Genomic DNA, 55,344 nt, shown 5'->3' with positions numbered 1-55,344 from the left:
GACACAGACTCTCTGTGGGCGACAAAGAAAGAAAATCTCTGACCCAGAGAATTAACTCTGTATTAATGCTGAGATCAGTTAGTCTTTACAGCAGACTAGTGCATACAAGTAGCATAGTGACAGTAAACATGTAGGGCATGAAGTTTCTGGATGTAAACCATACCGGCGTGAACACCATGTCACATCGCAGCAGATATCATATGTTGTACAACCACCAATGCTGTGTCAGCCACTGGCAGCTACAAGCTAACAAACAACATTACAAATAAAAGATGCTAACCACGGGTTTAGGGGCGGGGCTTATGCTAAGGGTTGCTCCATTGCATCATCAAGCATGTTTTTAGCCCCGCCAAAAAAAAACCTGAACACAGAAAAGCTGAAAAACCAACACATTCTCACTCCGACGTCGTCACGTATTGACGTTTGGTCATGGACTTTCCATGTCCACATACGACGTGAAGGGTACTCTGGGTGTGTTGGTTGTTGACATTCTGGGACACTGTGTCAGCTTCAGCCTGTTATATGTATTGACTCATTTCAAGATACACTTCTGTTTTCACAGGAAATTGAACCCTTACATACAGTCCCAGACTTCTTTTTTTTTTTTTTTTAGGATTTTTTGGGGGCATTTTAGCCTTTAATTGATAGGACAGACAAGTGTGAAAGGAGGAGAGAGAGAGGGGGAGTGACATGCAGCAAAGAGCCACAGGCTGGAGTCGAACCCGGGCCGCTGCGGCAACAGCCTTGTACATGGGACGCCTGCTCTACCACTAATCCACCGACGCCCCATCATGCTGACTTTTAAGCCTTTAAAAGTCTTTTATGCCTTTTTTTTTTGGTATCTGACGCTGCAAGTCACTGCCCAAGTGGTGGATTTTGACAACTTCAGAGTGAGACCGTGCTCGAAAAATAGTTGAAATGGTTTGACTTCACAACTCAGTACAATATAGTTCCCAGTCTTTTCACAGGTTTTCAGCAAGTGTTTTTGAACATGTATAATGTGTTCAGATGTAAATCACAGATTTTATCCTGACTTTAATATTATAGCTGGTTTAGCTGAAGCACATGTTTAATGCTTTATAAACTTTTGGACAGTTGAATCATATCTGATATACAGTACAGGCCAAAAGTTTGGACACACCTTCTCATTCAATGCGTTTTCTTTATTTTCATGACTATTTACATTGTAGATTCTCACTGAAGGCATCAAAACTCTCTGCTCTGATTACTGCTTTGCACACTCTTGGCATTCTCTCCATGAGCTTCAAGAGGTAGTCACCTGAAATGGTTTCCACTTCACAGGTGTGCCTTATCAGGGTTAATTAGTGGAATTTCTTGCTTTATCAATGGGGTTGGGACCATCAGTTGTGTTGTGCAGAAGTCAGGTTAATACACAGCCGACAGCCCTATTGGACAACTGTTAAAATTCATATTATGGCAAGAACCAATCAGCTAACTAAAGAAAAACGAGTGGCCATCATTACTTTAAGAAATGAAGGTCAGTCAGTCCGGAAAATTGCAAAAACTTTAAATGTGTCCCCAAGTGGAGTCGCAAAAACCATCAAGCGCTACAACGAAACTGGCACACATGAGGACCGACCCAGGAAAGGAAGACCAAGAGTCACCTCTGCTTCTGAGGATAAGTTCATCCGAGTCACCAGCCTCAGAAATGGCAAGTTAACAGCAGCTCAGATCAGAGACCAGATGAATGCCACACAGAGTTCTAGCAGCAGACCCATCTCTAGAACAACTGTTAAGAGGAGACTGCGCCAATCAGGACTTCATGGTCAAATAGCTGCTAGGAAACCACTGCTAAGGAGAGGCAACAAGCAGAAGAGATTTGTTTGGGCCAAGAAACACAAGGAATGGACATTAGACCAGTGGAAATCTGTGCTTTGGTCTGATGAGTCCAAATTTGAGATCTTTGGTTCCAACCGTTGTGTCTTTGTGAGACGCAGAAAAGGTGAACGGATGGATTCCACATGCCTGGTTCCCACTGTGAAGCATGGAGGAGGAGGTGTGATGGTGTGGGGGTGTTTTGCTGGTGACACTGTTGGGGATTTATTCAAAATTGAAGGCACACTGAACCAGCATGGCTACCACAGCATCCTGCAGCGACATGCCATCCCATCCGGTTTGCGTTTAGTTGGACGGTCATTTATTTTTCAACAGGACAATGACCCCAAACACACCTCCAGGCTGTGTAAGGGCTATTTGACCAAGAAGGAGAGTGATGGAGTGCTGCGGCAGATGACCTGGCCTCCACAGTCACCGAACCTGAACCCAATCGAGATGGTTTGGGGTGAGCTGGACCGCAGAGTGAAGGCAAAGGGGCCAACAAGTGCTAAACACCTCTGGGAACTCCTTCAAGACTGTTGGAAAACCATTTCAGGTGACTACCTCTTGAAGCTCATGGAGAGAATGCCAAGAGTGTGCAAAGCAGTAATCAGAGCAAAGGGTGGCTATTTTGAAGAAACTAGAATATAAAACATGTTTTCAGTTATTTCACCTTTTTTTGTTAAGTACATAACTCCACATGTGTTCATTCATAGTTTTGATGCCTTCAGTGAGAATCTACAATGTAAATAGTCATGAAAATAAAGAAAACGCATTGAATGAGAAGGTGTGTCCAAACTTTTGGCCTGTACTGTATATGGATCGCATACTTTGCTTGAAAAGTCTCGATCTGGAAAATAACTGCAGCTGTCACATACATCTAGTCAAGTACAAAGTTAAGTGAAGTAGAAGTAGAAAGTAGCATTTAAAAAAAAATACAAGAACGTCCATATTGCTCTTAGTTTTACCACTGGCTGCCCTTTAACTTTGGACAGAAATTGCAAAACTAAAATTATAGCTGCTGTGCAGCGATGGGTCAGGTCCGGGCATTTTTAGGCAATTCTGAGCAACAAGCAGAATAATTGGAAGACATTTAGCAACACAGTCTGCCTTTTGCATCAGCTGAGGCTTGAACTCACAACCTCTGAGACTAAGAATCAATTTCTATCTCACTGGGCTAATTAGTCAGTGACAATTCATGTGTAGCTTCACAAATTGACTAAGCCAGACGTGCAGGTTTAGCAGCCGTCCGTGCATGGAAAAGCAGATTTCAAACCACTGTAAAAAATTCAGTTATCGAAACAAAAATCTGAAAATACACATATTGCATCTAGACAGCATGGAGATGTTGGTAATTTGTTTGTAACAATGATTGATTTGCTCCATAAGTGAAAAACTGATGTTTAAAATTGCCATTTTTACATTGACTCCAATTGTTCACATTAGAGCAAAATTCAAAAAATTCTGTCAAAAATTCAGTTTTTGAGATAAAATTCTGAAATTTGCCACACATCATCTACCATGACTCTAGAATTTTGTCATTTTTTCATGAACATTGAAGATTTATTTAGCAAGAATTTGCATGTATATGTTTACAGTACCGTTTACAGTCAAACATTTTGATGCACTGTAGGCTCAATTTTTTCGATAAATCAAAAATCTGAGAAACGTAGTTTTTGTAGGACAGTCTGAAGATGCTCTGTAGCAAGTTTGGTGTCAATTGAGCAAAAATTGTGGGAGGAGATAGGTTTAAGAAGTTTTACAGTTTTTGAAAAAAACAGAGTGATGAACTTCATAATTTTTAATAGGTTTAAATGTACCAAAGTTTCTTCAGTATTGGGGCTACAGTTTGATGAAAGTTGTGAAGTTGTAGCACGTATGGTTGATTTGTTATGAATTTTCAAAGTTTTGAACTTTAGACGCTTGCTGTAGCGCCACCATCAGGACTACTGGCTTGAGTTTACAGCTGAGGATATCTGGCATGAGACTGGACCTTTGTGCAAAGTTTGGTGAGTTTTCACCCATGGGAAGTATGATTTCCTCGGAAGAAGAAGAAGAAAGAAGAAGAAGAAAGAAGAAGAAGAAGAATACCTAGGATTACAATAGTGTCCTGGCAGCTTAGCTGCCCGGACCCTAATTACAGTGTGCTATATAAAATTAAACATCACATGGACAAAGATAAGCAGGAAACTAACATCAGTCATAGGATGATAATCAGTATAAGTAGAGAATGGTACTGTAGTGTCTGTTAGTGATGAAGAGGGCAGTTTCTACATGAAGAAGAACAAGGACGTACTTACATGTGAAAAACCACATCCTGAGTAGGTTCCTGTTTGACACCTAGTATCTGTCTTATATCCGGTACTGTGCATTTACATTTCATGTTATAGTAGTTTGTATTTTTGAGTTATACTAGTGCCCACTGTTTAACATCACTGAGTGCCTTTAGCTCACAAACACCTGCAGCTAATTCACTGTTAATGACTGATTAAGCTCAGCTGCCATGTTTGATTAAAGCCACCAGTCATTGCTTGAGAATAATTTAAGAATATTCTCAGAGCATTCTGAGCAAGAAAGGGACAGAAACTTGTACCTTAGTGAGGAGGTGATGCTGACCCTGTTTCTAGGTGTGACACATACTTACAACAGATGTGAATGGTTGCCATAGACATGCACTTTTATGAGCCTGCAAGGTGTGGACACCCAGTGGAAATTAAATGAACTACATCAGAATATGAGACTAAGTTTTGTCATTGTTTGTGTGATCAGTCTGCTGATGGAAGGTTGAGACAGACCCAAATCATCACTGCTGCACTGTCATATTTTCCAGTCGCCAAATACCTTGGTGTTGTGATGTCTTTATTTATTTACTGATGTACATTGTGTAACAACAAACAAAATGACAAGTCAGTGGGAAACAAAATCATCAACCCACTGAGGGCAAGATTCAAAATCACACCGAAAATTGAAGAAAATAATTTAAATCACAGGCTGATCCAACGTGCATGATTTTATCACCTCAACTCATAATGTGACTCAATAGTGTGTATGGCGGACCTGTCAACTCTGGTGTTCTCTGGCAAATGCCAATTGGGCTGCACAGTGCTGGGCTGTGAGCACAGGTCTCACAAAAGGACGTGGGGCCCTCTCCACCCTCATGGAGTCTGTTTCTGACAGTGTGGTCAGAAACATGCACGCCAGTAGCCTGCTGGAGGTCATTCTGTAGGGCTCTGGCAGTGCTCCTCCTGTTCCTCCTCACACAAAGGAGCAGATACCGGTCCTGCTGCTGGGTTGATGCCCTTCTACGGCCCTGTCCAGCTCTCCTCATGTAACGGCAGGTCTCCTGGTATCTCCTCCATGCTCTTGAGACTGTGCTGGGAGACACAGCAAACCTTCTTGTGCCATCCTGGAGGAGCTGGACAACCTGTGCAACCTGATTGGGCTGCAGGTACGGCCTCATGCTACCAGTAGTGACAAGGACACTAGAAGAAGACCAAACTGGAGAAGAATCAGTCAGAAAGGATAAGGAGAGAGCAAAGTCTGTGGACACCACATGTAAAACCATTCCCTTTTTGGAGGTTGTCTTGCTTTTGCCTCTCCATTGCACCTGTTGTCACTTTGATTTGCATCAAAGCAGATGAAACTGATTCACAATCACTTGTGCTTCCTAAATGGACACATTGATATCCCTGAAGTTTAACTCTGGTGTTACACTGTGACCATTAAGTGTTCCCTTAAGGATGTAAATATAGGATGTTAACAGTGTGGTGTGTTTAGTGTAACAAAACATCACTTTTAATCCTTGTTTCAACTGAACAGAAACAAATATATCCAGAGCAGAATAATGTCATTATTTATCTTCTACGGAAGAATCAAATAGTGACATTTCATCATCAATGGAAATTACATCCCCAAAAGTGCAGGATCAGCAACAAACAACAAACAATGCAAGCAAACAATAACCAGCACAGTAAAGTGCACTCTACAAACATTAGCTTGAGATTTTGTGAGATGCTCTTATTCACATTTATGCTGATAGTACCTCACCTCTTATCTAAGAGGCTTCATCAGTTCATGCTTGTCTGACTAGGCTGGAACTAGTCTGACAAACTGGTGTGGAAACCCAGGTATTTAACCTCTGAGGAGGTCTTCACAAGGCCAATGATGTCACTGGTTCGTTAGTGCTCCAAAGGTGTGTCAGCGACGGTCGTTGAAACTCCTGCTGAAACAGTGGTCGTTGGAGTCGTTAGAGTCACATGAGGCCATTTGTGAACGACCATTGTTTTTAGAGGTTAAGCTGTTAAATCTCCCGGGCAAGGATGAAAGGACAGCATTATAGGTGGGGGATAGGTGGTGTCGCAGACCTCCTCCTCTACTGAGAGATGGTTTTTCCAATTTCACATAGATGGATTCTTTTACAATTCTTTCAAACCATCGGTCTTCCCTGTCCAAAATGTGCACATTGCTGTCTTCAAAGGAGTGTACTTTCTCTTTGAGGTGTAGATAGACAGCTGAGTCTCGCCCTGACGAGTTCACCCTTCTGTGTTCGGCCATGCATTTGCTTAGTGGTTGTTTTGTTTCACCAATGTACAAGCCTGGGCATTCCTCACTGTACACCAGGTTGCTCTTCTTGGTGGACGCTGTCCAATGCAGGTGTACGTGCCACAGACCCTGGAATGATGTGTTCACTCAATGACTGCCTGCCTGACTGACTGATGTTAAAAGCTGGATCTCAAAAAAATTTCTTCAGCTGAACTCAGACAAAAAAAAGACTGCTGTCATTGGGCTGCAGCACATTACAACAAATTCTGCCTGTGGCTGGTCCCCTGTCGGATGATATCAAAGCTGAAATCTGGTTTAACAGTAATTTAAGTTTTGAGCAGCACGTCACAACATGTTTTCATCATCTCAGAAACAGTTCAAAAATACGATCCATTTTAACTTTTAAGACACTTAGACAATTTTAAAAGCTTTCATCTGTTCACACCTGGATCACTACAACAGCGCATTTTCTAACCTGAATCAAAAATCTATTAATGGACTCCAGACTGTACAAGAATTCAACTGACATGATGATGACATCACTCCAGTTTCAGCCTCTTTACACCGGCACCCAGTATGTGTTAGATTTTAAGATTTAACTGATCACTTTTAAGGCTCTCATGGTCTCTCTCCCAGTTATATCTCTGACCTCTTAGTGACATACACCCCAGGACATATGAGGTCCTCGGGCAGAGGTCTTCTGTCTGTTCCAGAGGTCCGGCTGAAAACTAAATTGGACACAGCGTTTGCTATCAGGGCCCCGAGGCTCTGGAACAGTCTGCCGGAGGTAATCAGGTAGGCCGAGTCAGTGATCTCTTTTAAATCCCTTCTTATAACATACATTTATTAGAGAGCCTGTCCTGATGTTACCTGAGTTTTAAGTTCATTTAAACTGTCTCTTATTTCCTCAGTTTGTATACATTAAAGTGTTTTTATCAGTTCTTTTAAAAGTTGTCGTCATGTCTCGTCTGTTTGAATCACTGACATGTAAAATACTTTGTAACTCTTTTGAAAAGTGCTTTATAAATAAAGATTATATTTATTATTTTCTTAATCACTTTATTGTAATTAGCTATTTATTGTTTTCATATTGTTTTTTTTATTAAAAGCTTTATTGATAGTAAAGTATGCCTTGTTCTTCATTTTCATTCAGGGACATTAAAATGACTGGAGGCCTTGAGGCCATAATCAGCAAAGTGGTGGTGGTAATTTTGGTTTGGGGGGCTCCAGTGTAAGAGGGCCCAAAATGTTCAGTAGCAGCCTTTGTCTAACCACTTCTGTAAATTTAAGAAACCACTGAATTGACACTCATGCCCACTTCATGCTGCGATTGGCTGGCTGTGCATCGGTAAGGTTACCAGGGTTTGAACGTCTCTATCTGCTCTGTTTTTCATTTGTTGCACAACTGCTTCTGTCAATTTTCATGTGAGCACTAAGAATGTCTGAAAATGTGAGACGTTATCCCCATATTTAAATGATATATCATCTGTGATAGTAACCAACCACATGCCCCTGATTTTACATGCATAGTCCAAAAACTCTGCAGTGAATACGACCTGAGTAAAGACTTTGTTTGACTTTTCTTCGTGGGCTGTTGTGTCCCTGATTATTCAATGGCCGTGTAACTTTGTCCCTGGAGTTGAACCTGCAGGAAAAAACACAAAATGTGTTAAATAAAATCAAAACTTGGAGTTTATGGAGCACTTCCCCATAGTCAGTGTATTACATACAGTAGCTGTCAGTCAGAACACCCCAAATTTGTAGAAGCAGGCTGGAGTCTGACAAGGAGGCTGAGCAATGTACTGCTGTGGAAGGTGTTCTTTCGACAGGGAACTGAAGCCATTACATTTCTTTTTTGAAAGCCAGACTCAACCAAGAAGAACAGTGATCTGACATCACTAAACACAGGAGCTACTGGTCTATTGCTGCCTCTGTCAGTTATATATGTGTACATATATATATATTTATGTGGCATTAGTGTTTAAAGTGTTTAATTCGAGCTCAAGGTCCGGCACTGTATTCACTTATAATTTTCAATCAATCAATTTTATTTTTAAAGTCCAATATCACAAATCACAATTTGCCTCAGAGGCTTTACAGCATACGACATCCCTCTGTCCTTATGACCCTCGCAGCAGATAAGGAAAAACTTAAGTAAAGCAAGACTTGCAGAGATCTACCCAAGTGTTGACAACAGATGTGACCACTGCTCATATGTTCTGTCTGTCCCAAACTAAAGAGCTCCTGGGCCGACATTTTAGAAACCTTGTCTGAAACTTTAAAAAAGGATTTGCAACCCTGCACTCTCATAGCACTGTTTGGGGTTCCAGGGCACCTTACCACTCTAACCGCTGGACAAGCTGATGTGGTGGCGTAAAAGTCTATTAGCTCGTTGTCAGAATTTTGCTTGAAAGCCTTGCAGGCTCACAAAGGGGTGTGTCTGTGACAACCAATCACATCTGTTAAAAGAATGTGTCATACCTAAGGACAGGGTCAACCACACCTCCTCACTGGGGTTAAAGTTTCTGTCTCTTCCTCGCTCAAATCTCTCTTAAGCTAGGACTCCTTACTAAAAGTTTTTAGGCTAAGTTAGGAGCTCTCTGAGAGTTTTCATAAGCCCCTTTTACACTGCCAGATTTTACGCAAATGTTGGGCCGTTTTGCCGCCAAGCTGCGAGTGTTTAGACACACAGAGCCGGATTTGCGAGTCGATCCGAGGTGCCCAATTTTCCGCCTCATAGGGTAGACATATTGGAGGAACCTTTTTGGTTTAAAAAGAATGAGGCGGTCTTCCGCCACAGGAGGGGCTGTTGATGACTTGTGGGAGGAGCTGTTGATGACTTGTGGGAGGAGCTGTTGATGACTTGTGGGAGGAGCTGTTGATGACGCTGCATGTGCGACCCACTGGCGGTGGATAAACAAGAGGGCCCTCCTTGCCCTCGCAAACGAAGAGGCCATTAACCGTCAGATGATGGGGACGGTGAAGGACGGGCCGACTTATGAGAGAATCGCCGAAGCACTGGCCAGCCGCGGCTCTTTACTCACGCCCCCCATTGCCCCAAAAAAAGGTGCATTCTGTATAAACAAAAGTAGGCAGGCGATTTTGCTTTTATACTGCCAATGCTGAAAGAAGAGTGATTGGGTTTTCCTGCAAATTTGCACAACTCCTGTTTAAAAAGGGCTTTAGAGTGTTTGTGAATGCAGCCCCTGGTATTTTTTCCTCAAACTTGAGAATGTAAAATTCACTCTTCGAGGCTCTGCAGACCGTTTCCATAAGAAACTGCAATGTTAGTTTATTTTAATAGCGTTCAAACCCTCCCTCCTGAACAGGAGATATATATGTCATTGTACATTATTGTTATTCACTGTTACTCAAAAGACCTTCTCCTCTTGTTTTCCTTTCCTTTCTTTTATTTACTTATTGTTTACCTCCTGTGTCATACTTCAGCCTGCTTCCCCAAACTGGGAGCGTAATAAACTGACCATAGCCAAGAACCCCATGCAAACGCACTTCAAAAAAACTGAACCATCCCTTAAAATATGATTTTTTTAATTAAAACCAGAGGTCTCATATATAAATGTAGTCTCTGTGGATTTTGTATGAATCTAAATATCAACAGAATGGTTCATATGTGAGAAGACAAACACAACTGTCAAGACAGAAATGTTGGTACTTAAACGTACCTGTATCAGGTCTTGTGATGTTCTTTCGAGCAAAAGCCACTATAATAACTACAATTACAGCAGCTCCAATAAGCCCTGCAGTGACCCATCCTCCTCTGCTGTTGTCTGAAACACATCACAAAGAGCTGATGTAACATTGTGTGTAACTGTGTATCATGTACAGCAGATTGATCATTGACTACACATAGAGAACAGTTCAATGTGCTGCTAAAATCTATCAAAACTAAAAGTACAACACATGAGCACCTCAAGGAGGAAACTTACCAGTGATATACACATATATCTCAGCATGAATCTGATGGTTGATTTCCTCCTGTGTGACCACACAGTGATAGCGGTCGGTCTTGGTCACAGTAGTTTGGAGGATGATGTCATAGCTGCCTCCTCTGTCTGTGACCTGTGTCTCCTCAGCAGGAAGGATGTTTCCATCACTGTCCTTCCACTCTACTTTAGGTTTTGAAGGAGCACCATGAACCTCACACTGCAGCTGCACTCCATCATCTGTGTCACTTGGTATTGTGATGTTTGGCTCTGGAGATGAAACTGTGAACACAGAATAAACAATAACATGTGAAAATAATGACACGTTCAGACATGTAGTACTTTTATCAGCCCCTCTCTGCTTGTATATGAACATATTTCAGTGTGAAAAAAAAACAGAGAAACTAGAAAACAACATGAACCTTAATTAAACATCTGAGCCTTGTTTGATGACCTCACACTGCAGCAGTGACCTGTCCTCTGTGTTGCAGCTTATGACCTGCAGGTGCCAGACAACACGATGGGGACGAGGATCCAGTCATTAAATAAAGTTGGCATCAGCTATTTTATGAAAGTACTCACCAACAACAAGATCAATGTGGAATATTTGAGGTGTCTGAAGAAGTGGAAAAAAGCAGGTGTAGTCTCCACTGTCAGCCATCTTTTTATTTCTGATGATGATGGAGGCGTTGCCGTGTTTCAGCTCATCTTGGAAATGAAAGACTCGACCTTTGAACTGCTCATCTTGACCTGAACCACCGTTGTTGTGATGGAGGCCTTTATCATACATGAACACCCCCGTCATACCATCATGTTTCCTCCAGTCAAAGAGTTTCTGCTCGATGTTCTCCTTGGTGCTGAGGGAACAGGGTAATGTAACATCACTCCCTTCTGACACCAACACTTTGATGGCCGTTGGTCCTGGAACATAAAAACATCATTTAAATATATTTGTCACATGTGTCACCAGAATTATTTTCCAGACCTGAGAGGTTTGTTTCAGCCTCTATTTTAAATAATGTGGTGCCCTCTGCTGTCCAAAAACCCACATTTCTCTTTTATTGTGTAAAACCTCTGCACAAAGGCTCAGGTTGGTGGTGCTGTAAACACCAGTTTACAGGCAGTTTAGTTAGTGGTCTTATTCCTCCTCTACCAGAGCTAATTGTGGCAGAGACCACACAGTTTGTCTCCCTGTGCTTTGTTTTTGAGTTGTACTAATTCTGCTAATTACCTGTGGCAATGCAGCTTTCCTGTACTGGGAGCAGTGAACTACATGTAATCAAACAAGTAGTTTAACAACATTTTGCAGCAGCTTGCTGGTAGTTTAACTACATTCATATTTGCATCGTGATTCATGTAGTTACAACTCCAGTTCCATAAAAGATGGGACGTTGTGTAAAACATGTTAGTAATATTCAGTTTATTACAGTACAAAGATATTTAATGTTCAAACTGACCTCATCCTGAATTAAATACGTATGACACTTAATAAAACAGTTTAGGACAGAAGCAACAAAAGACTGTACAAGTTGTTGGATGCTCAAAAACACCTGTTTGGAATATTTTGCAGGGAAACAGCTAAATTAGTGACAGATGATAGTATCATGATTGGGAGTGAACGCAGCATCCTCAGAAGTCTCACAAAAAATACTTTTCTTAAACCCAGGGTTTTCTTCAGGTGAATATATGCTGAACCCCACCTCTGTCAAACAAATAAAATAAATAAATCTACAAAGTTGATATTTACCATTTCCATCACAAAGCGTTTTTACAGTCAAACACAAAAGCTTCATGGATGTTCATTTGACGTATGGATTCATTATTGTAGCAAAAGTCAGAAGTGTTTTTATCGACGCAGCACCAAGTTTCATTCATTCATTCATTCATCTTCTAACCGCTTCATCCTCTTGAGGGTCGTGGGGGGCTGGAGCCTATCCCAGCTGACATCGGGCAATCGCAGTGCTGACACATAGAGACAGACAACCACTCACGCTCACATTCACACCTACGGACAATATAGAGTTATCAATTAACCTAGTCCCCAGTCTGCATGTCTTTGGACTGTGGGAGGAAGCCGGAGTGCCCGGAGAGAACCCACGCTGACACGGGGAGAACATGCAAACTCCGCACAGAAGGGCTCCCACACCAGGGATCGAACCGCTAACCCTCTTGCTGTGAGGCGACTGTGCTAACCACTACACCACCGTGCCGCCCCTGCACCAAGTTTCAATTAATTTTAGTTTTCATCCCAGTCAGAGGCCTGGACGATGAAGCAGGATTGGGATATAGCAGGTTAACTTCAGGGTTAACTCTGGGTTTTCAGTGCTGCGAAGGTGATTCTCTTTTTACCAGGATAAATCACTGTGGCTCTTCAAGATCCTTATCTTGAGATTTAGATAAATACTATGTGACCTCATAGATGAGACACAGCTGTCTGTCTGTCTGTCAGGACAGTACTGTCCTCCTAAACTTGTAGTAACTTAGTGATTCTTACAATTTTCATCACACAGTGTTTTTCTAGTCAAACACAGAAGACAAAAACACAGCAGGTCCAGCTGAAGCTTCATCGTTGATTCTGTGTCTGGACTTTCTCTTTCAGATGGAGTCACTAAGTTTCGTTTTCATCTACACGGCTGCGCGAAGAAGTTTGTACAGAGAACTTTCTGTCAAACAAGGTTAATTATGAATCTTTCTATTGTGACTTTTTGAGCCATGGTGGTTTTATATTTGTGAAACTTTCCTCAAGCTGACAAAAATGATTTTAAAAATCTGTGGCACCATCACGATGTGAAGTCAATGAGCCGAGCTGGAACTCACAGAGGCAGTGGAGTTGGCACCTCTAGTCACCCTTCAATGTCCGGAGGAGTACTAGAGCTCAGGCAGAGGTCAGTAGGGCTGGGCTTGGTAGTTCTCTTGTTTACACTAATTTGTTGTGCTGCTCCAGGCCGTACACAGACCCCAGGGGGGGCACTGGCCTGATGCAGATACCTGTGGCCCCCTGCAGAGCCCACCAGATAGTAGTTTGACTTTTAAGTTTTAACTGCATACATTGTAGAGTCTGTCTCCTTTTCATGACAGTAAAACTACATATGCATATTTCTCTGTCCTTGTTGTTTTCATAGTTATGTCACTTTGTTGTTGATTATCTTTATATTATTTTGTCCACTAAAATAATTAATATTCCTATTATTACTATTCAACTGCGCATCAGTCACTTTAATGTGCTGCCGTCTGTGTGCGGCTCAGTCGATGTGACTTATCGTCTGCTGTGCAGAGAATTGTGGGTCAGAATAGCCAGAAAAGTACACTGTCTTACATACTTCAAAATATGACCAGATGCAGTTGAACATCCTGGTGCTCTTGTCATACTGCATCTGACATAATATGTATTGGGACATATCTCCTTGTGGCATATTAAATAGTATGGCAGTATGGGTACTGGAATGCACCCCGTTAAAGGGGTTTTTTTGGGGAGTTTTTCCTTATCCGCTGCGAGGGTCATAAGGACAGAGGGATGTCGTATGCTGTAAAGCCCTGTGAGGCAAATTGTGATTTGTGATATTGGGCTTTATAAATAAAATTGATTGACTGATTGAGTATGTAGATATAAGCAGCTCAAAACACAATGACTCTGAGATTCAGGTTTTTATACTCTAATTAAACCACAGGTATAAATATTATGTATCATTTCTGCCAATAGATGCCCCTAAATCATCTTAAAATCCAACAAAAACATTAAAATCACTTTTGTTTCTTTGATCAAAGTTTGAACACAGAAACATCCAAAACAGTCAAAACACACAGTTTGACATTTTTCATGTTTTATTCAAACGTTTGGACAGAAATGAAGCATTAAATGTGATATGAAGATCTGTGCTGCCTGGAAATGAAATCAATCTTAAAAACAACATGCATAAAATAATCAGAATATAAAAACAATAGAAGAAAATCCACACAGAACAAAGCACAAGAAGCCATCATTTAAAAAACAGTTTTTCCTCTTAAAGCCACACACACAGTGGAACTCAGTCACTATATACACATTATATATCAGACTTTAACACAAACTGTTAATTTAATTGGCACTGAACAGAAGGATTCATTAATAATCAGTTCTGTCAGCATTGAAGGAAACTTCCTCTCTTCTGTTGTGACCTTATTAACTCCAGTCTGTCTCTGTGTAACTGACCTCTGTCTCGTTCTTATCACTGAACTAACATGTGGTCCAACTTTTATTTTGTAAGGCCAAAATTAAAACAGATTAAAGTGAACCGTTCATATTAAATACACCAATAAAAAGACACTAAATTAATAACTCCTGTGCCGCAATACAGTGCTACAAGACCTGAAGCGCGCGCACACGTGTGTGTGTGTGTGTGTGAGTGTGAGTATGTGTGTGTCTTCCTGTGGACAGTCATTAGTCAATGCGAGAGCGTTACAACCATGCAAAACGCACACACAAAACTTAATAGATGTGTAGTTGAGATCAAATGAAGGCAGTTCAAAGATGGCTGTGGTCTGAGTACGGGGGCCAAGAGTAGGAAGGTAGGAAGAAGGGAAGGAGCCACTAGCCCCCACTTGACACCCCTGGCTTTCTTTCTTTTTAAGTTGCGACTGAGTGAGCTCATCACAAGATCTCCAGTTCTCTTAGATATTAAAATTAGCTCAGAGAGCAGGCGTGCTGTTATGTTGCTGTCTGTGATCTTTATGGGGAGAACTCAATGTGAGGACAGCGTATAAACAACACTAGGTTAAGTTCAGGGACAGATTGTTGTCATGATGTCTCCATATGAAGGCAGAATGAACTGAATACACATTCACCCCAACAATATCACTTCCACCCTTCTACCATCACAACTATCTGTCTAACCACAACCCTGATCCTGACCTTAACCTGAGACTAATTTTAACTGTAATGTGAAAAACAAGATCAGCCAAATTGTCCTCACAAACATACAGTCTGATCTAAAACTCAAACTGCTTCTCACAGAGTTTACATTAACACAGTTCACATCCTTCAGCAGCAAACTTTACAACACATGCAGAGACAGTTAGGTTTCTGGATCAGGTGCCTCCTGTGACCAACTGGGTTGACCATTAAGAGGGACTGCTGAACCTTCCTTGTGATCTGCTGGTGAACCTGCAGGAAGGAAAACAAAGTTATATTCATGAAAATCCAGACTGACTTGATCCTACCCTGAGTGTAAATACCAACAGAATGATTCATGTCTGAGAAGATAAAACAACTGTCAAGACTCTAAACATGAGATACATATAAAGAATCTGTTGTGTTGTCTGCTCATCATCAACATGTGGATACTGTAAATTATTTTAACTTACCTTTCTTACAGTTAAGTGTGATGCAACCCTTGTAGACAAGCACAGTCAGAATAACACCACCAACCAAAAGAGTGCAGAAAACTGAAACAACAACAACCCATCCAGTGGACCCTGAAACAGACAAAAACATTCATATTAATTACCATTAACCCTGAGAGTGTAACTGTACATCATCTCCATCAGACTGGACATCACAGTCTCCACAAAGAGAACAGCTGAAGGTGTGGATGCTCCTGAAATGTAAACTCTAAAGCTGTTAGCAGATAAAACAGCAGTGGGATGAATGTCAGCAGGAACAGTGATGTCAGCATTAATCTTATGGACAGTTTCCTCCTGCTTGGCTGCACAGCTCACAGGTTGCTTCTGGTTTTGCTCTCAGTAGTGAGGAGGGTGATGTTGGAGCATCGTCCTCTTTCTGACACGTGTTGCTCATCAGGAGGAAGAATGTTTGAATCACTGTCCTGCCTCCTCCACTTCAGCCTGTTTACATCTGACTGCTGCTACACGGCTTCTCTACACCCTGAGCTCAGGCTCACAGGTACAAGTCAGTCATGGACTCTGGATTAACTCTTTGTTTTATCATACTTGTTGTTAGAGCTAATAAAGCTTTGTTCAAAGAAAATATGACACATCCAGCTCAACATGCAGCTGAGCTACGTTTATGTTTCACTGAGCAGGAAAAGTACAATTTACCTGAGTGTTTCCATTTTATCACACTTTATATAGTAACTAGTTTCTTTGATCTCACACACAAAACATGTGATCGACTTCATAAAATAAAATAACAAATAAAACACTTCTTTAACATTTTGATCTGGTCTTGGATATATTTTGACTCACTGCTGGCTTCTCTGATGAACGTATCACACTAATGAACACACTCCCTAAATGAACACTGTGAGCCTGCAGCAAAGACAGAGTTTGATACAGAATTCAGACAAAGTGATTTATTCTTTTATGAGAACATGAAGGAAGGAGGATCAAACTCAATCTGTGTAAAATCTGTTTATGATTATTTCATTAATGTGACATGAAAAATCTAACTTTCGTGATATTTTGGACATATAATAGGAAAACTTTTCCTGCTTTGTTTGAGAAGCTGTTAATCAAAGTAAACCAAAAAATAAGTCTTATTTCTGATTTTTGATTTCATGGATTTCTGTGTCTCTTCACTGAGCACATATTCAGAGAGTCATGATCTGTGAAGAAGTGCAGGTTTAGTTTATTTGTTTTGCAGATTATCGTCTTTAAGATGGAAACAGGAATATGTCCGAGACTACAGGATTAAATTTAGCATACAGATGCTTAACGGTGCTCGTACACTGTCTGTGGTACTGAACACAAGGAAACAGGAAACATTGTGGCGGCTGTAAACCTTTTGGATATTCATGTTTCTCTCTTCAGGTCGGCAATGAGCAAATAAAACTCGTATTTGTTTTTGTATAAACTCTGAGTTGTGTTTAATCTTTTCACCCCCTCTATGTAAAGACTTAAGATCGAATGTGTGTAAGGAATACACACTTTGCAACAGTCTCTGATTTGACGACAGACTTCACCCAGTGCATCATGGGATAGATTCTTGCTCTCAGTGGGCTTCAGCTAATGGGTAACAGCTAACAACAATAATTCATTTTAACAATGATAAATGGATAAATAATCACTGAGGATATTCACTGTTGGATTTATTGGTTTTATAAAGTCTCTTAAAAACACTTCAGTTCCAGGCTGGATTACAAAACTTCTTAAAAGAATACGATCGCAGCAGATGCCATTTATAGTCAGTTTCTAGACTGCAGCATTATGGAGATATCTAAAAATAGTAAAAAGAGTCGTTTAATATTGAACTCTACATCACCGACCTCGGGGGTTAATGGCTGACTGTAACAGTCATTAGTGTTTCCACTGAGTCTTATTAATGTTTCATTTATTTATTTTTGGAGAAACACATGTTTGGGTGCAGCACTCCTACTTCCTGCGGTGATGCTGCCACATACGTCTAGTGGGTCATTAGTGAAGATGAGAGGGATTACTTCTGTATGAGAGTATTTTTAGGAAAATCCTGCAGAATTTATCTTTGACAGAAAACTTCACCCACAAAATGACAAAAAACATCTTAGTATTGGAGTCTGGCTTTGAAGAGAGCAGAGACAAGTTTCACTTTAAGTTCAAGTTTAAATACTAAGTTCAGTTCAGTTTAGGACTAGAAGTTACAATCCCTTGATGAACACACTTGAGACTCTGAGTGGGAGTAATAGTGCCGCCTGAGGGTCCGAGTGGGAACCAAAGGGTCAAAGTTAGATGGACAGAAAGGTAGGAAAGAGCACAGGTAGATAGAAAAGTAAGAAGGAGCACAGGGAAGGCAGAGCTGAGGAGAGATGTCTGTGCAGACTGAACTCTCCCCCTCTGGACTGGGCCGTACACTCTGCCTCCCCCCACTCCCTCATTTTGATGATGGAAGAGAGAAGAAACTAACAGGAGAGAAACTTACCCAACTTTAACTGAGGTGGAGTTTAACTAAAAATGTGTTTGTGAGGAGCTGAGCACACGACTGGATAAATGAGACCTGGATTATACTGCAGGAGTTGTGTGAGAGTTTATAGATAAATGTGCTGATATAGTTTTGCTGTTGTTAAACGTGGCCCCCAATCAATCAATCAATCAATCAATCAATCAATCAATCAATATGAGTGCAGTTTTCTGTGGAGGCATTTGAGAAAAACACAAACTCAAGATTTTGTGGTAAAATGTTCCTTTAAGAGAAGATGGAAGCAACTCTACTCTAGACTGCTGCTGGACAACCTGCTGGTCAGAGATTTACCCTGGCTACGGCCCTGTCCACAGGTAAATTAACACTACAGTTGTTATTTGGTCTAAATGTGTTCATCCTAACATCATGTTATGGGTCACTAAAGACTGAAAAGATGCTTGACTCAAAAAAGAAAGCTGCATTTTGTGGTGGTGATAATACAAGTCAAGAAAGCCTGCTATCACAAATTCCTCACATGAGGTTTTACAGTTTGTGCAGCATACAACACGTTTAGACCCACATTTGGAAAAGGAGAATCTCTGTTGAGATCTCAGACACAACATTTCAAATAATACATTTCGGTTCCAAACCAAACACACTCCTCTCCCTGACTGTGTACTGAGATCCTCGTCATGAGGACCCTTCTCATGAGGAGGATCTCAGTACACAGTCAGTGGCGACACCCACTGAAAATGTGTTTGACTTCCTGCCAAGGACACAGTCACACAGCTCTCACTCGGGTCACATGAGGACGGGTGAATGTAAGCCTTCACCAAGTCCACAAAGCACATCTAAACTGGGAGGGCAAACTCCCACGACTCCTCCAGTAACCCTGCAAGGGTGAGGAGCTGGTCCACTGTTCCACGGCCAGGACGCAATCTGCCTTGCTCCTCCTGGATCTGAGGTTCAACCATCCAGCAGTCTGGAATAAACATTCTAGAGAAGCTGAGCAGTGTGACCCCCCGATAACTGGAGCACAAGTAGAGTTTTGATGAATAATCATCTGTAATGTGGACATAATGACTAAGTGGATGAAGGCAAATAATAGAACAGCTAGAAAAGTCTGTAAGTTCAGAAAATGACATCACTTTACTGTAATGCAGCCTTTAAAACCAGAAGAAAAACAATTATGATATTAAGATATTCAAAATCTAACATATCTAATTTAAAAATGTTCAATTCATCCTTCATCCTAAAATCTATTCAGAAGATTTCTCCTCAGCTTCTGTTGGTTTAATCAGAATTACTAAAATTATAACATGATGCTTTAAATGCTTTAAATTGGCAGCTACAACTTAAATGAGAGCTAAACCATGTAAAGCATGTTTTCATTATTCACTGACTCAAGGTGTGTGTATATTCATACCTTTGTTTTTAATTGTAGGTGTGTGTGTGACTGAGTGTGACAGAAAACACTCTTAAGACCTTTAAACAATATTGTTTTAAATGTTTTCAAACGTATGTTGTATCAGAACAAACTGTTATATAATTATTAACAAACAAGTGTGTTTACTGTGCAGAGTGAAAGAGTTATTGTTTGTTTGGTTGTTGCTTCATTCACTGTTGTTTTTATCTGCATTTTTACTTTGAGTCAAAACCTGATGCTGCATTTTAGTTTAGTTCTGCTTTGAATCAACCAGCTCTCTGCTGCACTGAATGAAGACAGTGTTAGGAAGCTACATGTGAGTTATTTGGGACCCTCGCTGCAGTGCACTGTGTACTAATTACAGGTTTACATTATCTATTAAAAACTTTATCAAATTATTACCAGGAACTATCACTGTGTGTATTTAGAGTTAAAGTTTGGTCCTAGTTTTTAGTTTGAGTTCAGTTTCTAGTCAAGAAATAAAAGAATAAAATCATCAATAACTAAAATCATATCTACATCTTTGAGTGTCCGTCTGTTGTTTGTTCTGTGATTCATGTGTGAGACTGAAACACTGCAGTTTGGAGCAATGATTAATGAAGCACTCTCTCTCACTCTTATGTAATCTGATTACATCTAATACACATTACAGAGCCTCAGTATATTTTACTGTTACATTCATTTGTCACATCCTTTTTATCTTCTCACTGGTGGAACAAAAACGTCACTGATTTCAGTCACTAAATGAATGTGTGATGTTTTCATGTTGATCATCAGGATCAGGTTGTGACAGCTGTTTATTAATCTGTTACTGGGTTTGTCTCAAGTATTTACTATATTATATGTAACATCTAGTTAGTTTCAGACCAGCGATTTACTAAACCAGGCTGCAACGTTCAATCTTAAGTCACGTCTGAGCTCTTGGTCATGTGTTAAGTGGTCGCCAGGCAACATCTGCATGAGTGTCCAATCAGAAAGCTATAAACAATACAAACATGTCAATTATTTCAGCATAATTGCAGCAGCTGCATCATAACTTACAAGAAATATGTTTTAAGTTTTAAACAAACATATAAACACTTTGTCAAAGTACAGAATGTTATACTGTGTCTTTCTAGATGAATGTATTCAGGAATGTTTGAGTTTAGGAATAATATGTAATCATGTAGTTTAGAGTTAAATCTGCTGCCTGACAGACAAAACTGGGCCGTTAAGTGTAACATTATTGTTGCAGTAACTTTTAGCATGAAATTATTATTCTGTAAAATGTGATTTAACTGCACTTAGTGATTCACATCCACTTGTTTAACATGTGATGTATATTGAGTGAGAGTTAAACTGTGTGCTGATGTTTGCTGATTCATGTTTTCATCATCACAGTTTGACAAGTGGAGCTTGAACACTAGAAGTCATTTGACACCAGTGTCATGTCAGATCATTCTCTATTAGCTCTTCTACTCACTCTGAGCAGCTCACATAGTGTGTTTTCTGTAGAGAACAATCAGCTCCTCCACAGTTACATGGACTAGTTAGTATGTGCTCATATTTCTAACAACAACAATCAAAAAGCTTTTCATTCCCAAAGTATTATGGGAATTAAGGTGTGTTCACACCGGACCTATTTTTTTTTCGCTAGCGACGAGTTTACATACAAAGTCAATGCAAACGGGCGATTGAGTGTATATTCGCCCAGGAGAAAAATCGCTCGGGCTCCGAGCGACAGAGCGATTTTTCGCTCGTCGCTTGAGATGAGCAATCTCATCTGGAGCGGTATTTTGCTGGGTCCTGTCGCTTGCAGCTCAACGCTGATTGGCTGCTGTAACCCCGGAATCCCGGGGGGTGCTTGACTGTCATGACATGTCAGCTTCATTAAAGGTATAGCTGCAAATTAAAAGCAGCAATAGACGTAAAAACACACAGACACAATGCATCTGTGATCAGTTCCCTAATTTAATTTTAACAATTTTTTCAATCTTCTCCAATTTCTCGTTTTATTTTATGGAAGTGATCAATGTAAGTGCACTTGTCCTAGAGCTGCCACGACGGTTTTTATAATGCAAATAACTCTGAGATAAAACCTACAAGCTTCTCTTCCTATGACTTTGTATGTGTCTTGTATGTTTTCTGAAGCCTTTGGGCTCTATTTAGAGAGCCCTATTTAGATGGTCTAAAGCAGACGGCAGAGGGCGCATAATCCATGTCGCAAGTGTTATTGCTATTTAGATTCAGGCGCAGTTGTCATTTTCACGCCCTGCGCCCCTGTCGTCTAACTAGGAAATGAACTTGCGATTCTCTGGGTGTGTTGGTCTAAAAATGAGGAGTGGTCAGGCGCAGTATTTCGTTGTTAAACAAGTTAGTAATGTGCGTCTCTAGGCGGGTGCACAACGCGCGTGCACTCTGCTCAGACACACACGGAGCAGCCACACATATGCAAAAGATAACAAATAAAAATATGATTACAATGTGAAAGATTATTATTGTGCACATTACAATATTTATCAGAAACACGTCTTAATGGTCAGTCATTAATCAGAATGATCTAATCACAGTAATAATGATCATCATAATCCGGGAGGTCCAAGCTCAAAGTGTCTGAATATACGGAACTGCGAGCAGACCTCCACGGGCTGATGATGCATAGCCTGTAAAATGAACTTGTCTTTCCCAATTTAATTGAGATCATTTTGGCATGTAAATCACAAAATCAAAGATGTGAAAACGTTTGATAAACTTTATTTTGACATAAACACAACAATAACCAGCTTCTGTGAACTAAAAACGTAAACTTATAGCCCTACAAGTACAAATGTATATGTAAAAAAAAAGCTTTTAGAACATAAAACTGAAGATCATCTTGTCAGGAGGAGGAGGAGGAGGAGGAGGAGGAGGAGGAGGAGGAGAAGGACCCCAGCTCTGCAGCCAGTGCGCAGTCAGACCAGACGGCCCAGGTGCAGCCACGGGACCAGCCCTTCCTGCACCTTCAGGCGGGGGGTTCAGGATGCTGGAGAGGGAGCTGGGCTCTCTAACCTCCCGGGTTAAAATAAAATAAATTGAATAATTTACAATTTGTTGACAGCGTTTCTCGCGTGCGCACGCGCTCTCTCTTTCTCTCTCGCAGTCTCACTCTGTTTCTTTTCTTTTGACTTTTCTAAGATGACAGATGCTGAATATATACTCCCTATCTGATGCTGTGGCTGTTTGTGGTTGGCTGAGAGGGATGTGAACTCATTAGTTTGCAGCTGTGTTAATCAAATCAGGTTGGGTTTCCATTACGCGTGCCAAACGTGCCAAACGGTGCCAATCCCCTTTGATCTGACATCAGATGTGACGGGACAGTCGATATAGAGATACATTTATCGTCTCCTCAGCTGTAAAACGCTCACTCTTTCCAGTTGGTAGGTCCGCCATCTAACTAGCTCTCCACCGTGCGCCTCTTTTAAAGGGAATGAGAGGTGACACTCTGATTGGCTTATTGAATGATACGCCCAAAACACACCCATGACTAATTCACAGAGTAAGTCCAACCCTTTTAGACTCTCCGCCATGGCGCACAGTCTGAAAACGTGCTGTCTAACTAGCAAGTGACTGCAACACGCCCATGCGCTGCATGCCTGGCGCTTTGCATTTTAGACCATCTAAATAGGGCCCTTTAAAGTTATAGTTATTATAAAAAGCTGAAAATTATACATTTTGATACATAAGTAGGCTATACATATTGCAAAACTCCGTATAAGTACACCAAAGCATACATTTTCGTTTCCAAATATTTTATTACACAAAAGACGAAGAAATTATTATTATTATTATTATTATTATTATTATTATTACTACCTATTTTGGCACATACATACAAAATCCTCCCGCTCCTCGCTCCAGGCAGCTCCAACTCCGCTCACATGCTCTGTCTCAGGCATCAGAGCCTCTGCGCTACAGTGATAGACGCATTGGCGCTGTCCATGGTGCTTAAGGACCGCCAGGATTACAGCGGCCCTCCAAGCGCCGCAACGTATGTAACTTCATTGTTTATGTTGCCCGTGTGCTCAGAAGCACACCAAAAATGCATTTGAGTAATTTCCGAGAAGTTATGATAAAATAAAAAAATTACAGACTATAGAATAGGACTGACAACCTCTCCAGTGTCTCATGTCAATTAATTAACACTATTTGTCAGCTTTTTATATTTCCTTTTTTTTTTTGCTGCTGAGCTGCTGCTGCACTGTGTCTCCAGTTGAAAATGGTGATTTGCTAAATACATTCTACAATAATAAATTAGATTAACTTTTGGTAATAATATTGTTGGCTATATTACGCATTTTAATAAAAAAAATAAGAATAAAAGAAATAAACACCGAAATAATTAGTGGAAACTTTTTTTTATTGATACTCCTCCTCACACACACACACACACACACACACACACACACACACACACAGAACACGCGACTGAATGAATGAATGAATGAACATTGGAAGCGGTTCAGCCGCAGTCCCGCCGGCTGGCGCGGTCACTGTTGAGATTCGTTTTTTATTATTAACAAAATGTTTTTTTATTGACCGTATGAATGGACTTGTTTTCAAATAAATATATGGAAACGAAAATGTATGCTTTGGTGTACTTTTACAGAGTTTTGCAATGTGTATAGCCACCTGTAGGGCCTATGTATCAAAATGTATAACTTTCAGCAGCGGTCTGCCGCGGTCGGAGGTATAAATGCTCAGAAATCTAGTGTGTTTCATTTTTGTCACTTAAAGGCTTCAGAAAACATACAAGACACATTTTTAGTAAAAGTCATAAGAAGAGAAGCTTGTAGGTTTTATCTAAACAGAGTTATTTGCATTATAAAAACCGTCGTGGCAGCTCTAGGACAAGTGCACTTACATTGATCACTTCCATAAAATAAAACGAGAAATTGGAGAAGATTGAAAAAATTGTTAAAATTAAATTAGGGAACTGATCACAGATGCATTGTGTCTGTGTGTTTTTACGTCTATTGCTGCTTTTAATTTGCAGCTATACCTTTAATGAAGCTGACATGTCATGACAGTCAAGCACCCCCCCTCCCCCGAAATTCCCGGATCGCTTCAATGACGTCATCAAAGCGAAAAAGCGAGTCTGTTGATTTCTGCCACATTGACGAGCGATTGCAACTGAGCGCTGAAGCGATATCAAAGGGGCGAACCGAGTGACAGCGAAAAAAAAAAAAAAACAGGTCCGGTGTGAACACACCTTAAGAGGCCGTTCTATAGGCCATTGTTCTATTAGCTCTAACAAAGAGTGAAGACTCTGTGAATATAACTCGTGTTCAGGTCTTCACCGTGCCCTGATCCTGTCAGATTGTTTTAAGTTCATATCTCAAATAATCTAAACTTAAAATAAAGAAACGTGGCGATATCTTTGGTCGTGACTCTAAAACGATGGTCCTATGTTACACAGTGAGACAGGTTCAAAGATGGCTGATGTCACAGTCTTGTGATCAAAGACAGCCTGGGATAAAATTCTAACAGTGTCATAAATTTGGGATGACCATCTCACTGTGTGACTGCTGTTACCACCTACGTCTACTAACCAACCAATAGAAACGCAGCATGAAATGATGCACTGATCAGCGCTAAACGCAAACAGACAGACAGACAGCAGCTCGCCATGGAGGCAAAACACACTAAAAGAAATGTGTGTGATTCCAGCAAAGAGGAAAACCTTGTGGAGTTGTAGCAGCAGAAGCCTTGCCTGTATGATGTGTCCTCCAGCTCTGACCATGATCGCGTAAAGAAGGTGAGACACCAAGCAGCTAGCAAACACACACACACACACACACACACACACTGCAGTATATATTGCCCATTAAACTTTAAGTTATTTAATAATGTGAGCCTCTATGTTGAGCTTCACAGGTGGAGAAGTAGTAACCTGTGCAGCATTACTCAGTATGTGAAGCTGTTGCATCATACGTCGTAGCCTGTGATTCAGTCCGCGCTGTCATCGTACAGTCTGCAGACATCAAACCTGATGTCGTACCCAAGTTTATCAGATCCATGTCGCACAGTGAAGCTGCACTAAACTTATAAGATGCTAAAATCTCACAGTCTGTGGGAGGCTTTACACCTCTTAAAATCAAGAAGGTGTCACGACCCCCTGTGAAGCTTTGGTGACCCCTAATGGGGGTCGGGACCCTCTGGATGGGAACCAGTGATGTAGAGGTTGAAGCTAACTAAGCTATGTAACACCTGGTTTTAGTCTTTGCTCAGTTAAATGATGATCTCACCTGGTGATTGGATCAAACAGTTGTAAATATCAAAGTATGTCACTGCTGGTCGTTCAGTGGGATCATTTCTCCAAGATAAGGAAGGTGAGGAGAAGACGACACTGAGACAGAGCGACAGGATTCAGTCTGTCAGTGTAACTTTTCCTCTCTGGTGGACACAAGGTGATAAAATAATCCTCTGACATGCTGATATCTGGTGTTTTTAGTGAGCTACAGACATTCTGTCAGTGTTTCAGTCCTCAGTTTCATATTGTGGTGCTGATAGTTTCCTCTCAGGTGGGCATGGCTTTCAGATTATGACACGTTGTGTTCTGTGTCTCTATAGAGGTGTTAACTGAATTATGTGTTTTATCAGTGAGGATATAGTTAGTGATGGTGTTGTACTGGAGGTGTCCCTAATATTCTGACCGTCTCATGTTTGTAAACAGGGAGGACAAACATCAGAACCAACTGATGAACTCTCAGTTTAATATCGTCAAGTACAACACCACCTTTAACTATCACCTCAATAATAAACACAGAGTTTCATTTATAACAAAGTCAACAACATCTGAACATTATAAACTCTGTAAAGGTAGAACTTATGTCACAGCTGTTGTATTGAATCAAACAGGTGTACCTAATAAAGTGGCCACTGATTGTATCTGATCAACAGTCTCATGCTGCCAGAATGAAAAACTCATCATCACATTTGTTGTAATTCTTCTTTTGTAGCCGACAGCAGCTGATAAAGATTTAACTGGAGTGTGTTTTATTTCCTCAGAAAGGAAGGAGAGCGTTAGCTTTTATTTTAAATTTAAAACTACACGTTTGTTCAGGTTTGATCGTCTGAATTTATCCTTCACTTTAAAATACAGAAATATTTATCTGAGCAACAGAAAGATGAAATCTGGATCAAACATTTTAAAAAAAATCAGCCTCAAATGAGACAAGAGGTGAACGATTCAGATTCATGTGACTTTATATATTTCTACTTCACTACATTTCAGAGGAGATTACTGTACTTTTTACTGCACTACATTTATCAGACAGATACAGTTACTGGTTACTTTGATCTAACAAACAAAACGTTATCAACTTATAAAATATAAAACTTTTTATAAAACGTTTGCTACTTTAAGTTCATTTTGCTCATACTTTTAAGTATTATCACATCACAACCGATGTTCACTATCAGCACACTTTAACACATAAACAATTAAAAATATCTGAATATAAAATAAGGAAGAATCTTACCACTGATGTAAACATGAATCTTTGCTTCAGTCTGATGGTTGATTTCCTCCTGTGTGACCACACAGTGATAGTAGTCAGTCTTGGTCACAGTAGTTTGGAGGATGATGTCATAGCTGCCTCCTCTGTCTGTGACCTGTAGTTCTTCAGCAGGAAGGATGTTTCCAGAACTGTCCTTCCACTCTACTTTAGGTTTTGGAGAAGCACCATGAACCTCACACTGCAGCCGTGACCAGTCTTTTGTTTGCTCAAGTGCTGTGATGAATGGCTTCTTAGCTGCACATGTAAACAACAGAATATAAAAAGGACAATTACATCATTTTATAATCAACAAAACAAAATCAAAAACTGAAAGACACAGAAAAGCACAGAATAGAGCTCAATCATACCACATATCATTATCTGGCAGGGTCTCATATTTTAAACACTTTTAACTATGACCAAAGGTTTGGTACCTATTTACAACCACAAAAAAATAGTTCTGACTCATATCATGACAGACACACACATATACAGTGAAGACATTTGCACAACTTTCTAATTTTTATGCCACATTTGTTGTGCTAAATAAATTACCTTAAAATTAAATCACATTGAATTTGTTGTCTGACACATTTCACAGTTTCTATAATAATATGAAAGATAAATTATAAAATACAAAACAAAGGGTATTTAAAAGCATGTGCACCTGTTGTGTTATTGGAGATTTGCTGTGTCAGTGATTGATACATAAACTCAGTGTCCACTTTATTAGGTACACCTGTACAATCTAATACAATCCAATAAAACTGCAGCCTCCAAAATGATAATACAGTTGAATCAACTTCTCTCTCAAACAGTTTCAACACAAACTGAACAAAGACATTGGTAAGAAGTGTATTTGGATTGTAATTTGGTGGTCCTGACACACAGAACTTATACCAGTGCCAACAACACAATGATGAATATACCAGATCAATCAAATTAACTCTCAGTAACAGGTGTTGCCCAGATAAAATATACCTTCTAGTCACTGTACCTTATTAAATGCTAACAATTTAAACAAAAAAAATATTGCAAAAAGTGAGTGATGGCCCTGCCTCTCCTCACAAACACTTAGTAAAGTGTGTATCTGTTTATGTGGTGTGTGTCTGTTCCATCATCTGCTCCCACAACAAGTCAGTGAACGTCTCACCAAAGTGTGTAAGCACCTTGTTTCCACATGGCCCCTGCTTTGAGTTTTTTCTTTAAGGGACAGAGCCATTAGGAAGAAATGTTATTAGCACAGGAGCCATTCTCTAGTCTACAGGATCAAATCATAAATTAGGAGACACCAAAAAGTTGTCAGTGTATAATAAATGTCTCCATTTTAATTGACGTGTAATCAGTCTAACACATTTAAACAATGATCTCAGTCAGATCAACACAGAGGAGTCACTTTCAGTGATTCTCAGGCCTGTGGAGCAAATCACAGCCCTTTCATTGAAATGAATTCAAATCACAAACATGAGGATGTAAAGATCATTGACGTCATTAAAATCAGGACTCACCTCTGATGTTTTTATCTGATCTGTCTTTTAAGACACCACCTGGAAGGCAAAACAAAACACGTTAGAGTTCTTGTGTGATTTCATCAACTTTTCAGACAGGTGAAATATAATTGTGTTTCTATGTTTATTGTACAGTTTTTTCCACATAGTTCTGATTCACATTCACAGACCTGACTGGTTTGTGTCCTGGACAGTTTAAGGTCATTTGAGCACACTCAGATTTTATCTCCTATAGACTGCTGACATTTCAAAAATGAGAGGACATCTTTTTTGTAAGAAAGAACTCACCAACAACAAGCTTAATGTGGAACGTTTGACGCGGCTCAGTAAAAGTACAGGTGTAGTTTCCACTGTCAGTCAGTCTCGTATTTCTGATGATGATGGAGGCGTTGCCGTGTTTCAGTTCTTCTTGAAAATGAGAGACTCGACCTTTAAACTCTTCATCCTGAGATCCAAAGCCAGTATTGGAATGTCTGCCTTGATTGTACCGGAACACCTCCTTCTGTTTTTCATTATTCTGAGCAACTTTATTCCAGTCAAAGTGTCCTTGTTCAATGTTCTGCTTGGTGCTGAGGGAACAGGGTAACAAAGCATTTCCATCTTCTTTCACTGTGATGACCACTGGCTCTGGAAGATACAAACATGTATTAATCAGTGTGTTTACATGCAGAGTAATTAATTTAAGACAGACATGTTAAAGTTTGATGTTATAACAAAATATAAATACTTTCAACATATTGTACCACAATAGCCAGAATCATAATTATAATATTATTACTTTCATTGATGTTGTTGTAACCTACTGTCATTACCGTCTGTCCTGCATCTCTGTCTCTCTGTCTCTTTCTGTTTCATTGTGTTACACGGATTACTGTTAATTTATCATGTTGATCTGTTCTGTACGACATTTTTTGCACTTCTGTCCGTCCTGGAAGAGGGATCCCTCCTCCTACTGTTTTTTCCCCTGTTAAAGGGTTTTTTTGGGGAGTTTCTCCTTATCCGCTGTGAGGGTCATAAGGACAGAGGGATGTCGTATGCTGTAAAGCCCTGTGAGGCAAGTTGTGATTTGTGATATTGGGCTTTATAAATAAAATTGATTGACTGATAAACTCACCCTTTAGTATGATTACAAATGCAGACTGCATATTTTCACAAGATATATTTATAATTTCTTATCCTGAGTTTTTATCTTTTATATTTCTCTCTTTTCTAATTCTATTTTTTTCACACCTGTTCGGAAGAACGTCACACTCACTAATAATTTATAACATCTTTCTATCTTTCCCCTTTTTTCCAAGTGATGACAAACATCCACACATTTGACAGAGGAATAACTTTCTGTGGTTCTTGTTTTATTATTTAATATATTATTATTTCATTATTAATATTTATCATTATTATTATTATTATTATTATTGTTATTGTTATTATTGTATCCTCCTAAATAAAAACTATCAGCCAAACGCTCAGTGACTTTTAGGCAGTGGACACACAGATCTTATATTCCATCACAAATATCTCCACTACATCTCAGAGGTAAATATTGTTTAATACAAACATTATAGACCATGATGCATTGCTGTAGATTAAACTACCCAACAGGATATAAGGGAGTTAAAATGAGCACAACCTTAAACATCGACAGCAGCAAAATGACACGAACACATTAATGCAGCAGTAAAATGAATCCAGAAACATCAGATAGAAGGAAAACACTGACAGCATGAAACAGTTTACTGCACAATCACAACTGTTCATTTAAGTGCTTTAGGTACATTTTGCTAACAACACTTACTTTGACTGCAGGACATTAGTTTTTAGTGGAGCATTTATAATGTGGTATTAGCACGTTTAGTTCTTCTTTCATCATTGGTTTTTTGACCTTATGTTCATAGGTTTTTGTCCCAAATTCATGTCATAACAATGAATCAGTGATGCTGACAGAACAGCTGGATTAAAGAATCCTCAGTGTAAACACCCTTTATGAACTCTTCTACAACTGAAAATGGGCTCAATCACAACATTTCATAGTTTTGTCACTGACTGTAGTTTGTTGTGAATCAGAGTCTGAACTGTTAATTAATGACAGTGTTGTCTTTAAACACGGAGCAAGAGGTGCACTTCCTGTAAATTGTTCTGTGTGTGTGTAAGAGCAACGTAAAAATATAGCCGCAGTAGCAATTGTGGGGTTCAAGCCAGCATGGATCTTTAACAGCTGAAAGCTGGGTAGGATCAAGACCTTTGACAGTTCAGGACGCCTGAATTAAAGATCACCAACAGGTTTTATGACAATCAGACAGATGCTCATTCATTTACGGTTAAATCTTCACCGAGCCACCTTCTTCTTTGGAAACACTGTTGCTTCCTATTGGTCGGCTGCAGAAACATTTTGGGGACATTCTTTAATGACTTAATTGAAAAAGTCAAACACGTTTGTTGATGTTTGAACAAACTCTCAATGATTTTTGGCTGAATTTTGAGAAAGACCATTGCACTTGTTTGGAACTTCTGGCTGTCTATCTATTTACTGATTTCAAAATAATTTCACGCACATGGTTCATAATTATTATTCAACATACAAGTTTTGTAATGATTGGACAATCAATTTGATTTATAATCTGATTTGTGTTATCCCAAGACCATTTTATTTATTTGTGGTGCCCCCTAGTGGTCAACATAAATGAAACTTTCAGGGTTTGTTCCTGGAACCTCTACGACATTGCTTGTAAGGTTTGTGGTGATTGGTCCAAATATTGTGGAATCATTTGTTGAGCCACGCCCCCTTTAAAGTTCACTAGTCATTGGCCACGTTTCCAGGATCCAGTTAAAAAGATTTTAGCGCTAAGAGCTTCTTAAGAACACTCTTAAGCCTCCCGTGAAAGAAAAATGCGTTTCCCACATTCGCACTTAGCTTAAGAAGATTTTTCACTAAGATCGAACTGAGCTGACCCACTCTTAACAGTCTTCTTATCGACCAAACGCTCACAGATCTAGCCGCATCAGGCAAATTAATATTACACTAAGCAAGGAGATATTAAAACAGTATATTTTGATCTTTTTTATACTTCAGATTTATATTGTTTAGCATTAATTGGTGACAGAAAAGAACAAATTTCAGGGAAACGCGTGTCCTTACTGTGCATATGACAATAAACACTTTGAATCTTGAATCTATATATATATGTGTGTATATATATGTGTATATATATATATATATATATATATATATATCCAAAGTGGATGCAATTAACCAATCCCGGACCCGGAGCTCAGTTCCATTTTAAAGATCCACCTTTATTTATGTACAAAAGAGGACAAAACTTAAAAGACCGTTTGGTTCATGCTAATTTTTCTAACAAGAAAAAACATAATCAGCCACAACAAACTTGTTTAAGTCCTCTTCCGAATGGAAATTATAGATGTGGAAATTGCGCACAGTGCAACAACACTTTTAAATCAACATGCTTTCGTCATCCTCTTACTGGAAAAACATTTCCTATTAAGAGTATCATCAGTTGCGCGTCCACTCATGTTGTGTACATGATTCACTGTCCGTGTGGCCTCGCCTACGTAGGTAAGACCACCAGCAAACTTAAACAGAGAATCAGTGAACACAAGAGTGTGATACGACGCAAGGATGAAGATTATCCAGGGGCAGTTCATTTTAATGAGATGAGACATGACGTGGCCTCCCTCCGCTTTTGTGGGATCAAACAGGTTTGGTTGCCACCTAGGGGCAGAGACCACGACTTGCTCCTAAAAAGAAGGGAAGCATTCTGGATTTTTACATTACAGACACTGTCTCCAAAAGGATTGAATGATGAGTTATTGTTGAATGTAATGTTGTAGATTTATTGCTTATCTGCTGTCTTACCTGGTTGTTATATTGGTCTACTGCAGGGAGAGGCAGCCATTCAGAGCATTTTTTACTATTTTTCCGCCTGGTACATTCTGGGGCTGTTGGAAATGCTGAAAAAATTCTCTCCTTTCTTCAGCCTTGATACATATTTTTTTTCGCTTATAAGTATGTGTATATTTGCTATTTATTCTATTGCCTACAGTCTTTAGAAAATCTAAAATATTTTTGTACTCTAAACTATTAATGTTTTTATAAAAATTTGAAAATGTGGCTGTTTATTAATGATTGCTGTTGTTCTCTGACAGGTGATGCTCATCAGAAACGTTGAGCCCTCCAGTCCTCTGATTGGTTAATTGCATCCACTTTGGATATATATATATGAAATGTTGTGATGCTGCCTGAAATGCCTGATGAAGGTCACACCGACCGAAACGTTGCTTAAATAAAAATAAGAGAGTGAGACAGTGTGCGGGAGCCTTTTTTGATTTTTATATATTGTGGGGTTGCAGCCTCTCTCCTACGCACCTGCTGTTTTTGGGTGTGCTGAGATTTTTCCATACAATTCCTGTTTAAAAAGGGCTATAGTGACTGTCAGAACGGGCAGAAAAGTCGTGTAGTGTGGGCTCTGTTGAGGCTGTGGCAAGGGCGACATCTGCTGGTAAATCTTTTAATTGCTCAGTAGTTTCAGTAATTTGAAATTGGGTAGAGGACAAAATGCCACCATTGTTATGCTTGCCTCTGCTCTGCATTTATTGGTTCAGTAATGTGTATGATTTGAATATTTAATCTTTGTTTAATCTGTGTCCCACTAGATTTGCTTTAATATAACTCTCATGTCATTGTGAAATACATAATAGCTGTAGGAAAATATCAGTATAATGAAGTGCTTTACAGATAAACAGTAAACTTAGGCTAATGCATATGATGAAGTGTTTGAGGCAGTGGCTGTCCTATTATAAACAGTTAGTCAATATAGGTAATGGATATGAAAGTCGTTGCCAGATGGTTTAAAAGAGAGTAGAGTGTCACATAATTTTTTATTTGTCATCCTAATGAATCCTAATGTTTGGGTATTTCATTTAGCTCTTGCTAATCTCTTTTTTTTTTGTATTTCTAAAATATACGCAGGGTCAATGCTAAAATATGTTCAAGGAGGAGCACGTGGCCAAGAGGGTCTCCGTGACCAATTATGCTTAGGGCCTCCAAATGGTTAGCAGCGGCCCTGTATTAATAACAATAACTTCTTTTAGTATGAGTCCGATTCTGATTCTGCTAAATTTGTTTTGTATTATAACCATATAAGAATGTGTTATAGCAAAAGCTGATCAATGCACAATCTATTATTTTTAGTCACTGTTGTTATATAAATATAATTTTTGCACATAAATGTCTCCACTTTCAAGTGATGTGAAGTCCAACACTTAGAGGAATGATCCCAGTCACTTCAACACAGTGAGGTTTACAGATTTAGGCCATGTTAACACCAAAACCATCCGCTGAAAATGGAATCGTTTCTCATTTTCGTTTTGACAAAAGTTCTGCATTCAGACGACATCGTTTTGACGATAGTTGTGCACATGGATCCGCGAAAATGACCAAAAACGCTGTAGTATACATGTCAGCCCAGCAGGTGGCAGTGTGACATTATAATGAAACAACATGCGGCGGCGCACATGCGCTTCCTTCTACAGAGCAGTCATGTATAAACAAACAAAGTGGCAACCGCACAAACGTTTGTCTGGACGTGCAATGAGGTGGAGTTGCTACAGTAAATCTACACTTTGCTGGAGGAGCGTTGATAAATTCAACAGGCTGAGCAACACAAACAGAGCTCAGGAGTCCGCCATTGTTGTTGTGATGGTCGACTTTCTCACGCATGCCTAGTGACTGGAACGTAATGCACGTGCAAAAAGTCTCTGTTTTCAGAGGAACTGCATACTACAAGATTACATGACAACAGAGACGGTGCCGTTTCCAAAAAATTGCACTCTGGAACCTGTTTTCAAAACGTTGCGTTTTCAGGCACCCAAAACTCTGCTGTCGTGTAAACACAAAATGCAGCCAGGGTATCTGCAGGTTTCAGTAAGTTAAATTTAAGACTTTTTAAGACCTTTTTAATGCCACTTTGAATGGAATTTAAGACCGAAAAAACTATAAATATAAGCGATGGTTGGGGGATCCCGCTGTACTATAACCAGTGCTTAATTTGTAAAATTAGAAGTGGGAGAACACTTTTTTAAGCGGCACCCAAGCTGCTTCACTGCGCAACTCTGAATGGAATGGTTGTGACATCTAGTGTTGTCACAGTATAAAATTGGGACCCACGGTACGATACCAGTGAAAGTATCACGGTTCTGAGTAGTATCATGATACCACAGCAAAAATGAGGCAGATGTGCCTTTTGTCATTTATAAAAAGATAAATCACTTTTCTATAATACATCAATGATATTTCAATGGTATAAATTACTTAATGACTTATTCATACTTAAAAAACAGCATCAATAAGTGATTAACATAGGGGGGATCAAAATAAAATAAATAAATAAAAATCAACCAGCCACCCTCCTCCCCTGACAAGTAAAGAACAGTCCCTTCATAAGTAAAGAACAGTCCCTTCATAAGTAAAGAACAGTCCCTAAAGCGCGGTGAGGTTTGTGGAGCGTTACCTGCCACAAAGAGAGAAATGTGAACGGCAGTCATGACGCCAACAAAAGAGGAAATTAGGCTACTGGACCTGGGGTCGGATTTCTCTGTCTCCGCCGGTAAGCTGTTATTTTGCGCCGCAGAGCCGCCGTAGGCTATTTGACCACCGTATTCCTGTCTGTGACCCCCGTTCAACCAACAACCTGCATGATTCGCCTTTCGTTTCTGCTGCTGGTTGAAATCTGGACTTGCACTGCGTGCTGAATGTTCTATTTCGTCCCTACTGACCGCCAGAGGCGGTGCATAAGTACTGGATAACTCCGCCCGCGCTAGCGCATGTCGAGTACGAATATCAACAATGTCACCCGTGACCCCTGCGTGAACTCCGGGAGGCTATATCTTCCGGTGTCAGCAGGTGATCTGTTCCTTCATTCTTCTCGCGATCGCGCGTCGAGGTGTACGTAAGTGTTTGCTGTTGGTTTCATGTGTTGCTGGCCCTGGGCAGCCTCGTGCCTCTGTGGTGGGAGTAACGGGCTGACGCTCGTCCTCCCAGGGGCTGTGGCCAGCGTGTTGCACAATTGCATGTATGTCGTTGTCCCTGCTCTAGTATTGTGGCTTTGCTGGTATGGCGGCGTCCCCGCCCCCCGCTTCCAGCATTGCCTGCAGCTGCTGACGGCTGTGTGAGCAGGTCAGTGGAAGGTGAATTCTGATAACTGTGCTCTGTGTTTTTTTTGCAGTTTGGGATTCAAAGTGAAGGATTCAATTGTGATTGGTGACGGTGGTGTTTCCGCTACCCTCTCCCAGCTCAGTTGTGTTTGTCAGACTTATATACATACATATATATATATTTCTATATATATTTATATACAGTACAGGCCAAAAGTTCCTCCTAGGCTCCTTCCGTTCCTCTGCCCAGAGTTCTCGGCGGGGGTCTGATGACTCCTCCATGGGGGCGATCATCCAAGCAGCCCTGGCACGTCTACAGCTCGATGCCCCAAGCCAGGGGCAGGCTCCCAGTGTGTTCCATAGGCGCAACCCTCCCCCGGCGAGGGTTACAGTGCCGCATTCTCCGGACTTCTTGAAGGAGCTGCACTCCTGTTGGAGGGACACTTCAGCCCTCACCAGGCCGGGGTCGGATGATCGGGCCTTGGCTGCCATGGAGGATGCCGAGTCGGTGGGGCTCCTCCACATGCCGGCGGTTGAGCCTCCAATCGCGGCCTTGATTGTGGCTCCGGATGAGGCGATGAAGTCCGACCCTAAGTGCCCTTCTGCGCAGTGTAAGGTTACGGACGATTACATCTGCAAGGACTACAACACAGCAGCACGTGTTGGCCGCTTGGGGAACACACTCTCCCACTTACTCCTTGCCCTTTCAGCCTCCCTGCAGGATGCACAGGTGGACGACTCCGTCCGCGACATGTGTGATGCGTCACTGCAGGCTTTTGCCTACCAGACGAGGGAGCTGGGAAGGCTGATGTCGACGCTTGTCCACACTCGCCGTCATGTCTGGTTGGCACAGTCACCTCTGACGGAGGCGACTCGTAGGGTCCTTCGCCAGGTGCCAGCAGAACCTGGGGAGCTGTTTGGCTCTGCTGCTGCTAGGGCCACAGGGCCGGTTGTCGGCTGCTTTTCCCAGCAGCAGCTCAGTCACTGGGCTGCCTGCTCGCCAGACCCCTGGGTAATTGCCACCCTGACCCGGGGTTACGAATTGCAGTTCTGACGCCAGCCCCCAGCCTTTGGCCGGGTCACCATGACGGTCATCCACGACTCGGCCCAGGCCCAAGCCTTAGCCCAGGAGCTGTCCACCCTCCTGGACAAGGGCGCCATCACACCGGTGGACCCCCTCCTTCAACCCGGGGGACTCTACTCGACCTACTTCCTTGTCGGCAAGAAGGACGGCGGACTCCGTCCCATCTTGGATCTACGCGGCCTAAACAGGTACTTGAAGTTTTTACCGTTCCATATGTTGACCTCAGCGGACGTGATGCGCGTGATCCAGCAAGGCGAGTGGTTCACGTCCATCGACCTGAAGGACGCGTACTTTCATGTACCCATTGCGGCTCATCATCAGCCCTTCCTGTGATTTGCCTTTCAGGACCGCCACTATCAGTTCAGGGTGCTCCCCTTTGGGCTCTCCCTGTCTCCCACGGTCTTTACCCGGTGCGTGGCAGCGGCTCTGGCGCCGTTACAGGCTGGGGGCATGAAGGTGCTGCCATACCTGGACGATTGGCTGGTGCGCGCACCTTCCCGGGCCCAGGTGGTCCAGGATACGGCCCGCCTTCTGACACATGTGGCCCGGCTAGGCCTCACGGTCAACGTGGAGAAGAGCTGTTTGGTCCCCACCCAGCGGGCCGCCTACCTAGGTCTGGTCCTGGACTCTGTGGTCATGAGGGCCTACCTGTCAGAGCGTCGTGTGGACGACATCCTCCGACTCCTTCTTCTCTTCAGGAGGGGCAAGCGGCTGCCGTTCGTCATGTATCTTCACTTACTGGGCAAGCTGACGGCCGCGTCGACGGCCATTCCTTCTGGCCTGTTGTCATTGCGCCCCCTCCAAATGTGGCTGAACGGTTTTCGCCTGGACCCCAAGCTCCACAGGCGCAGACTGATCACTGTGTCGCAGGCATGCATTCGCGCCCTGGTGCCTTGGAGGGACCGGGCGTTCCTGCTGGGGGGTGCGCCCCTGGATGCTATCCCATCCTTTCGGGAGACCGTCACATCGGATGCATCCCGCTCAGGATGGGGTGCGGTCTGGCGTGGCAGGCCGGCTCAGGGACAGTGGTCTGTCCGGGACCGCGCATGCCACATCAATGTGCTGGAGCTGCGGGCCGTCCATCTGGCTCTCAGGCACTTTCTACCGCACCTGCAGGGGAAACATGTGCTGATCCGGTCAGACAACAAGGCTGTTGTCTCCCAGATCAACCATCAGGGGGGCACCAAGTCGGTGCAACTGTTAAGTGTGTCCCGGCGCCTGTTTACATGGGCCGCTCCCTGTCTGTCCAGCCTGCGGGCTGTGTGGCTGTCCGGCGACCAGAATCGGGTGGCGGACTTCCTTTCCCGACACAAGCCTCCTCCGGGGGAATGGAGGCTTCATCCGGAGGTCGTGGGGATGGTCTGGGGCATTTTCGGCAGGGCGGAGGTGGATCTTTTTGCCTCGAGGGAGTCAACTCATTGTCCCCTCTGGTTCTCCTGGACAGAGGGGGACGGTCCTCTGGGACGGGATGCCCCGGGACACGAGTGGCCCGACGGCCTCCTGTATGCCTTTCTGCCATTGCCTCTGATCCTCCCGACGCTGCAGCGGGTCCTTCAACAGGGCCACCGTCTCCTCCTGGTGGCCCCGTTCTGGCCAGGGAGGATTTGGTTTCCACTGCTGCGGAGGCTTTGCTGCGGCTCGCCATGGCGCCTCCCAGAGAGGACGGATCTCCTGTCACAGCTGGGGGGTCGGATTTGGCACCCCGACCCCTGCCGTCTCCAGCTTTGGGTCTGGCCACTGCAGGGCCCGACCCACTCCTGACTGCTTGCACTGAGTCGGTCAGGTGCACCATTTCACATGCTCGTGCACCATCCACCCGCCTCCAGTATGAGTGCAAGTGGAGGAGGTTCTCTGCCTGGTGTGCAGGCAGGGGGGAGGATCCCGCCTCTTGTACGGTGGCCACCATTCTGGAGTTTCTCCAGTCTCTCTTGGAGGATGGTCGCACTCCTTCCACCTTGAGGGTGTATGTGGCGGCAATTTCATCGCGACATGTTTTGGTTGAGAATGCCACCGTGGGGTGCCAGCGGTTGGTGTCTTCTTTTCTCAGGGGGGCGCTGAGGCTGCAGCCTCCAGTGGCCCCCAGGGTTCCGGCATGGGATCTCTCCCTGGTGCTGGATGTCCTGTCTTCCTCGCCCTTTGAGCCTTTAGCCCAGGCTGATCTTAAGTGGTTGTCAATGAAGACAGCCTTTCTCCTTGCTATCACATCAACAAAGCGGGTTGGGGAGCTGCATGCTCTCTCCGTCAGTGAGTCCTGCCTGCGTTGGGGGCCGGATGGTTCGTGGGTGACTCTCTGGCCGAACGTTGCGTTCCTGCCAAAGGTGCTGCCACGCACCCATCTCAACCGGCCGATTCATCTGGCTCGGTTCGACCCCCCGTCGGCCGACTGTGGAGCACAGTTGTTGTGTCCTGTATGGACCCTGGCTGCTTACCTCAATGCCACTGCGCCTGTGCGACGAACAGACCAATTGTTTGTGTGCTATGGGGGTCATAACAGAGGTTGTGCCCTCTCTACACAGCACCTGTCACATTGGATTGTGGATACCATCTCCTATGCTTACAGGGTCACTGGCCGTCCGTTGCCAGCCAGGATCAGGTGCCATTCGACGCGGGGGGTCTCCACGTCCTGGGCTGCTCTGAGGGGTGTTTCACTAGAAGACATCTGTGCTGCGGCTTCTTGGGCGTCGCCTTCCACGTTCCATCGCCAGGACTCGTAGAACCGTAGTTACCATTGTAACTTTCGATTTATTTTGCTGGTACAAAACTATTTTTAGTCACAAATGCGAGTAAAATGCTCACACGTAGAGCTCTGTGGAAAACAAATCACTTTCGACAAGTAAAAAGTCATAAATAATATCTTTCACTGCTCAAAGATACTCACATGTCTGGAAAACAAACCACTACAGCAGCATATTGAGTGCCAGGTGGCCAGCGCGCGCCGTTAAGCCCTTTTCACACAGAGCGCACAAAGCGCAGACCTCCGCCGACGAACCCATTCATTGTGTATGTGCTACCGCCAGCGCGCGCCGTTATTGGACGGCACATGGACACTCACAGAAAAGTGCCGCGAGAATAAAAAAAAGAAAAGAAAGAAAGTCAGATTAAATATTCCTTCTGCAGCAATTTTAAGACCTTTGAGCAATGAATTTAAGACCAATTTAAGACATTTCTAATGAATTTAAGACATTTTCAGGCCTTACTTTTAGATAGCCTACATGAATTTAAGACTTTTTAAGACTTTTCAAGGATCCGCGGGTACCCTGGCAGCTTAAGTTTACCGTTTTCAGTTGAAATCGTTGTCGTATAAACAGGACCTTAACGTGTTTTTGAATGATATCAGGCCTGTGATCACATGTGAGAGGTAGAGAGTGATGTCATCAAAATCAGGACTTGACCCGGGATGTTTTCATGTGATCTGTCTTTTAAGGCACGATCTAAAAGGCAAAACAAAACCGTTTTTGTGTCTTATCATCAACTCTGCAGACAGCTGAAACACAAATGTGTTTCCTTGTTTATTGAAGTCTTTTTTTCCATCTTAAACATATTTACATTCACAGACCTGACTGGTTTGTGTCCTGGATGGGTTAAGATCAGGGGACACTTGAAACAAACCAGGTCACAGAAACTGCTGAAATTTCAGAAAATTAGCAACATCTTTAAATGTTTTATCAAAGTACTCACCAACAACAAGCTTAATGTGGAATGTTTGAGGTGGCTGAAGATTTGGAAAATCACAGGTGTAGTTTCCACTGTCAGCCACCATCGCATTTCTGATGATGATGGAGGCGTTGCCGTGTTTCAGTTCTTCTGGAAAATGAGAGACTCGACCTTTGAACTCCTCACTCTGACCTGCTCACCCGCTGTTGTAAGTGATGCCTGCATCATAATAGAACACCTCCTTCTGACTACCATCTTTCTGAGCAGGTTTCTTCCAGTCAAACCGATATGACTCAATGTTCTCCTTGGTGCTGAGGGAACAGGGTAACACAGCATCACTGTCTTGTTCCACTGTGACGACAGCTTGTCCTGGAAGATAAGTATCAATCAGTATGTTGCAGAGTCATCAGATAGAGGGGAAAACACAATGTGTGTCAGCAGAATTATTTTACAACACCAATGTACAGGCACATTAGTTAGTTTAGTGATGTAATTTACACCATAAATCATGTCACAACCAGTTATATATAATCTAATAATTTATAACACACAGCTATTGGTTTTTGCATAATTTGAACCTGATTGATCTGGTTGAAAACCACTAAAAGGCACTGGTGATGTCACTGCTGCTGCTTTAACTGCTGTCTATCCCGAGCTGTATCAAACTGTCACAACAAAGACAGAAACATTTGTGGGAGCAAATCGGACAAACACTGAATGTTGCAGGTGAGTGTTGTGCTTTTATCACCATACGTGTTGTGAGCTTATTAACTGTGTAGTAAAGTCTGTGTTAACGTAGCTTTACGTTAGCTACCTAGCTAACGTTAATGTCAAGATATTACTGACAAAACCCAGATAAAGCATGTCGGGATGAAGCGTTCCCCAGTGCCCTGCCACCACTTCTCTGCCAAAGACAAACCTTTAGTTACACTTAGGTCTTAATTACGTCACAGATAAACATATGGTATCATATCATCATCATATCATCAGTGTCTGAGAACACATGGATGCTTCACACCTCCCCTCAGGCTGAGGAGAATTAATGATTGTACAGCTTTATACTGACAGAGAGCTACAAAACTGGCCATTATTAATTAATGGAGAAGGCTGGGATTAAATAAGTTTGTACTTCCTCCAATTCCTTTTTGGACATGTAAATTAAATGATTTTATTTGGTTTATTTGCTACTTACATGCTCAGAATAAACTGCTACTAACTAACTAACACTTCTCGACACCACATTCACAACCTAACAAAGAAGCTCAACAACAAATTGTACACTGAACAAAAATATAAACGCAACACTTGTTTTTGCTCCCATTTTTCATGAGCTGAACTCAAAGATCTAAAACATTTTCTATACACACAAAAGACCATTTCTCACAAGTATTGTTCACAAATCTGTCTAAATCTGTGTTAGTGAGCACTTCTCCTTTGCCGAGATAATCCATCCCACCTCACAGGTGTAGCATATCAAGATGCTGATTAGACAGCATGAATACTGCACAGGTGTGCCTTAGGCTGGCCACAATAAAAGGCCACTCTGAAATGTGCAGTTTTGCTTTATTGGGGGGGTCAGAAAACCAGTCAGTACCTGGTGTGACCACCATTTGCCTCACGCAGTGCAACACATCTCCTTCGCATAGAGTTGATCAGGTTGTTGATTGTGGCCTGTGGAATGTTGGTCCACTCCTCTTCAATGGCTCTGCGAAGTTGCTGGATATTGGCAGGAACTGGAACACGCTGTCGTATACGCCGATCCAGAGCATCCCAAACATGCTCAATGGGTGACATGTCTGGTGAGTATGCTGGCCATGCAAGAACTGGGATGTTTTCAGCTTCCAGGAATTGTTTACAGATCCTTGCAACATGGGGCCGTGCATTATCATGCTGCAACATGAGGTGATGGTCGTGGATGAATGGCACAACAATGGGCCTCAGGATCTCGTCACGGTATCTCTGTGCATTCAAAATGCCATCAATAAAATGCACCTGTGTTCGTTGTCCATAACATACGCCTGCCCATACCATAACCCCACCGTCACCATGGGCCACTCGATCCACAACGTTGACATCAGCAAACCGCTCACCCACACGACGCCACACACGCTGTCTGCCATCTGCCCTAAACAGTGAAAACCGGGATTCATCCGTGAAGAGAACACCTCTCCAACGTGTCAGACGCCATCAAATGTGAGCATTTGCCCACTCAAGTCGGTTACGACGACGAACTGCAGTCAGGTCGAGACCCCGATGAGGAGGACGAGCATGCAGATGAGCTTCCCTGAGACGGTTTCTGACAGTTTGTGCAGAAATTCTTTGGTTATGCAAACTGATTGTTGCAGCAGCTGTCCGGGTGGCTGGTCTCAGATGATCTTGGAGGTGAACATGCTGGATGTGGAGGTCCTGGGCTGGTGTGGTTACACGTGGTCTGCGGTTGTGAGGCCGGTTGGATGCACTGCCAAATTGTCTGAAACGCCTTTGGAGACGGCTTATGGTAGAGAAATGAACATTCAATTCACGGGCAACAGCTCTGGTGGACATTCCTGCAGTCAGCATGCCGATTGCACGCTCCCTCAAAACTCGTGACATCTGTGGCATTGTGCTGTGTGATAAAACTGAACATTTCAGAGCGGCCTTTTATTGTGGCCAGCCTAAGGCACACCTGTGCAATATTCATGCTGTCTAATCAGCATCTTGATATGCCACACCTGTGAGGTGGGATGGATTATCTCGGCAAAGGGGAAGTGCTCACTAACACAGATTTAGACAGATTTGTGAACAATATTTGAGGAAAATGGTCTTTTGTGTGTATAGAAAATATTTTAGATCTTTGAGTTCAGCTCATGAAAAATGGGAGCAAAAACAAAAGTGTTGCGTTTATATTTTTGTTCAGTGTATGTCTATAACAAGATTAGACCATATCTCACCCCTGCTGTTGCAGACACATATCTACATGCAGTCATTCTCTGGATAATATCCTACTGTCTCCCCACATGGTCCCTCACCATCAAGGAATCCACTGACACCATAGCAAAACTATACAGAGCCTACAAGATCCATGGTAACCTCCCTGTTTGGACTCATCACTGTACTGCATACACTCAAACTCCAACGCCTTGACTTTTCAAAACGACACAAGTAATCCTGCCATTAAATGATATTTTCAGGTCCTTAACACCAACTCAAATCCTACACTTCCTGCTCTACTTCCAAGTCACAACACAAGACAGCAACACGTCACTAGATCAGTTTCACATGCACTTTTTCCTGTACCACCTTACAAAAACAGTTATGGTCAGAGATCATTTAGTCACAGTTACACTGAGATCTGGAGCGAGATCCCACACTACATTAGAGCAATAACCTCCATCACACGTTTTAAACACACGTAAACACTGTCCGATTGAAGGACATACCTGCAACCACTGATTTAAATCCCATATCCCATTTTACTCCACTTCAGTCTGCTACTCTGCAATGTCTATGCAGCTGCCTACGTGTTGTTGTTTTGCCTCTGCTGATTGTTTCTGTTTTTATTCTGTATTGTAATGTGTCTTTGCTGCAGGAAGGGAACCTGCTGAAAACCAGTTTAACTGAGTCAGGCCGGTTTTAACTGGAACACACAGTTACAGTGATAGCATTTCCTCATTCTTAGCAGTGGTAATAACGAGTGCTGCGGAAGTGCTTTCACGTTTAAAAAAGCCACATTCATCATCTGTACTCAGACCACAAACACAGAAATAAACATGATAAAACAAAGCTGCTGTACTTCAATAAAACTAAATAATAAATGTGGTCATTGTTATAAAGGCTTGAACTCTACTGGGACTGTGAGAATAAGAAGCACCAAATCACACAGTTTTAGTATTTAGTGTAATTTTTATCATCATGCAGTATTTTCACATATTTTTATATTTCAGTTTTATTATTATGTTGTTCTGGTCTTTGTCCTGTTCTGGGCACTGATTTGGTTTGTAGTATTGGTCTTGTCTTAGTCCTGTCTTGGTTTTGTAGTGTCCTTATTTTACTTACTTTTGTGTTGTGCCATTATTGGATTGACCAAATATTATTGTGCTCTCTATCTGCTTTATTTGGAAAATTTCAATTAAAAGATTTTAGAGAAATCTCAAAATGTTTTGCTTCGGTTTCCGGGTTAAACGACATGTTTCCTTAAGTCGGTTAACAACAAGCTTGGGGTGTGTCTTCTGTTTGGTGGGTGTCAAAGGTGTGAACAGCCCCATCATAGCAAAGAGCAGCGCGCCTATATAACACTACAGGGTGTTTGACCCGCCAGTTTCCGTTTAAATAAACGTTTTGCAACACCAGGCTCGTTTTGAGATGAACTGCGCCTTTCCTGCAAAGTGGACGAGATGAGGCAGCTGCAGCAGGAGGAGGTGACAACAAGCTGTGGTGATCAGACAGTGGCCCAATCCCAAACCGGCCCCTATTCACTCCCCCTCCGTTTGCGCGGTCACGCGGAGCTCCGTCATATTAAGGGCCGTCCCAAACCAATCATCGCTGAGTGCGAGTGGACTGCTCAGCCCTTAGATAGCGAGTGTGCATCAGTGCAGGCTTCTGATGAGCCCAGCAGGAAGCGCAACATCACAATGGAGGAAACAACGTACAAATGTAAGAGTTCCGTCTTTCTACTTTGTAAAATATTTTATATTAAACACACATATTTGTTTTCCTCACACTGACTTTACAGCCTCAAACAAACTCACAGAATGTTTGGTGTCAAAAGATGAAAACCTCCACGTCGTCCACATTCTGAAATTAACTTTTTAAAACTGTCTAAAAAATTCCTCATCCAATTCTCATGATTTTTTAAAAATATATAATTCTGTGTTCACAGGGACAGAAGAAAAAACAAAGCAGATAAACGATCTACGGATTAAAAATGAGTCTCTTCACTAAAAAGAGGAATGGGATGGAGGTAAAATTGCCCAGATGAATTAATCTGTAGGCTAAATGTGTAAACTGTGTCTAGAAAATATGAACAAGTTACTTACTTTGATTACACTGCACTGTAACTCTTATCTGACTTATCTAAGTTTATTTTTAATGTATCTCATTTTAATTAATATTTAACTGTTTGTTTTTTTTTTTTTTGCTCTATTTTGCTTTCACAAAGCGTCTGTCGGTATCCATAGTTACATCTGCTTCCTTCTTCCTTCTTTGGCTTCTCTTTCATACACTTCCCCTTAATCTAGAGTGCCCTCCACAGCTGCGAGTGTAACTTGATTTGGAGTGACACTCGGTAGTGAAGTGGTAGTGGGTAGGTCACCTAGTGGGATTGGGCCAGTCTCCTGACAGTTTCCAGCGGGCTTCAGTCAGTCTGTACAGGAAGTCACTGAAACACTCACATCCTGTCCGATATGATGGTGATTTACTAAAAGTGTTATCAGACTCATGTATCAGTTTGTTCTCAGCCTCCAGTTGTTTTAATTATGACAGGGTAGCTTATTAAAATGCTCTACAGGCGAGAAACAGACAACAGCTTTCATTCAGTCAGGACTTCACATCTGTACACATGTGATTTTAAGAATCCTCACACCTCACTGACCACAAGTCTCTGTGCTGCTAAATACTTCAATAATTAAAACAGTCCAGTGTTAATATACAGTAGACTCTGTATAGTTTATGAGTGTCATGAGACGTCACCATCAGTAACATGTTTCCTGTTCACAGAATAACCCTTCAAATCAGACAGAATCTAAATCTATGAGGTTCAACAAAATGAAAAGTTTATCTAAAATGTCATCTTGTTGAGTCGACATCTAAACCAAAATACCAGAATGTTCTATTAGATATAGAACCTTATTTGTCCCATGTTACCTGGTGTCTCAGATGACCTGGTTTCACCCTGCTCTTTATCTTAACTGCCTTTTCATCTGTGAAAACTTTGTCCCCTCAAAAGTCGTACTGTACAAACTGCGTCCCCTGTATGTCACTTGAGCTGTGCGTGCACATAATATGTCCTAATGTTCCCGCTGAACTGCATTTTATCGACAGAAACAAGACTTTCCTGTCTAAACGACCTTCACCGTGAATATGAACACGCATCACAACAGTTTTATAGGACAAACATAAATAGATACTGGGTAAATCATCCAACCACTGCAGCCACAATTAGCTCATCAACTAGTAAATGAAACACATTCAGAAATGTTCAGAGCAATAGATTAAAAAACAACAACATATGAAACACTGTAGTGTGACAATATCATACATGTACACATGAGCTTCCATACAGTATTTAAGGTTTCAGATTTTACACAGTAAAGAGCAATGTTAGTTTTGGACAGCAGATGGCGCCACATTATTGAGAACAGAGGCTGAGCCAAACCTCTCACTGCTACATAACGCAGTGGTCAGAGGGGAAATGCTGTTTTGGAAACTTGTGATCGATTCTGTAATGTTTTAATTATCCCTGATAGATAAATAAAAACCAGTATGGGCAGCAGTGTGGTGTGGAACTTTCTAAACCAGGGTCCAGGCACACCCATGGGTCCTTGAAAGGCGTCCAAGAGGATCCCTGGACAATAACGACCAAATGTCTCTGCTGTCTCACTGCTGTTGAGATAATGAGTGATTATCACCTGCAGTTTATACAAGAACTTTAGCAGCAGTTTAACTACTTTGGCACATAAGTGCTTCAACCTAGATCTTAAGGGACAGTTCAAGTCTGTTGAACTGGGGTTGCATGAGGAACTTATCCACAGTCAACCTCCAGTTTGGAGAAGCAGACAGGAGGACCGCTATGGAAGTTAAGCTAATGTAATAAGTATGCTAATGTCAGCGACAAAACATATTTCAGCCACCTTAAAAAAGGCAAAGTGTAGGCTGTATTTAGAATATTTATACTGCTTTACTTTGCGGTCAGACAGAGATTTCCGACTGGAAACTGAAGCTGTTAAATCGCTCTTTTCAAAGCCAGACCCCACTGAGACAAACAGTGATTTAACATCGCTGAACACAGAAGCTGCTGGTAGAGATATGATCTGTTTAGAGGCCGATAACAAGGACAACAAACACGCAAATTTAGATGTAACGTAAAGTAATTTGTGCTTTTTTAATCTGGTGGCAAAATTCGAACCCTGGCACCATCGTCATGTCCTTTAATGCCAAACAGAGTGGAGAGAAACACTGATTTTTAATGTGAAACTGCATTATTCAGTGTTTTTACCTATTGGAATCACCTGGTCCATTTGTTTCAAAGAGGAAGAGACCTCTGCAGATAATCTGGCTCCCGGTAAAAACCTCCTGAACAATGAACACTGAAGGAACTGTAATCTGGCAAAGTTTCAGCTGGTTGCATTTTGAAATCCTCTGCGCTAGATGCCACTAAATCCCCAAAAATCTTACACACTTAAATTATATGTTCATATTTTTAATTGTTCTTGTTCACCTCATTTAGGCTCGTGATTTATGTGAAGTGACTGCTGTAACACTGGCATTTTATTTTGGGATTAATACTGTACTCTCTCTATCTACCAATAACTGTCCAAGGCTGAATGCAACCATGAATAATTGCATATGACTGATCGCAAATCTTGACAGATGTTGAAAAAGTAAAAACGTATTTGTCTCCTCAAAGCACATGACTAATCTGGACAGTAGGTAAACAATGTGAGGCAGTGAAACCACCTCCAGGGTGTTGATCCTGTGATAATGACAGGTGAGGACGTCGCTGCTCCTAACCCAGACTTACATCAATCATGAGAAAGTGGAGATGGATGTTTGTGACTATATATATCTGGAGATAAGGTGGAACAAAAAGTGTAAAGGTAAAGTGCATCCCCACAATCAAAATTAAAACCTTCTGCTGACCCCCAAATAAATTCCAAGTGATATAATACCATATAATAAATGTTAATGTTCTGGGTGTTGTTGTAGGTGTGTTTACATTATTTAAAGAAGGTCAATATTTGTATTTATATTTGGTTGTTATACAAGCAAAATATTTGTCTCTCATGAGAGTCAAACTCTTTGCTAATATTTGTGAATATCATTTTAAATGATATATAGTCAAAATGCCTCAGTGGTCCTTAAATATGAACGGTTAGTTTTGGCTTTGCTGGCGAGTGAAGCAGCCAACAGGCAGATTGAATTAAAGGCTAATGTGGCCGTCCACTGAATGTTCTGTTCATGTGTGATGGTATGAGTGTGTTACATAACATCATGTGGTGCCGCTGGTCAGTTGTGGACACTTGCTGCATTGTCAGCAGCTCCGTCTCCCAGAGTCTCTCCTCGTATCTGCAGGGAGAGCTGCTGCAGAGCCAAAGACAACAAACCAGAGATGTATATGTTACTCCATTTATTGAGACAGAACTGCTAACCCTTGGCCTCTCTCCTAACTCCTGCTCCACTCTTCCTGCCACGCTTTAAGGTTTCACTAAATCTCAGGGATACTGACGTGTTGGTGGATTTTACCGATCAAATCCTGAGAGAACAGACTCTAAAATCACCCATTTGTCCTGAGTGTGAACTGTAATTTATGCTCTGCTGAGCTCCTGGCATTCGTGCAAAGGTGAGAAAATGATTTGTGGCAGTTTCAGTAACTAAGCCAGATACATGGCTAACTAAAGCCTGACATTTTTATGTAAGAGATTTAAACACGATTCTAATATAATAACTTTAATTTACTGCAAGAGACTCAGATTACTTGCTCCTATATAAAAAAAAGAACATAGCGTGTGAAGATAGACAGTGTGCTGTGCAGCTAAAAACCTCTAGTAGCACATTACGTACCTGGAATCTACAAAAACACCAACATCTGCCATAGTTGATAACATTAATGATATTAAATGTTGTCAGGCTGTCAAGCTACAGGCCCAGACAACAACACAGATGATAAATATAATCAGTTGTCTGATGGAGCTGGGATAAATCACCTTGGTAACTTATGTCGAACAGCTAACCTGCTCCGGAGCTGGTGAACTTTAAAGTATCGGAGTCTCAGGTAGAAAAAAGGAGCCTATATATTGTTAAAGGTCAGTAGAATCATTTCATTGTTCAGGGCTCTATTTCCACTGGTTTTAAAACAGAGCTAGTAACAAACAGAAATAGTTTACAACACTAAACACATGATTTTAGCTGCATTTTAACTTGGGCAAGTTTATTTTAGTCCACAGTGATAGTTCTGCGATCTTACACTGATTCATCACTGCAGCTCAAAATAACATGAGACACTGGTGTGATGAGAACTAGGTGACAAAAAAGATATTTTATTAGAAAAATAATCCACACATAATGTCACACATAGCCTAGTGATCCCTACACATAATTTAAGACTCCGCCCATGGTGCATTTTTAATATTTCTACATTTTTTGTTATAAGATTACAGATTATCATTTACATCCTACAACACTGACATTTTACTGTCGTGCAGTAACTTTGAAAAAATCCTATTTTGATGCAAAGAAGCTGACTGATAAGCGGCTTTATGATCCAATGTTTTGACTTGATAAACAAGATGTAAGGGCACGTTAATCAGAGTCTGCATGTTAACAGGATTGTTAGTGGAATATTAATTTTCATTAGACATGTAAAAGCTAAGAAAAGAAAAATATGGAAGGAAGAATATTTGTTATTCTGTATGATATGCAGTTATCTTCAATACAAAATATTCAAAAAAGACATGTTAACAGCTTAGTAGGAAGAAATGTCTTTCTGAATTAAGGGTAAAAAACTGATTATTTTGTGCATGTAAACTTAGTCACTGGTGCGACCTGTGAGAGTGAACCAAAACAATGAGCTGAAAGCAGCTAAAGTGCATCTTGAGCCGAAGGGAACTGCAGAGTCGGGTGATGATTCTCAGTAGTTTCATCACTTTGAGTGGTCCCCTTCACATATAGCTGATCATTTGATCTGATGTCTATTAGAAAAGATCAATGCAGCTTTAAAGGACTCCAGCTTAAAATGAGGAGGCCCAGTTTGACCTCAAGTTTTTGGTCTTTCTACTTCACTGACTTTTTGGAAGTCATTACCTTCATCCCTCTCTTTCTGTTTCTACTATCCTACCTCAACATATTTCACACAAACAACTAAGGGTGTTTCATCCTGCTCTCCATCATTTTCAATCTCTCACCAGATGAATGTGACCTTTGCGCTCACCTGGCAGCAGAGCTGAAGAGGTTCACTGGAAAACATTCACTGATTGTCAGGAGGTCTCTGCAGTGACAGCTGACAATGGATACTGAAGAAAAGGAAAGAAAGAGAGAAACTATTAATGTTCAATGCAGTCAAATCCAACAGCCTTGCCAATCCTTCCTTTATTGAGGTCATGTTCACAAACTGTTTGAGAGGTGCTAATTTAATTTTGTAACTTCAGAGGCTGTACATTGTGCTGCTGTTGACCTGAGATGTGTTTCTAATATTTACTCTGTAGTTTCAGGCAAAACAATAAATACACTTTCAGATTTCTGTTATCCTGTCAGCTCCAGAATTAAACTGTTGCAGAAGTGAATTCAGGCAGCAGAGAGAGACAGACAGTCAAGGCAGGAAGGGGCAGTTTACTGATTTATTGTCAGAAGTGAAGATACAAAGGTTACTGGCAGGAAGAGGTCCAGACAGAAGTGACTGACAATCCATGGAGAAGGGTAAAACATGCAGGCAGGTGCAGATCACAGGTAAAGATTCCAGATTACAGGTTGCAGCATACAGAGGCAGAAAAATTGAGACATGAAGCACATAGCAGCAATCTAGCAACTGCCTGGGGAAAAGGGAGCTGGTATATATGTACTGATAGGGCTGATGAGGGGAAAGTGGAAACAGGTGAGCAGGTAGATGAGAGTCAGGTGACAGGGACTGGTGAGGGCATCTGGTGGATGGATGGGGAAGAGTGACCTCCAGCATGCACTGGGGGTTTGCAGCCGAGTGTAAAGCAGTCGGGATAAGAGTCAGCAGTGATGCGGATGCTGTGTTTGACTGTCATGGTGAAGAGGGAGCTGAGACAGAAGGCAAAGTTTTTGCTGGTCCACCTACGTCCCAACCCTCACCTATGGTCATGAGCTCTGGGTAGTGACCGAATGAATGAGATCCCAGATACAAGCAGCTGAAATGAGTTTCCTCTGTGGGGTGGCTGGGCTCAGCCTTAGAGATAGGGGGAGGAGCTTGGACATCCAGAGGGAGCTCAGAGTAGAGCCGCTGCTTCTTTCCCATCCAAAGAAGCCAGTTGAGGTGGTTTTGGCATGTGATGCTTCCTGGGTGCCTCCTGTTAGAGGTTTTTCAGGCACATCCAACTGGTAGGAGGCCCTGGGGCAGACCCAGAACATGCTGGAGGGATTATATATCTCATCTGGCCTGGGAATATCTTGGGATCCCTACTGGAGGAGCTGGAAAACATTGGGACGTCTGGAGCACTGCCCCTGCAACCCGGCCCTGGTATGTGGATGAAAGTGGATCGATGGAACCTTTAAAGGTCCAGTGTGCAGGATGTAGGGGCATCTATTGACAAAACCTGTATATAATATTCATAACTATGTTTTCATTAGTTTGTAATCACCTGAAAAAAGGAACGATGGTGTTTTTGTTACCTTAGAATGAGCTGTTCATATAAACATACAGAGCAGGTCCTCTTCCAGTGAGTCTGCTATGTTTCTACAGTAGCCCAGAATGGACAAACCAAACACTGGCTCTAGATAGGGACATTTGGGTTTTCACAGCAACAACCGTGGTTCTCCCACTACATGCTTGGCACATGGGATATGTTTCAGCTCTGCAACCTCACTGCTAAACACTGAGTGCTACACACTGAACCTTTAAGTTATTAAAGGCAGTGCAGTGCAGATAAACATCTGTCTGTCAGAGAAAAGAACTTCACATCTGTCACTGTGCTCTCATTAGTTGAAATGCCACCTCTCTCTGCAGCCCTCGAGCGTTTGGTTTTCATTTCCTTTATGATCCCAGAGTCAGCATCGATTAAGGTGTCACTCCTGACGCCCTTATTATGCTTTGGATTACGGACCGAGAACTTTATACAGTAGTTTGATACAGAGTTGAACTGAGAAACATGCATATATTGCAAATATTCTTACACAGAGCCAGTGTTAACAGGGAGGGAAAACACTGCAACGGTTTTCAGACTAAACTCGGACATTAACTCTCTGTTGATCCTGAGACGGAAAAATTACTAAAAATATTTCATGACTAAATAAGAATCTCATACAAATGTTTATCGTTTTTCATTGGGGATCAATAAAGTATTTCTGATTCTGATGTTCTCAACAGGTTTCGCAAGTCCAACCAAAGAAGCAATGACAGTAAGAAATCAGCTGTAGTTGGAAATGCATATGGAACACATCAGATCTGTCAAGTTGGATTGTATTTGTTTGTACAAGTGTTAGGAGTTAGGATAGGAGCTGCATTTATGATCTCTTATTATAATGACTTTCAAATCTTTTATTTGCAAATTGATAAACACACGTTGAGACTCATTTCTCTTCCTCAGCAGATATTTAACATCAGTCTTTATGTCAGACAAAAGGTAAACAGGAATGAAAATGTAACACTAGAAGCCAATATTTCTATGTGGTTTTCTGTCTTGGTCAGAAACATTTCAACAGAACATCTGGAAGGTGAACCTGTAAACTTTGAGCTATCCAGGATCATGTATGCTACCTCTCCTGCTCACACTCATATCCTAAACTAACCTGCTCATGCGGTCTTTGAACATGTTTTTAATTGAGGCATTCGCTGTTGGAGAGTTTGCTGTTGCGTGAGCAGAAACATTTCCTCAACCCTTTGACTGCTGCTGTGGAAAGGCCACACTGCCTCCATCACAGCAGGAGGAACAAGCACAACTGGACCATACATCATTGTGTAATGAGATAATGTGACATAGAAATTATACCACAGCAGGTGGACCGGCTCCAGAACTCTGGATTTCTAGTCTGAATTTAGTTTTGCATTTGAGTTGACTTTGCACATAGGCAACTGTCTACTGAAAGGTAAAGGGTTAATTCACACAAACTACTAAGAGATATTTTTCCTCCTGATCCTTGTGGTATGCAGCCATGAAGGTTTTATCTACTGAGGTTTTAAGAAATCATTCTCTGAGATTTCTGCTTCTGTCCCAATACAGATAGAGGTGTTTGAATTTTTGTAGCAGTGGAAGAAATACTCAGATACTTTATTCAGCATCAAAATATACCTAAAGGAATACTTCACCCACAAATGACCATTTATATATCATTTACTCACTGTGTGTTGCCTTGAATTTGTGAGGAAAACTTCATTATTCTCTCATGCCTCCACTGTGAACAGAGAATCACTGACGTCACAGGAGTCCACACTGAACAGCAGCAAAACTATACCTAACACATACATTTACAATCTCTCACACAACTCCATATTTATCCAGACAAAGCTCAGTACTTCCCAAACACATCAATTTTCACTTAAAGATTATGAAATAAAAACATTTCCACCTACAAGAAGCTTGCCCTGAGTGTGCCTGAGAGGAACGCTCCTTTTCTGTGCTTGAATCTGTTTGTATCACCGTGTGTTATATTGTTAAGGTTTTAGCGAAACAATAACGTGGTGAAGAACCGATTTACAAATGTTCACTTTGGGGTTGGATTCAAGTGCTCATACCAAATGTGCTCATGGTGCCAAGTATCTAGGGCTGCTCGATTAATCGAGTTTTAATCAAGATTACAATTTGGGCTTTCAACGATTACGAAAACAAAATAATTGACATAAGACGATTATGCGCTTCTTGTCAGTTTACTCTCGCTGTCTTGTGTTGCAAATCAAACGCACCCAGAAGCTGCGCATGCGCAATACTGCCCGCTCCCCTCCTCTCCTCTATTCACTCCACGAGCCAGTCAAGTAGGTGAACTACGAATAATGCAAGGGGCAGGTGATCGTAGGGCTGCTCGATTATGGATAAAATCATAATCACAATTATTTTGGTCAAAATCGAAATCATGATTATGCAAACGATTATGTGGCGCACGTGATGGCGTATATTGTTTACATGACGGTATGTCATTTCTGTCTCTACATGGTCGCGCGTTTACAATTCTCCTCTACTCTCTGTTTCGCGCACAGCGGAGTTCTGCCACGATGCGCGCACGCACACACACACATACAAACACATGCACACACACATACAGACACATGCACACACACAAACCAACCTCTCTTGCTCTCTCTCCGCCATTTTCCACACGCTGTTTTTGAAATCTTCCACGAGCAACGGACTTTCTTTCATAGTCAACACACTGAACGCAAGCGATGCGGGTGACACTTGAAATGCAATACATTGCTCGTGCAACAGGGGGTAGCAGAGTCACCGGTACATTCTGGCTAGCTAGTACTGCTGTAGCTAGCTAGTACTGTTATGTTATTAGAGTGCAGGGCACTAGAACTGTCATATAAATGGGGGTGTGCCCGTACGAGCTCACAAAGTTTTCCTCCTCGCCTGCCATATTGCACACCTGCTTCTTCTGTGAATAACAAAAAGAGGTTAATTTCATGTAGGTCGCTTGCATTATCACCCCTGCTGGCATCACATGGTATTACACTTGTCGCTGCGTCGCATTTTTAAAAAAATGGACAACACATTTTGAGACGCAAGCACGCATCATGGCGGCCAATGCGTCTCGATGCGTCCCAATGTGTGTGTGCCTTTGCATCGACTATGAAACGGCCCTAAGTGTACATAGTTATTTTCCACCCCTGGAATTTTGTTTGTAAACTCATAGCATTAAAATGTTGTACAATGACATGGTTACGTTGTGTAAGACCTTACTGTCGACAGTGTTTACTACATGAATTGTCATGCAGTTATTGAATCGTGCTTCATTTCAGAACTCTGTCTGGTTTTAATTGTTGCAACTGAG

At 41.7% G+C, this 55,344-nt stretch overlaps 1 protein-coding gene and 1 long non-coding RNA gene across 2 annotated transcripts; one reads left to right on the top strand and one right to left on the bottom strand.

Moving 5' to 3' along the window:
- Positions 1–7,168: 7,168 nt before the first annotated feature.
- Positions 7,169–44,028, bottom strand: LOC117256880 (butyrophilin-like protein 2). The gene is made up of 11 exons (XM_078172279.1): positions 43,908–44,028; positions 40,513–40,857; positions 28,869–29,207; positions 28,581–28,619; positions 27,055–27,327; positions 15,663–15,773; positions 15,409–15,462; positions 10,905–11,243; positions 10,326–10,604; positions 10,062–10,166; positions 7,169–8,023 (listed from the first exon to the last, which is right to left on the bottom strand). The coding sequence occupies exons 2-11, from the start codon at positions 40,592–40,594 to the stop codon at positions 7,989–7,991; spliced, it is 1,656 nt and encodes a 551-aa protein (XP_078028405.1). The 5' UTR covers positions 40,595–40,857; positions 43,908–44,028; the 3' UTR covers positions 7,169–7,988.
- A 769-nt stretch (positions 44,029–44,797) lies between these two features.
- LOC117256699 (uncharacterized) lies at positions 44,798–50,910 on the top strand. The gene is made up of 3 exons (XR_004501658.2): positions 44,798–45,120; positions 45,347–45,427; positions 50,589–50,910. It is a non-coding gene; the product is annotated as an uncharacterized LOC117256699 (long non-coding RNA).
- The last annotated feature ends 4,434 nt before the right edge of the window (positions 50,911–55,344 follow it).

This window comes from Epinephelus lanceolatus, chromosome 1 (assembly GCF_041903045.1).
Source record: "Epinephelus lanceolatus isolate andai-2023 chromosome 1, ASM4190304v1, whole genome shotgun sequence".
Classification (NCBI taxonomy): domain Eukaryota; kingdom Metazoa; phylum Chordata; class Actinopteri; order Perciformes; family Serranidae; genus Epinephelus; species Epinephelus lanceolatus.
The sequence above is the reverse complement of the archived record's forward strand: the minus strand, read 5'-3'. Positions and strand labels throughout refer to the sequence as shown.

Coding starts and splice junctions, on each gene's coding strand:
- LOC117256880 (XM_078172279.1), bottom strand. CDS start 40,594: ATGGTGGCTGACAGTGGAAACTACACCTGTGATTTTCCAAATCTTCAG. Junction 11,244..15,408: donor CCCTCTTAATGGTCAACCCA/GTTGGTCACAGG, acceptor TTTATGTTCCAG/GACCAACGGCCATCAAAGTG. Junction 10,605..10,904: donor CCACATTGATCTTGTTGTTG/GTGAGTACTTTC, acceptor CTGTGTTCACAG/TTTCATCTCCAGAGCCAAAC.